The sequence below is a fragment of the Chlorocebus sabaeus genome, chromosome 15 (assembly GCF_047675955.1).
Source record: "Chlorocebus sabaeus isolate Y175 chromosome 15, mChlSab1.0.hap1, whole genome shotgun sequence".
NCBI classification, from domain to species: Eukaryota; Metazoa; Chordata; class Mammalia; order Primates; family Cercopithecidae; genus Chlorocebus; species Chlorocebus sabaeus.
This window is the reverse complement of record NC_132918.1, coordinates 63,286,893-63,358,981: the sequence shown is the minus strand read 5'-3', so window position 1 is coordinate 63,358,981 and position 72,089 is coordinate 63,286,893. Positions and strand designations below refer to the sequence as shown.

Below are 72,089 nucleotides of genomic sequence, written 5' to 3'. Positions count from 1 at the left end.
CTCTATTATATTTCATTTTTTCAAATGTTGCTTGTGACCCACTAAATTGATTTTACCTCCCACTAAACTGATTTCACAACCCACTAGTGGGTCCAAAATTGTAACTGTTTAAAAATTTGTACTATATCCCTTTTCACAATATAATGCTAATTAAATAAACTTTCTCCCCACTATAAGTTTCCCTTAAGTGAAATTCAAGAATATGTGGATTTATTTCTGTATTCATTTGGTTTGAGCATATGTACATTCCAAGTCATCCTACTAGAAACGATTAGAAAAAGAGAGATCTGGAGGATAGAAAGAGAAAGAGGAAAAGCAGTAGAACCTAAAAGCAGGATTTTGCCATCAAGTCAGCAGAGAGATAAAGGGACTGAGTTTATACAATGCCAGCCTTGCCTGAAGTCATCTCCTATGTCTATCCATTTCCATTTAGAAAAGGCATCACAACTTTAACACATCCAAATCAGAGTTTCTGGTTTTCCTCCTCCTTCTCCCCTTGTCTTCTGAACTCACTATGGCACCACTATTGAGCAGAATATTCAAGCCAAAAGGCAACCCCCCAAAAGTTCTGACTTCAAAATATATCCAAAATCCCATCAGCACTTCCACTGAGAGTGCCTACATTGGGGCCATAACCCTTTTTCACTTTGACTTCTACAATAGCCTCCTATGCTTGCCCCCAATCCACCTGCATTAGTCCATTTTCACACTGCTACAAAGAACTGCCCGAGACTGGGTAATTTATAAAGGAAAGAGGTTTAATTGACTTATCATTTTGCATTGCTGAGGAGGCCTCAGGAAATACAATCATGGTGGAAGGCGAAGGGGAAGCAAAGAGCTTCACAGGGTGGCAGGAAAGACAGAGAAGAACAAGCAAGAGCAGGGAAAACTGCCTTATAAAACCATCAGATCTCATGAAAACTCATTCACTATGATGAGAACAGCATGGGGGAAACCACTCCCACGATCCAGTCACCTCCCACCAGTCCCTCCCTCAACACGTGGGGATTACAGGGCTTACAATTCGAGATGAGATTTGGGTGGGGACACAGCCAAACCATATCACCACCTATGCTCCCACAATCTAGTCTGTACCGAGCTGCCAGAGTAATCTTTCAAAAATCTAAATTAGATCATGTCACTCTCCACTTAAAACCCTCCAAAATCTTCCCCTTCACGTTTAAAACAAAACCCAACCATCTTTCCGTGGCTCCCTCTTATGTCTGCAAACTCAACTTCCTCAGTTCTCTTCATCATGCTTCAACCATCTTGCTCTTCCTTGAATACACCAGTCATTCCTACCTCTGGACTTTTATACTTCCTATACTTTTTAGCTAAGACACTCTTTCCCCAGATCTCACTGCCCTCAGGTCTCTACTTAAATTTCCTGTCCTGGAAGAAGCCCTCCTGAGCATCTCACCTAAAGTAGCCCCTGCCACCAAGAGTTCTCTATCCTCTCCCTGTTTTAGGATCCTTCATTGCGCTTATCGCTACCTTCAATTACACGATGTGTTTGTTTGTTCATGGTCTGTCTCCCTCACTAGAATGTAACTTCTGTGAAGGCAAGTGTTGGCTGTGACTCCCTGAAGAGACCATCAAATTTAGCTGTTGATCAAGCAAAACCAAGGATATTGTGTACTAGTGCCTCAACAAAAACTTAGTGGCATCTCAGAAGGGAGAAGTGCCTTAATAAAAACTTAGTAGCATCTCAGAAGGGAGAAGTGAGGGCAGGATATTTTAAGGCTTGTTGATTCTGTTTAAGACAAGTATTTCATATATATTTTTGTTATACTTTAAGTTCTGGGATACATGTGCAGAACGTGCAGGTTTGTTACATAGGTATATATGTGCCATCAACCCGTCATCTACATTAGGTATTTCTCCTAATGCTATCCCTCTCCTAGCTCCCCAGCCACTGACAGGCCCCAGTGTGTCATGTTACCCTCCCTGTGCCCATGTGTTCTCATTGTTCAACTCCAACTTATGAGTGAGAACATGTGGTGTTTGTCTTTTCTGTTCCTGTGTCAGTTTGCTGAGAATTATGGCTTCCAGCTTCATCCACGTCCTGCAAAGGACATGAACTCATCTTTTCTGTGGCTACATAGTATTCCATGGTGTATATGTGCCACATTTTCTTTATCCAGTCTATCATTAATGGGCATTTGGGTTGGTTCCAAGTCTTTGCTATTGTGAACAGTGCTACAATAAACATACATGTGCATGTGCCTTTATAGTAGAAAGATTTATAATCCTTTGGGTATATACCAAGTAATGGGATAGCTGGGTCAAATGGTGTTTCTGGTTCTAGATCTTTGAGGAACTGCCACACTGTAAGACAGTTTTTTGGGTTTTGTTTGTTTGTTTGTTTGTTTGTTTGTTTGTTTTGAGACAGGGTTTGGCTCTATTGCCCAGGCTTGAGTGCAGTGGTACAATCTCAGCTCACTACAACCTCCACCTCCCAGGCTCAAGCCATCCTCCACCTCAGCCTCCTGAGTAGCTGGGACTACAGGCACACCTTGCCATGCCTGGCTAATTTTTGTATTTTTTGTATAAGTGGGGTTTCACCATGTTGCCCAGGTTCATGTCGCACTCCTGAGCTCAAGATATCCACCGAACCTCCCAAAATGCTGAGATTACAGGCTTGAGCCACCGCGCCCAGCCAAGGCAGGTATTCAGTGGAGGGATCCTGATTGAAATTGAGTCGTTTGTGATATAATAGTTAGGATTAGTGGACACAGTGAACAACGGTTTCAAGGTGGTCTTGAAGAGTAAACAGTCATTGGATAGCCTAGTTCAATATTGTTCAGAGAAGGCCTATTATTTCTCTGATGAGACCTAGTTTATTGGCTTATTATTCAGGAAAAATAACGAATTTTTAGAGGTTCTGGAAACAATCCACTGATTTGCAAGTTTATCTTCTGGACAAAAATTTTCTGGACTAGTAAATTCTTGTTAATACAGTCGTAGTTTTTAATCCTATTAAGTTGTGTGGCTGTGTATGATTTCAGTTCTCACAGAGAGCTTCTTTGTCTGAGTGAGTAACATAAAGTGCTTAGAATCATGCCTGGCATATAATAGGCACTCAATAAATATTTATTGTCGTTCTGTTGTTGTTGTTGCTAACACTCTAGTGGAAAGTTCCGGTCAGGCACACAATAAGTGTTTGTTAATTAGCTATTAACAGTTGGAAGGACAGAAGACGGAGCTATATCAAATGTGTAAGATAGAGCACCTCAGTGGAAGGGTCCTGCTGTCTCCTTCTGGGTTCTGATATGGAGTTATTTGGGCAGGGGTATCAGAAAGAATGTCAGAGAAATTATCTGCCACAGTGAGCTGAGTGGATTAAATAAGGAATCTTCAATGCTTTCCCCTCATCAGACATCCTTGTGCTGTGGGCTGTGATGGGACCTCCATGGTGGAGTCAAAAGTTAAAAAACATAAAAAGGTAAAAGTGTTGAACCCTCCAATAGGAGACTACATGTGGGATGACTGAGTCCTTCAATACACCTGCAACAAAGCAAACAAGTTTCCACAGTCTCATTAAAACTGCAGGGGAGAGTCTGCAAGTTTTCTATTAAGCAAGGCTGGTGAATGGAAATTGATTTTGCACTAATAATGTAAGGTGTGTAAAATGCTATACATAAGGTCAAAGTATAATTTTTATAGTTGAAAACATGACTCTCATACAAACATAAAATGAACACCTGTCAAAGATTTATTAACTCATTAATGAGGGAGGCAGTAAGAAAAATCTAGTTCAGAGAGCATTTTGAGGAATAGGGTATTTATAGGTGTTTAAAAAGAAACGTTAGAATTATATTGCTAGATGGGATACAAAACTGATTAATGTTCCACAGAGCAGTAAAAGCCATAACCTTTGGGGTTATCTTTGCTACTGGACAGAAATTATTTGCATCTCTGCCATACAAAACCTCCAAGTTAACATGTAACTTCACAGAGCTTGAACCCATAATTAATAGTAAACAGCAAAATCAAGCAAAGGTACATTCCTCAATATAATTAATTACCCTTAGGTGGCCTCGTTAGACAATGCCCTTGTATGACATTGAAAGGACATGCCTTATTTCCAAACTTTGGAGAATGTTTCTTAACAATATTCTCATTTTAATTTGTGTAATTTACAGATGCTTTCTTAGATTCTCTCAGTCTTGATCCCCAACTCTATAGTACCCATAAAGTCATGGTTTTTGGCCACAAATTCTATTATAAAGGAGAAGTGGGTGGTGGTGGTTGTTGTTGTTGTTGTTGTTTTTGGTTCATGTTTTGTTATTTTCCGGGGATGTCACCCTCATGATAGAAAAGGATTATGGCACTCACGTTTCCCTCCTTCCCCGAACTGCAGGTTTCTCAAGGATAAGACCAGGTCGGTTCAAAAACTTCACCATTTCCTTCCTCAGCTACAAATTTCTACCATCTAGAGATGTTTGATACACACTGGGAACACAGTAATGATACCTAGCTAAAGGAATGAAGGTAACTAAAGGAAAAAAATGTTATCCTTAATCAGGAAACAGTTATGAGATAATGTAACAGTTTAACATACAGGCCCAGCCATGAAGCAGTTACACAGGAAAGCTACAGTTCAGCTGGCTGAGCCTGGCTGAGTCCCAGAGCTGCAGGAGGACACGATTCTTTTAGGACGAATCAGCCTAAAAGGAATGGGCTTTAGTATAAAGCAAAGATTGCTCCAATCAGCATTTAGCCCAGAAGATACTTTCTTCTTCTACCTCAAACAACTGAGATCTATAAAATCCCAACCACCACACTTAGGGAAGGATCCTAAAAGAGAGCTGCACTGGAGAACTGATTCTACTGGGGTTTTATTTTTGTTTTTCTGTCATAAAAGACTTTGCTCAATAACTATAAAGAAGAGAAACTGTAATAGAATCTGTGTGTTTCTATGTTATACTTTTTAAAGGTTTATTTAAGAATTTGAGGTGGCTTAAAGTAAAAGATAGCCCCAAAAAGGTATTTTTAATAGAAATAAGTGGTGTCAAAAAGTGAAGAAGATATGGTCCTCTACTGGAAACCTAGCACTGCGCATCCTGGTAGCCGAAGCTAGATGGAAAATTTTACAACTTGCCCAAATCTTATTTTCTAATAAGGAAACACACAAGAAAAGAGAAATGTTTCACTAGCATTGAATTATATGAAGAATTTATTTTACAAATCCTTATATAAGGACACTAGATAGGTCAAAGCTTTTAACACAGGTGTTAACAAAACTTGAATTTATGCTCTTTATATTTCTATATTTTTAATTGCTTACTAAAAGCTAAGGCCATACTATTATATAACACGATGTCCTTTTATGTAGCATTTGGGTGGCCTAACCAGATGTAAGAGGATAGCTTAGAGAATCTGCAGACAAGTTAGAGATCTTTTGATTTATCCACTTCAGACATCAATTATTTGATCTGCACTTTGACCAAGGTGGCCAATTCAAGACTAAGCTGTGTTTGTATCTCAGTACTCTATGCATTCTCTGTGTCCAACATGGTGACTGACACATAATAGATGCCCAATAACTACTTGACAAACAGCACTAGTGAGTGTTAAACAGCGCTTTGTAATGGAGAGTGGCCAGAAAGCCACGCAGTAGCAAAAGTGGCTTGAAGAAAATGACTCCTATTCTAATCTGGATAGGATGAATGTCACCTTTTCTCTGCCTGTGTTAGTGTATCTAATACTTCTCTTCTGGCTCAGGCTCATAAAATGATACCTTTATCCATAATTTTAGTAAGATATGGAAGCTAACTGTTCAAAACCTGCATATAGTTTATTCCTTATTAGGGGCTTAGTTCTTGTCAACAAACCCTCTGCCATTCTTTTGATAAGTAGTGAAAGGACTTTTTCTTTGACTATATCTGGGAGTTCAATGGATGTCCCTACAGTATTCTGGCACCCTCACTAGTAGAATGGGTATCAAGGGCTTATAGCATTAGGACCCTTATGCAGGAAGCTCTGATAATACCAAGGTCCAGGTGATCCAGGTGATGCCAGTCACTGAGTTCATAAAACGATTGACTGGACAATCAAAACAGCTAGCTATCCTGAGAGTTCCCTGGGCTTTCCCTAGTCCAATTCATCTCGTACACACACGCAGACTGAGTTTCTGAACCATCACTCTGACCATTTTGGTCAAAAACATTCCACATGGGGATATTAAAAACTAACAAAACAAGAGAGCTGGAAAAAGGAGAGCAGTGAAGAGGGCATCCTTCAGGGACCAAGTACCATTACTGCCTATGGCCAGGCTAAACAGCCAGTAAACTTCTGGACCACAGATGGATCAGAACACAGGCCAAACCCTTTGGGACAGGAAATCGTGGTTCTGAAAAACACACTCCGCTGTGCATCCTCCTGCTCTATTTTTTTCTCAAATATTCTGGAGAGGCAAAAAAGAGTCTTCCTGGGAGTGTATCAGTGTGATGAACACACCAATGGCAAAAATGCCACTTGTAGAGCAATTTATAGTGTCGGATATAATTACCACTTCATTCTCACAACAACCCACCTTGTAGACCTTAAGACACTGATCTAAAGCAATGTGTCCTAAAGTGTCCCTGATGATGAACCACTTTATTTTTCTGTTTCCACACTAGCCTAAGAAGTGTGCTAGAGAGCCCCTTAGTCAAATTCCCTCTCTTTCTCTCTCAGCATTCTGAGACAAGCCATTCATACAAGAAACATAAAATGCCTAATTATTTTTTCAGAGGGGTATAAGAATACACAGTAGTGCCCCCTTATCCATGGTTTCACTCACTGAGGTTTCAGCTATTCATGATAAACTGCCATGAGTCCAAATATATTACATGCAAAATTCCAGAAATAAGCAATTCATACATCTTAAATTGCATGCCATTCTGAGTAGCATGATGAAATCTTACACCATTCTACTCTGCCCCAACCTGGACATGAAGCATCCTTTTCTCCAGTGTGTCCGCACTGTATATGCCACCCGCCTTCATAGCTGAGTCGCTCAGTACTGGCTCAGTTATCAGACTGACAGATCACAAAAGAAGGCAAGGATAGCACAATAATATATTTGAGAGAGACCACATTCACTTAATATTTATTATGGTATATTGTTATCATTTTTCTACTTTATTGCTAGTTGTTAATCTCTTACTATGCCTAATGTATAAATTAAACTTTATCAAAGGATGTATAGGAAACAACATAGTACATGTAGGTTTCAGTACTATTTGCAGTTTGAGGCATCCACTGGGAATCTTGGAATATATCCTCTATGGAGGCAGGGGGACTACTGTATCAATAAATCACATGGGATTTGTGACATAAATCTAGCTTGTATATCATGTATTTCACTGATTTTATATATATAAACATATATAAGTTCATATATCTTTAGATATATTTACATAAACATATAAATACATAGTCATAATATATATTATATAATATATTGTTATATATAAATATATATTCCATAAGTATATGTTATATATATTTATATATAAATAAATTTACTAATGTATATATATGTATATGTATGATTAAGGAAAGGTCAGTCCTTGGGACACAGGTGATTTGGTTTCTAGGAATATATTAACAGTTTATTCTGATTACCACACTACTGATCATCATAGAGATTGTGAACTTATTTAAAAGCATTAGGTCCAAGGCAATTTCCAAACAAAAGCACCCCTCCATTCCAAACAGAACTCCGGTACCTCCTCCTGCTTTGAGTCTGAGATATATGGCCCTTTTCAATTCTGTGCCATGAGCAGAAAAGATTTTATGTTCCCATCCATGCCAAAGGTCATCCAAGCCATTCAGCAAGTTTTCCTTCAGCAGGTGGAAGAGCCAGGGTGTGCCTCCTAACGCAGTGGTTACTCCTAACCCACATTTGAACAATTCTCCTCTTTTCACCAAAGCTGTTTTCTCATTGTCCTGGGCTAGTTGCTAGTTTATATTTCTGATATCTGAACAATGGAATGTGAATAGGAGACACATATGTTTCACCTCCTGACTGGCACGTAAACCTCTCTATGCCTAGTCATTCGCATCCTTCTCCAGCAACCTCAGAAGCCATGTGTTGAAGATGAAGGAACCACAGACTAGAGAACACGAAACCCCTGAATCTGTGGGTTTTGGCCACATTCACATGGGGTGAGGCCATTGAGATTTGGGGGTTGTCTGTAATAATGCTTAGTGCTACCTTTGTCTGGTATAGCAGCTGATGTTACCTTAACTAATATGCCTTCATAATCAAAGGTAGTAGTTATTTTCCCCATCATTGTGCAAGGTTGGCCGGTTATTTGGAACTTCTTTATAAATCAGATCTTGTCATGATCCACTCAATGGGTCTGGTCTGTATCTATTCACTCATTCAAAAAATTATAAATTGAGCACCTACTATGTGTCTTCACTGGGCACAAGTATGATATCCAAAGGTCCCTTAAACTGAGACCCAAGAGGGACAATTCTTCAAATTTGGTTCTATGGTAACTAGGTTATATCTATAATTATTAAAAAGAATACACCTGCTGACTCTCTAATGCCTACCCCATTCCGCCTCACTACCCCACCTACCTCCACCCTTACATCCCTATGTGCCAAAGCGGAGATGCAGCTTCAGGCTGCATGATTTGGAAGACAGAAAAAAAATTCCCTGGGCGGTTTTCTTGCTCACTCTCAATTCAGATTCATGATTTTACAGGGACTTTGATCAGGGAAGAAGCCATTTCCATTGTGCTCGTGACAACAGAGATACAAGGAATGGAAGTGGTTTGTCTTTGTAAAATTAAGAGATTTAGATTCCTTTTTAATGTGATACACCATGTAACTCCCTCTTCTGGGTCCTCAAGAGGCACTTGCTAAACCTCAGGATTACTTTTTAAGGTTCTTTGAAGTCTGGTTTGTTTCTCATTTATGCATCTCAACACTGAGACAGGCCTTAAGGGAGGAGCTAAGGGGCCCAGATTCTTATAATACATCTGAATATGTTCTCATAATATATATAGAATTGACGTGTGCACCTTACTCAAGATTCAACCCACAAAGAAGCCTGTTCCACCTCTGTCATGTTTCATCACGTATTTGCCTCCTAACTGGATACTTTGCAGTCTTTGCAGAAAGTTTAACCGTTTAAACCTTCTTCCCGAGCTGAGGCAGCTCCCTGGCACGCGATCACATTTGTTTATTTGAAATGGAAAGTTGGGATTTGCAAGCCTATTTTGATTTGATTTTTTATAAGTAAAGAATTAAGCTTAGACGAACATAACCCAGTATATTTTATTCTTTCCTGCTCCTCGCATCCAACCTGTGGTCCCATTTCTCCAAGGAAAGATTCTTTTATTGTCCACATTGTCCCACCCATACTACTCCCTTCTTCACTGTTTATAAAAACACTGCAGGGAAATTAAAACAAGAAATGCTGTTTTCCTAAAAAACTAAAGTATATCTGAGCTTAGGCAAATGATGCTGTTTTAAATGATATTGGAAACTCAGAACCTAGTAGAATGTTTTGCAGGCACTGTGTGAATGGTTAATTGTGGTGATGGAAAAGACAGAGAAACCCACCTACTCATCAGAAAAAAAGCAAAGAAGGAAAGCCTTCTGTTTACAGACTGCAGACACAGTTCAGGGACTAATGCTCGCTCTGAATATGGATTTCAGGAAACTTCAAATCACCCTTCATCTGCAGGATTTAAGCCCCCAAGGCCGGGACATCTATTTTTCACATTTGATTTGGGCTGGGACCTGGGGCTGAAATCAGATATCATTACCCCTTCTCCCCACTACACTCCCCTGCGCCTCTGTAACTCTGTTATTTCTCCTATTAATATCTCATCAACATCGGGCAGGTGCTTCCTGTAGGGAGGTTCTTCATTAACAAGTTGTCAGTGGGACAAAGAGTCAGATTCCCACTGCTGAAAGAAATTGGCACGAGACCCGGCAGGAAGAGGCAGAAGAGCAGTCTGCCAAGTGATTACACTTTCTATCGGGTCTGTCTTCCTATCAGACTTAAATTTGGACTCACCTATCTGACTTCCGAAAACTTTCCTGTAACTTCCTCCTTAAGCAAACATTTGCTCTCAAATTAAATCTATTTTTATGCTCAATGTAATATCTGAATCAGCAGTTTTTAAATACTCAATATATCTTTAAATGCCAACAGACAACAAGTATAGCAGGTGTTTAATTGTGGTTTAAAGATCCACATTGTTCACATTTTACAATCACAATTAAAATTAAGCAATAACACCAAAGGAGTTCCGGTATACAGCAATAATACTTACCCGTATAGTGAAATTGATAAGGATCCAGATATAATGATGCCCATTGTAGTAACCCTGTGGTGACTGATTGCTATTCTGTTGTTAGCAAACAACCAAGAAATACTTTATTTTTTCAGAATTATCAATTTGTTTCTAGGGTATGTGAACAATGGAAACCTTAAGGGAGAATGCAATAGTTAGTGAGGTATTAAAACAGTTATATAACTAATAAAAACACTAAATCAACTTAGATATGCAGCAGTGTGTCATTTCCATTTTAATAAAAAAGTACATTATTCTCTTCCCAAAATTACAAAATTTTATTTTTTTTTAACTCCGTGCCAACATATTTGGAAAGTAAAAAAGTCATAAATCTATGGTTTCTGGAATTGTCATTTATGTGATTCTCTAGTCCTTAAAAAAGATAGCATAAAAACAAGCATTTTCATAAAACAATCGATTTGAAAAATTATTTGCATTCGCTGCTTGCAATTTTTTTCTTTGGGAGGGTGGAAGAGGGAGCACAGGGACTTATAAATAAAACAATTTGATTTTCATAGCATCCCTGTATGCTGAGCATTAAGATCGCTAGATGTGCCTGCTCAGAAACGAGGTGTGCTGGGACACTTTATTGACACATCCTTTGCTTGCAGGCTGCAGAGTAACAAAAGCTCAGGTGGAGGATCAGACTCCTGTTCAATAAAATCCAGGCTTCAGCCAGATGGAAGACAGTCGGGAAACCAAGCCAGGGTTACAGCAGGTTCTCCTATTTGTAGGCCTGAGCTGCCTTAGAACTTGTCGTTCCAAAGCTGAGCAGAGCTGGCTATATCTATCTTAAATCAAGAAATTTAGGTACACACATTTCTCTTGTCTGAAAACATAGAGACAGGCTTATCAACCAGGGCCACAGGGTGGTTTCCAAGCACCTTTGACAATTCTCATGAGTTTATCGCCTGGGTTGCTAGTGAACATCCTCCCACAGGGAAGAACCAAAAGTAGCTCTTGAAAGAGCTAGATGTAGGACTTTAGAACTACCAGATCATTCGAGAAGACCTGAAGAAAGAGGAAGAAGCAAGAGGAAGAAGGCCAGAACCAGAAAGAAGTTGTAAATTCATCCATGGCACTGAGTCTCATTTTTCCACCAAAGTTCCCCTGGAACAGTGGTCTCTGCCCTGCCTATGTGTTAGTATCCCAAGGGGAGCTTTTAAAAAGATAGATAGATAGATAGATAGATAGATAGATAGATAGATAGACAGATAAATAATGATAGATAGATAATGATAGATAAATAATGATAGATAGATAATGATAGATAGATAATGATAGATAGATAGATAGACAGATAAATAATGATAGATAGATAATGATAGATAGATAATGGTAGATAGATAGATAATGATAGATAGATAATGATTGATAGATAATGATAGATAGATAGATAATGATAGATAGATAGATAATGATAGATAGATAATGATTGATAGATAGATAGATAGATAGATAGATAGATAGATAGATAGATAAATAGATAGATAATGCTCCAGTCAAAGCCAGTTGAAGACGAAGCTCTGGAGATAGGGTCAGGTCCCTTGTGGGTGATTCTGACACATGAATGCACAGCACCAAGGATCTTGGAGATGAGATCTTATTATCTTAAAATGTGTGCACATTTTGTAATTTGATTCAATAAAGCATGTTGTTTTGTTACTGATATGGGTTTCCTTTTCTTCCAAATATTCAAGTCAAATCAATGAACCAGGAAGATGTGCCATAATCATTCCGTGATTGATTCTACTCCTGAGAGTGGTATGAATGCCAGAGAAGCAAGGCTCTACCTCAGCATAAATGAAGAAACTGAGGCTCAAAGAGGTAAAGTCCCTTGGGACTTCTAAGTATTCCCTACCATCTGCTCCTTTGTAACATACGTAAAGGGCAACTTAGTGATGAAAGACTCTGGATTCCTTTCAAGAGAACATAAGGAAATATGAAATGGCTGGAAAGTCTGATAAGAGAACACCCTAACAATGACAGTTACAATTTACTAAGCCCCTGCTAAATATCAGAAATTTGCATATTCATGCATTCATTCTGCAAATTTTATTTGCTATTAGTACAGGAAAGGCACTGATCTAGCCACCTGGGACGCAACAGATATCAACCTGAGACATGATTCCTGATTTCTTGGAACTTCAGGCAACAGGGGGAAAATGACATTAATCAAAAATCATAGTAATAGGGAAAAAATCAGGCCCTGTGATAAATGCTCTGAAGAGAATATGGTTCCACAAAAGCAACAAAGAAAGCTGATCTATACAGTAGACTCAGGAAAGGAAGGGACACCTGAGCTGAGAGCATGAAGAATGAATAGGAGTTCACCAAATGGAGGAAATGACAGAGTGAAGAAAGAGCATCCCTCAGAGGGAACAGTATGTGTAAACATCCTACAGTGAGAGAAGGCAAAGCACTTTGGAAGATTTGAGAGAGGGCTGGAGGGGCTGAAATGCAGAGAGCAGGAGAGCAGGAACACACTGAAGAGGCATGCAAAGGCCAGACGTTTATTAGATCTCATCTTTATTATCATCTTACATGGTAAGATGGCATTGATATTCGGTTCTTATTTTATAGATGAAAAACCAAGGTGTGGAGTTTAAATAACATAACCCAAGGTCACATCACTAGTGAGTGGTTGAGTGGAAATCAAGCAAATCTTCTTCCCTAGATTATCCTTCATTATGCCTTGCCACTGCTCATAAGTGCTCAGCATGGGCAAAAAAAAAAAAAGAAAAGAAAAGAAAAAAAGCATTAGAAGTTGTCTAGTTGCACCTCCATGTGGGCCACGTGTCTCTCTACCTCACACCAACAGGCATCATGCTGAGGGGCTTGGACTGCAGAGTCTACCAGTGGTGAATGGAGGAAGCCAAGGGAAGTTTATTCAGACAACAATTAATTTGGCCTCTGAGTAACCAAATGTAAAGGAGCAGCAAAACAAGGAGGAAGAGAGGAACTGTAGAACAAATAAAGCAGCCAATGCAACCCTAGAATCTACATAGAATTTTCCATTTCTTTTAAACAACTTTTTATTATATCATGAGGTTTTTAGCTGCATCTAACAGAAAACTCAACTTAAAATGCTTTAAGCAATGAGGATATTGTATTATTTCACACAGCACAAGTTCCTAGGAAGAATGATTCCTAAGGTGTTTCATTCAGAGGTTCAAAGAAACCATAAGAACATTTTTTTCCTCTCTGCTATCCTTAACTTGTTAGCTTTGTGCTCAGTGAGCTTCCACCATGGTCAAAAGGTGGTTGCCACAATTAAAGGTTCTACCTGTAGACAAAATAACAACCAGCCAGAAGAGAAGGGGCTATTTCTTCCTTGTGTCTCTTTTTCTCAGAGACGAAGCATTTTCCCAAACACCTCTGCACCAGAAGACTTCTCCTCAGATCCCGGTAGCCAGAACTGGGTCACATGCCCACTCAACCACAATAACAGTCTAGGGCAATGAGAAGACTTCACATGGCTTAGACTACTCAGGATTCACTCACAAACTTTGGATAGCGTCAACTGAAAGGCAATTATCCGAACAAAATTGAAATTCTGTCAGCAAGGAGGTAGGGAGATTTTATTTGAGTAACCAATAGCATTGTTTCCTGCTTGACTTGCTCAGAAAAGGTCCCACCTTCTGGGCAGCAGGAATTGAGTGGCATCAGGCTCATCAATGGTGTTCCTGATGAGTTCTATGTAGTGTAAATAAAGCAATAAACAATGGATAGGGAGAGGACAGTTTGACTTTGCATCCCAAATCTCTTGATGCTGGGAGGAAGAGAGCAGAGTCAAATCCTAGGTGGGCCTCAGAAGCAACTGTGAAGAAATTATCAGACTTGCAGTTGCATCCCTTGCACTCCAGTGCCTCAGTTAACCTGCACACACATGAGGGTCAGCAACAGCCTTAAACCCAAGGACAGACTTTAGATTATCCTAAAGTCCATTATCAATCAGTGGGATGAAAATTATCATGCAATCATTTGCATATCTTTTCCTCTGTTGCCGTCTCAAGGGACCAGGTTGAGCTATAAACATTAATTAGGAAAAACCCATGAACTCTTGAGATGATAGCAGGGTTGGAATCACATCTGCCCATCGCAATTAGCTCAGAGGACAAACGCACAGGCCACCTAGCATCTTTCCTGGGGCTTGGTAACGAATGACATTGAGACTCAACACCTAATGGATGATTCACAACCCACTTTCCAACATAAAAGGGCATCTGAGTTGCCAACAATACCACCAGCAAACCAGTGGTCAGAGTGTTTTGATAATGTTGCATCCCCTGTTTCTGTAGACATCTTACTGCTCAAACTCCCTTCATAATTCCTATAGGGTAATTCTGGAGTTTCTAGTAAACATGCATTATGAAGTTACCCATGCATAATATAGTAAGAAATGGAGTTAAAAGCAAGGATTTAGAAGTCAGATATGGGCTAGAATATCAGCTCTGTTACTTGTTAGCTGTGTGACCCACTTCATCTCTTCAATTCTCAATTTTCTCATCTATAATATGAAAAGTCTTTTAGTGAGATTGTGAGGATTGAATGAGAGATTGACACAGAGAGTATCTAACATACAGTAAGTACCAAGTAACCACTAGGCTTTATGATAAGCAAGGAGTCATGGCATAGATAATTCACCAAGGAACAGGACAAATAGCACAGGACATGTGGGAAGAAATAAACTTTCAGAAAACCAAGATCCTAGAATAATCAAATTATAGGGTCACAGAGGCGTTAAAAGAGGCCTCAGAGACAACATAGAACTACTTTCTCATACTGCACTCTAGACTTAGTGGAATCTTTTAGTTTCCCAGAAATTTAGAGAAGTTAACATTCCTTGAAAACTTGTAGAGGCCTATTCCCCAGTCACAATATTGTAAACCCTTGAATCCCACAGTGTGACATTTCTCACCACCACCACTCTTTAAGTTTCTATTCACACACCCAACACACATTTATTGGGCGCATGGGCCAGATGCTATAGCAGAAACTTCAAGGACCTGATGGTTTAAATATTTGTCCCCTCTAAATCTCATGTTGAAATTTGACCCTCCAGTGTTGGAGGTGGGGCCTAGTAGGAGGTGTTTGGGTCATGAAAGGTGGATCCCACATGAATGGCTTGGTGCCATTCTCAAGGTAACGAATGAGTGAGTTCTTGCTCTATTCTTTCCTGCAGGTTGTTTAAAAGAGTCTGACATTCCTCCCTCCCCTCCCCTCCCCTCTTTCTTCTTCCCTCTCTCCCCATGTGATCTGCCCACACTGGCTCTGCTTCCCCTTCTACCATGAGCGAAAGTTTCCTGAAGCCCTAACTAGGAGCAGATGCTGGCACCATGCTTCTTATACAGCCTACAGAACTGTGAGCAAAATATACTTCTTTTCTTTATAAATTACCCAGTCTCAGGCATTCCCTTATAGCAATGCAAATGGACAAATACAGGCCCCAAGCTCAGCATTTCACATGTATAATTTCTTGTCCTGACGATGACCCTAAAGATAAATACTACTTGCCCCATTTAAATGTGAAAGTACCATTTAAATCCAAAAGAGTGGGTATAGCCCAGAAACACAACTGGTGAGTTTTGGAGATCAGATTTTGACCCCAGTCTACCTACGTATTGTGACAAAAATGCTACCAAACAAACCACCTGAAATATCAGTGGATTAAACCTATATTTGCTTATTCTCAGAGATCTGCAGATCAGCCCAGGGCCATTTGGTCTAAACTGGGCTTGACTCAGGGTGACTCTGCTTCAGCTGTCCTCAAGCTTGTTCTCAGCTTGTCCTCAAGGACAAGTCAAGGACCTTGTCCTCAAGGTTGTCCAAGGCCTCAAGGTTGTCCTCAAGGCCAAGGTTGTCCTCAGCTTGTCCTCAAGGACAAGTCAAGGACCTTGTCCTCAAGGTTGTCCAAGCGTGTCCTCAGCTTGTCCTCAAGGCCAAGGCAGAGGCCCAGAAGAGCAACTCCAGTTGTGCAAGCATCTTTGAAAATTTTGATCACATTATTTATGCTAACATTCAATTGGCCAAAGAAAGCTACACAGACAAACTTCAGGAGCAGGGGAATATATTCCACCTCTCTTAGTGGGAGAACTGCAAAGTCCTATGGCAAAGGGATGAAGAATTGGAGCTATTCAGATAACCCACTACAGACTGATTTCAAGGCCTCACATTTTCCTCTATCCCAACAACCTTCCAAACAAACATTTGCTGATAGGAGTTTAACAGCAAGAGATGAGCAAACCAAAATTCTGACATAAGAGTGGCATCCAGTGGCCAGGGGTTAATTTGCAATAAGCCACAACTGCAGGCACCCAGATACAACCGTTGCTGGCTAACCACATCGCAGTGGAAGTTCAGCAGACCACAAGAAATGGCAGAAACCAGCCTGGGGTCTGGAAAAGGAGAAAATTCAGCCAACAACAAGGACAGATGGCCACCTTCATTCTGGAAGAAGACAGATGTCTCATGAGTTTTCTTCACTCTTGGTGTTCCCATCCCATTAACTCTACAAAGTTGTTATTAGCTCTGTGCCAGTCACTCTGAGATAAGAGAAGTTCAAGGCCACCATTTTTTGGTGGGGGGGATGTATCTAAGACACGTAACATAATTAGAGGATGACAAGATCACCGAGTAGGGAATTCTGTGATGCTACTGCAAATTGCTGGGATGCTTCATTGCAGTGGTTCTCAAAGACTGAGACTCTTCTATCGAGATCAGCAACTGCACTGGTCACCCTTCTCCCTGGAGAAGAATGAATGAGTGGGCAGAGGGAAGCCAGGAGACCCTCTAATGAAAGCTCCTCCATCTAGACACTGAAACTGGGAGTAAGCATTCCCCTGCATAGTGCCAATTACATAGGAATTTCTGCCAGATTCGGCCACAGAGAAGACCATACATCGAAATTATTGACTATTATATTGCCATTAATAAAAATAAATTAGGGTTTTCTACTGACTTAGAGAGATTTCCACAAATTAATATTGAATAAGAAATCGAGATGCAAATATTTTATAAAGGATTGAAAATTATGAGTGTGTATATTCATGCGTGTATATTGCTATATGTATTTGTGTAATAATAGCCCAGAAAAAAATAAGAAAGGATACATGGTAGGTTGTTATTCTGGGTTACATTTAGGAGAAGAGAATGGGAGAGGAGGAGGATGAGGAAGGAAGGAAAGAAAGGAGAGAGGGAGGGAGGAAGGAATGAAGTGTGCTTGCCATGAGTTCATTTATTCAATTGTTCATAAGTGTAAGGAAAATGTTAAAAATAAAAATTTTTAATATTTGCATTTATATTTTTGAAACATTGGCAACCAAGGAAATGGTATCATGGAAACTACTGTCTATGATCCCCACATCCTCTCAGGTCCCTAGATAAGATCATTTTTCAATCTTGTATTTTCTGTGCATCCCCTGAGCCTCATTCCTAGGGAAGTTTAAGATGTATTTACTTGGGTTACTCAAGTAACTCTATAGAGTCAACTTTGCTGCTAGAGTCTGCCCTAACTTTGTGCCTCTGTAGTAGGATCAGGGTTCAGCCTTGCATTAAATATTACATCCCTTCCTCTTCACCAGATTTTAATAATATGCACCCTGTCTTGTTTCTCCTGGGCCACGTTCCCTGCCTGGAACCAGTCCCTTAGACACAAGATCCTTGCTTGGTTTAAATAGGCACCATTCCCACTCCAGGAACCAGAAAGTTAGACCAAAGTTCCAGTTGACATCAGTATGTTACAGCCACCCATGATCCCCCAGACTCTTCAATGTCACAACACAACCAGTGCCAAGAAATCCACCTTACCTCCTGCTGGGCCTCCCTGATGCCATCTTCCCGACAAAGACTGAGCTCTAATCAACAGTGGTGATAACTGTATTATTCACCACCATTTCCCAGTCCCTAATGCAGAACTTGGCACATAATGGACATAATGGAACTTGGCACATAATAAACAAATGAATTAATGTATGAATAAACTATGTAACATCAGACACTCTAACAGATCCAAACCCCTGAACATATTCCCCACACCTACCACTAAGCCTGCTCTCCTAAATTCTAACACTACCTCAGTAAACACATCTAATTTTCACATCTCACATGCTTCTGAGTTAAGCTGATACTCTTTCTTTAGACTTTTCATCTTGAAAGATAATACAATTATCATAGAAACTGAGTTAAGGACTTGGGGTGATGGGGAAAACATGATGGATTTTGTTTGGATCATGTCAAAATACAATAGACATCCAAGTGAAGATGTCCTCTTATCTGATAGTGAACAGAGGAAAGATAGAAATATAGATTTGGAGGGTCTCAAAGATGACAGAAAAAGTCATGAGGAATCGTTGCAGTCTCTGACTAGAGACAAAGAAACAAATGCTCACCTATGTCTGATTTCTGCATATAGCCCAAAGTTCCAACTAATCTACTGGCAGTGGCTTTGATAAATTGCCTATGCTGTTCTATATAGATTACCTCTTTGTAGATATCTGTTGGCTGTCCAGCTCACTGGTCACTCTTCTTGAAACTAATAGAATTTTAAATCCCATGACCTAGCCTTCTTGCCAAATCAAAAGATTGCATTTGAGTATGTTTTTATTTTTGTTACATCTACCAACATTCACCCTAACCTCTAGAAATCGTATTATTTTCACTATATGTAAAAGAAAAAATGCATTGACACAGTTGTTAGTACCTGAAATCACACAGAAAAACAGCTTACTAAATTCAATTGCAACTTCTTTGACTCTCTCATGTCTCTTTTGACCCAGCATATTGAATAACAGTGTTATATCTGTTTCACTTCTCTCTTTCTATACAATAAATCCCTTGTGGGCAGGAAATATTCCTGCATTGTCTTGTATTGTTAGAGTGCCTGCTTTACTTGCAGGATGGATGAATGGATGAATTTTTTTTAAAGGTTAGGTAGTCACTGGGTTTTATCTCTCAAGCTCTAGAAGAACTACAGATAATTCAATTTTACTAGAGGCAGCAAAGTGTTATTTTAAGAAAAACTGATCTTTGGAGCAGCAGGTTTGGAAATTATAATAGTCTCTTACTAGTTATGTGACCTTGGCCATGTCACCTAATCTCACTGAGCCAAAATTAACTCATCTGTTTAAAAGGGTTAATTATACCTGTACTTTCTACATTGCAGGGGCCATTGTGAGAATAAAATAAGGTAACATGCGGGAAATCATTTTCAAACCTGTGCTATAGCTCTTCTTCCTCCTTGTCTCCCTCCCCTTCTCTCCCCTCATCTTCTGTAAAGATGAGGTTTTGCTATGTTGCCCAGGCTGGTCTTGAAGTCTTGAGCTCCAGAGATCTGTCCTCCTTGGCCTACCAAAATGCTGGGATTACAGGCATGAGCTACCTTGCCTGGCACATTCATACAGGGTATTGCTATGTTGTCCAGGCTGGTCTTGAACTCCTGGACTCAAGCAATATTCCTGCCTCAGCCTCCCAAGTATCTGGGACTTACAGGTGCATGCCACTGCATTCGGCTCCCATTCATGATTTTAAAAACAATGTCTTATCAAGCCAGAAAGGGCAGTTCCAAGGGAAGGGAAGTTCCTCAAAATTATAAAGGACACCTACAAGAAAATCTATAGTTAATATCATACTTAACAATGAAAGACTGATTTCCACCTAAGATAAGAAACAAGACAAGGATGTCAATTCTCACCACTCCTACTCAACATTGTCCTGGAAGTCCTAGCCAGTGCAATAAGGTAAGAAAAAGAAGTTAAAGTCATATGGTTTGGAAAGAGATAAAAGTATCCCATTCACCAACAACATAATTGTAGAAAATTCCAAGGAAACATTTTTTAAAAATAAAAAGTTTCTATGATTAATAAGTGAACTCAGCAGGATTGCACTATACAAGCTCTGCACAAGAAAATCATATTTCTTTTTCTGTAAGCCTCAGTTTTCTCATCTGTGAATTAGGGAAAATAATAAAATTTTCCCTAAAACTTAATTTTAAAAGATAAACAGTTAATGTATGCAAATAATTCAGTATAGTGCCTTGCATATTGTAAGTGCTTGATAAAAGCTGTCACTTCACTATTATTAAATATAGGAAGGCAGATATGAATGCATGCGAAGTTGATGTAAAAGAGAAATACAGGTTTTGTGGACTAAAATTTCAATATGAGGTCAGTAGATCTAGCTACCAAAAATAGCTAAGGCAATCTTAGGACTACATTCTGAGATCTCCAGAATAAGGACATATTAAGCACACATATAAGACCCTCAACTTGAGTTCTGTGATCGGTTTTGAATGCCATAGCTTAACTGGTACATTGAGAAAACCAGTGGCCTCCTTAAGGAATATGAGCAGGAGGATAAATGTTTAGGAAACTGTGCCATGATAACAGCAAATAAGGTTGAATGGCGGTGGCTTATCTCCATTGGCTTGACAGTTGGCTTGACAGTTACATGATAGTAGCCCACAAATATGCAAAGATCTGTCATATGGTATGAGGTAGACATTCTCCGGAAGACATTCTGTGACCAGAAGGTAGCAAGTATACACTTATTTAAATATAATATTATAAATAACAATCAAAGATCCTCCCAAATTGGGCTGGTTACCTTGTGGAATAGGATGAACTGAAATATGATCCCCATATTTGTAAATGAGGAAAATTAAGACTAAAATTAGGGAACTTGACCAAAAGCTCAAAGCTAGCCAATATACAACCATGATTTAAATCTTGGTCTTTTGCCTCTGTATCCAAGGATTGTTATGGTCTTCATCAAGTCAAAGAGGGGGGCTAGGACTGGAGTCCACAGTTTTTGGCTCAGCTATTTAGTCAAGTGGCCTGGGCCTCATGAGTAAGAAAGATGGAAGCCAAAATGCAACTGTTTTGAAGCAACATTCTAACTATGTTGGAGTTAGTCCACAGTGAGTTTAAATGCAGAAAGGTGCGGAATTTAACCATCCAGCTAGTTAGAGCTATCCACCAAATGAATGTGGGATAGGGTGATGGGGTGTGAGCAGATGCTATTGATGTTTTTTGCCGAGTGTTTGAAAACCCACTATGAATATTGATGCCAAGAGCTTGTTGCTGGCTTTTAAAAACAAACAGAAGATGGAACAGCCATTTTTTTCTCTCAATACAAGATACTGTTAGCCAAATACAGAATTTCAGTTTGGTTAAGAAACACAGGTCCATCACACATTTACTCCTATTGTCAAAATGTGGTTGTTGATGTTTTGGAGAGCGAACTCTCCTGAAAGTGTCATAGTAACCTCAGCATACAGAGGCCCAGGCGGCCAGGCCATATGTGTGACGATGCCTTGTCCTGACAGCTGAATCAGCCAATGAATGAATTTTTAAATAATTATTCAATCTCTTCCAACAGAAGCTCATTAGCTGCTACCATTGTCACCCTCTATCTTGCCAATGAATTGAGTTTTCAGTTCAGTAAAAGCTTAGAATTTTCCTACTCATGCAGGCAGATTAAAGCTCTCAACTAACTCAGGTGTAACTTATTTAATTCACCATCCAACTAATTACTGCAGATGCAGATAAACCAGGCTAACGGGAAAGAATCCACCTCCTAAAACAAAACAAAGAGCAAGTAAGCATGTTTCTGAATACTCAGCAAAGGCTGTGTCAGATGGCAGACATTTTTTAAAAACAAACAAAAATATGCTCCAATAACTTTGAAAATCAATGAATTATAAGGGGAAAAATATAGCATGGTCTTTGTGCATTTAGCATCTACTTGGTTCAACTTTGAATGTCATTTAACAACAGAAGTAGAATCAACTGTTTTAGTCAAGTGAAATTTGAATTCTCAGACAATTTCATTTTAAACCAAGTATTTTTGTATTACCAGTGAATAAACTGTGTAGACTAGAATCAAGGACATTTTTTAATGTGCACTTTCTGCCCTTCAGAGAAGTTAACTTCGAAATATAAACTTAATTGCATGTCTTTTACTCTAAATAACATTAATTGGATGTATTTTATTTTAGTAAAAATGTATGTTTTGAAGGGAGATAACTAACAAAAATCTGACTTTGTTTTGACAGGTCGTTTTCTCAAAACATATATTCAGGAAATAAGTTATTTGAGCATATGCTCTGAAAACAATAGAGAACCAATCTTAAATGTCCTGTCAATTCATTTTTTCATTTACAAAGGTTATAGAGTGAATAAAAGTGTTCTAACTTAGCAGAGAATGGTATTCTTGCCTATGCAAGAAAATCTCCATACAATATTATTCTCTTTTATTAGTAACTACTACACAGTAACATTATATTCATGATACTCCTAGTAACCCATCACTGTGAAATGATTCTGGAAACATTTATAGCCTCATTGTACAATAACTACAACCCATTTTGAGAAGTATGGCCAAGGATAACATCCATGGGCAATAGAGAAAAGTTCAAGTACTCACTCCACCATTCACTCTGTGTGTAACCTCAATGAATCCCTAACTTTCTAAGCATCAGTTTCTTCATCTGAAAAGTAAGAGTATCACTGCCCTTTTCTAACATGTAGCACAACTGAGCAGAAATAAGCCTTAATTACCCAAAATTCCATTAAAATGAGCAGGGTGTTGGAAGACTAGCCATTAAAATCTTGACTCATTATCAGAGTATATAAGCGCATTCATTCTGGATTTCTACATACTGTATAACAAAACAAAAGGGGATGCTTGAAATTCGCATTTTGTGATAACCTCAAAATTCTGAACCAAGTATCAGCCTCCAATTCTTCAACTCTCTCTCTCTTTCTTTCTCTGATTCTATCTGTGTTTTCTTGTGCAGTGAAAGTCAGTAGGCTCCCCAGTTATGGGCCAGTGAAAGAGGTGTGTTTTTAAACTCTCTTTTGTTTAAATTTACTTCCAGTTGGAGGAAGAAACCATCCACAATCCATTGCCCTGGAACATGGATGCCAGGACCGTTCCTGGAGAACCTAATTTAAAATTTCCTCAGCAACCATAACTCATGATATTTCAAAAAATGTGTTAATGTTCTCCAAAGTTAAATCCCAAAACGGGAACTGAGAGAGAGAGAGAGAGAGAGAGAGAGAGAGAGAGAGAACAGGCAAGGGACTCAATGATTAAATTGTTTGGAAAACTTTACATTTTTAAAACTTTTTTATGCCCCTCATGGAAATTCTTAGTTCTTCTTAGTTTAAATGAACAAATATTTGCAGAAAATAATCTATTTAAATTTGTTTAACCTAGTATTTCCCAAACATATTTGACTTTGTCCTCAAGGTAGCTATTTAGAAATCCCAATTTAGAGGAAGGCAAAGCAAGATGACAGACCAGAAACCTCAACCAATCATTCCTCCCACAAGAATGTCAAATTAACAACTGTCTACCCAGAAAAAACCACCTTCGCAAAAAACAAAAATCAGGTGAGCACTGGCAGTACCTGGATCTAACTTCATATCGCTACAAGAGCCACTAAAGAGATGGAAAAACAGTCCTGAATCTCCAGTGTCATCCCTTCCCAACCCTGGCAGCAGAGGAGTAGTGGCGAGAGTTTCTCTGGGTGCTGGGTGACAGAGAACACAGCAATTGTGAGGCATTGAACTCAGTTTTGTCCTGTTAGAGCAGAAAGAAAAACTGGACCAAACCCAGCTGACCCCCACCCACAGACAAAGCATTTAAATTAACTCTAGCCAGAAGGAATTGCCATCCCAGCAGTCCGAATTTGAGTGTCTGCAAACCTCACCACAGACAGCTGCAACACTCTGTGTCTCCAAGCAAATTTGAAAAGCAGTCTAGGCCATAAAGACTGAAACTCTTAGGTTAGTCCTAGTGCTGAACTAGGTCCAGAGGAAGTGGACTGAGGGGGTACGTGACAGACGGAAACACCAGCTGGGGCAGCCAAGGGAGTGCCAGTATCATCCCTCCCCTAACCCCAGGCCATACAGCTCAAGGCTCCAAAAGAGACCTCTTCCTTCCACTTGAGGAGAGGAGAGAGAAGAGTAGGGAGGACTTTTTCTTGCATCTAAGATACCAGCTCAGCCACAGCAGGACAGGGCACCGGTCAGAGTCTGAGGCCCTCATTCCAGGCCCTACCTCCCAGATGACATTTCTAAGCAAACTCTGGGCCAGAAGAGAACCCATTGCCTTGAAGGAAAGGACCCAGTCCTGGCAGCATTCATCACCTGCTACCTGAAGAGCCCTTGGTCCTTGAACAACCAGCAGCAATACCCAGGTACTACACTGAGGGCCTTGGATGAGCCTCTGAGACTTGCTGGCTTCAGCACTATACCAACTGTGGTGTCTGTGGGGCAAAACTTCGTCCCAGAAAAGCAGAGGGAAAAGTAAATGGGATTTTGTCTTGCACCTTAGGTAACAGCACAGCCACAGTGGGGTAGAACACGAGTGGGCTCTTGGGGTCCCCAATTCCAGGACATGGCTCTTGGATGACATTCCTTGACCTCCCATGGGCCAGAGGGGAGTCTGCTGCCCTAAAGGGTGAGTAATGGGCCAGGCAGCATTCATGACAAGCTGACTTAAGAGACCTTGGGCCATAAGGCAACACCAGCAGTAGTCTGGCATTACTCCTCATGGCTTGGTGTGGCAATAGCTACAGGGTGAGGCTCCTTTGCCTATGGAAAAGGGAGGGAAGAGGGGGAAGGAATGCATCTTGTAGTTTTAGTGCCAGCTTAGCCGCAATACAATAGAATACGAGGTAAACTTCTAAGGAATTTAGCTCTTGTCCCTGACTCCCAGAAGGCACTTTTGGACCCACCCAGGGACTGGGAGTCCTTGCCACCATGAAAGGAAGGACACAGGCCTGGTTGACTTGGCCACCTGCTGACTGTAGAGCCCCGGGGCCTTAAGTGAATACAGGCAGTTGTCATGGAGTGGCTACAGCAGGCCTTGGGTGAGACCCAGTCCTGTGCTGGCTTCAGGTCTGACCCAGTGTAGTCATAGTAGTGGTGGCCACAGGGGTGTTTGTGTCACTTCACCTCCACCTTTAGCTAACTCAGAACAGAAAGAGAGACTCTGTATGTTTGGGAGAAAGCAAGGAAAGAGAACCAGAGTCTCTGCCTGCTAATGCAAATCTCCCAGATCTTGTCCAACACTAACAAGACAGTACCTCTACAAGTCTGCAGAAACCACAGTGTTACTGGGCTTGAGGCGCCCCCTAAAGCACAGCTTAGACCACAACACACAAGTCATTTCAAATATCTGGAAAGCCTTCACAAGAAAGACAGCTATAAATAAGTCCAGAGAGTAAAGACTACAATAAATACCAAACTCTTCAATACCTAAACACAAAAGAACATCTACTAGCATCAACACCATTTAGGAAAACATGACCTCATGAAACTCACTAAATAAGTCACCAGGGAAAGATCCTGGAAAAACAGGGATATGTGAACTTTCAGACAGAAAATTCAAATTCAAATAGCTGTGGTAAGGAAACTCAATGAAATTCAAGGTAACACAGAGAAATAATTCAGAATCATATTAGATACATTTGACAAAGAAATGAAAATAATTAAAAATAATCAAGTAGAAATTCTAGAGCTGAAAAATGCAATTGGTATAGTAAAGAATGCATCAGAATCCTTTAATAGCAGAATTGATCAAGCAGAAGAAAGAATTAGTAAGCTCGAATACAGGCTATTTTAAAATACTCAGTCAGAAGAGACAAAAAAAGAATAAAGCACAATGAAGCATGCCTACAGGATCTAGAAAATAGCCTCAAGAGGGCAAATCTAAGATTTATTGGCCTTACAGAGGAGGTAGAGAAAAAGATAAGGATAGAAAGTTTATTCAAAGGGGTAATAACAGAGAACTTCTCAAACCAAGAGAAAGATATCAATATCCAAGTACAAGAAAGTTAGAGAACACCAAGCAAATTTAATGCAAGGAATACTACCTCAAGACACTTAATAATACAATTCCCAAAGTTCAAGAATAAAGAAAGGATCCTAAAAGTAGAAAGGGAAAATAAATAAATAACATACAGTGGAGCTCCAGTACATCTGGCAGCAGACTTTTCAGTGGAAAACTTACAGGCCAGGAGAGAGAGCCATGACATATTTAAAGTGCTGCAGGAAAATAGCTTTTACCCTAGAATAGTGTATTGGGTGAAAATATCCTTCAAACTTGAAGGAGAATTAAAGACTTTCCCAGACAAACAAAAGCGGAGGGATTCCATCAATGCCAAGCCTGTCCTACAAGAAATGCTAAAGGGAGAACTTTAATCAGAAAGAAAATGATATCAATAAGCAATAAGTAATCACCTGAAGGTACAAAACTCACTGGTAATGATAAATACAGAGAAAAATACAGAATATTATAACACTATAACTGTAGTGTGTAAGCTACTCTTATCCTAAGTAGAAAGACTAAATAATGAACCAATCAAAATAACTACAACAACTTTTCCAGACATAGCCAGTACAAAAAGACATAAATAGAAACAATAAAAGGTTGAAAAGTGAGGGAGCAAAGTTAAAGCTCACAGTTTTTATTAGTTTTCTTTTTTCTTGTTTATTTCTTTGTTTATGCAAATAGTGTTAAGTTGTTATCAGGTTAAAATATGGGTTATAAGATAGTATTTGAAAGCCTCATGGTAACTTCAAACCAAAAACCATGTAATGGATACACAAAAAATAAAAACCAAGAAGGTGAATCATATCACCAGAGAAAAATCACCTTCACTAGGAGAAAACAGGAAGGGGAGAAGGAAGAAAGAGAAACCAGAAAACAAATAGGAGCTAAAAATAAAAACAATTGAATTCATGAACATAGAGAGCAGAAGGATGGTTACCAGAGGCTGGGAACAGTAGTGGGGTTGGCGGGAGGGTGCAACTGGGGAGGAGATGGGGATGGTTAGTGGGTACAAAAACATAGTTAGAATGAACAAGACCTACTATTTTATAGTACAACAGGAATAGGGTGACTATATTCAATAATAACATAATTGTACAATTTAAAATAACTTAAAGAGTGTAATCAAGGGCAAATGCTTGAGGGGATACTCCATTCCCTATGATGTGCTTACTTCACATTACATGTCTGTATCAAAACACTTCATGTACCCCATAAATGTACACACCTACTATGTACCCACAAAAATGTTACAAATAGAAAACAAAAACAAAATTTTGAAAAAGCAGTCTCACTTTAGTATTCCACCAAACACATTTAGGAAATTCTTGTTCAATTACTTGGTGCCCAGTATCACTTGAACCATCACATAGCCACTATATAGATCAAATGACAGGTTCCCAAGGGAAAGAGATTTTCCAAGTTACAATGTGTTCTGGCCATGATTCGGGGAAATTTAACAAGCAGAAGGAAGACAAGCAAGAAAGGAAGTCTACATCAAAATATAAGGACTCTTAGCCATCATATGCTAAGCCATTACAAGGGATAGGAACCTACCCAAAGAGACTAAAGCAAATAAGGACAAGTAGTAGTTCATATATCTTAAAAATTCAAAGGTAGATTAAGCTTTGTAATGTAAATATTATTACCAGGCCTCTTATTTTCCTCTGTGTTAGCTTCATTCTCAGTCAAGATCCTTTTCTATGGCAGTCTCTGCACTTCAAACTAACATTCTACCAGTTCAGAAGCCCCAGAAGAAATAGTCCAGCTTCCCAAAGTTCTAGCAAAAGTCCCAGACCTGACTTGAATTGAACCAATTTGGATCACCCACCCATTCTTGAATCAATTTCTGTAGCCAGAAGAGATGAAATAAGGGATGGAGGATGGGCCTGGCAAGAAATGGTTCCCCAAAGGAATCTTAGGGTGATATTACCAGAAGAACGTGGAATAGATGCTGGGTAAACAAAACAACCTGGGTATCCAGAATATCCATCAAAGAAGGCCTACTTGTGTGTATCTCCTTGGTATAGACAGACCATAAGACAATACATTATCTACTAAGCCTCTCTGCCTCATGACGCTGTCCTGCATCCAGGACTGCCTGTGCAGACTACCACAAGAGGAGAAGCACAGGTTTGCCTAGGACTAAAGGCCACATGAAAGATAACTACGCCTCTTATTCCAGGCTAGGAGGCCAGAATTGGATGCGTTTATCAGGACACTCATGATGCTTAGCCGTGATTTTTAAGTAGTCTGAGCCATGCTTCAGACATGTTCTGTAGAGGTGCGTGATTTTATTGTCAAAAAAAGTAACCTGCTGACATACATTAACAACGTGTGTGTGTGTGTGTGTGTATTCTTTCGCACCCTTACAATGAATTCCGAACTTCTATCATTCCATGAACCGAAGAGAAAATGGCAGATTTTTTTTCATAATCTGCTGTTCTTCTGAATGCTTTAGAGATTCTGAAGTTTAATCTTAATGTAAAATGTTCTCTTATCATAAGGTTCCAGTAGTAGTGGGGAAGGGTGATGGAGTAATGCTGTGTAGTAAAAGAACATGGACTTTGGAACTAAATATATCTTCATCTACTCATTCAACACTTATCTATTGAGTAATTAAGAAGTACCAGATATTATTCCGTGTGCTATAGATAGATACATCAGCAAACAAAATACAAAAATACCTGCCCTTGTGTAGTTTGTATACTGGTGGGACTTACATTCAAATTTCAGGTCATCAACTTGATCATCAACTAACCATATAAATTTGAATTTTTTTTCACCTGTATAGAGGAAATGATGATCCCTTGCTTTTGGGTGAACAGTAAGAACTACATGGGATGATGCAGAACATGTCTATAGCATGTCATCTAGGACACGGGTCCCCAACCCTGGAGCCTCAGAGCAGTACCAGTCCTAGGCCTGTTAGGAACCTGGATGCACAGCACTGGGTGAGCAATGGGCAAGCGAGTCTTACTGCCTGAGCTCTGCCTCCTCTCAGATCAGCAGTGGCATTAGATTTAATGGGAGAGTGAACCCTATTGTGAACTGCACATGAGAGGAATCTAGGTTGCACACTCTGCTCCTTATGAGAATCTAACTAATGCTTGATGATCTGAGGTGGAACAGTTTCATCCCCAAACTGTCACCCTGATCCCCCCCATCTGTGGAAAACTTGTCTTCACAGAACTTCTCCCTTGTGCCAAAAATGTTGGAGACCGCTGAGCTACGACATGGCAAGCATGCAATAAATGGCAGCCACTCTTGTAGCTATTATTCTAGTCTGTACAAATGGTTGAGTATCCACAAAAGAACTAAAGTAATGTTTTTGCAATAAAAAGAGAGTACACAAAATTAGATCTAAAAATCATAAATGAATTTTCCCAGTAGACAAAAAACATTGATAGTCATAATGTTTCTTTACATTATTGAGAGAGTAAAAACAGTGTGCAGAAACAAACGAATGAGAGGCAGAAGCAAGAATCAGCGGCCATCAACATTTCCGGAACATTCACTCTTTAGGACAGTCCTCTGACCTCTGCTCGACCCCACCACTCTGCTCTCCCGTGATCTTTCCATATAGTAAATCGCATGTTATTTTGGTTCTGCCTAGCTGTTCACATCAAGAGTAAATAATCAGAGAACTCAAAGTTTAAAAAATATGGTTACTCTAAGAGAAAAAAAGTGAGAGAGAGAGAAAAGAAAATGATACCATATGAAAACTGTTTTTCATGGCCACATAACCTCAGCAATAGAACGCTAATGGTCATTAAATACCATCCTAATCCTACAAGTGAACAGATTATTGAAAATTTCAAAGTGGCAGCTTTGATTTGAAGATTCACCTCATTGACTATCTAATTCATTCCTAATGACATAATCATTGGTGAACAGTAAACACAATTCAGAGGGTCAGAACTCTCCTATTAGTCATTAGCTTTTATATCCAAAGTGCTATTTTACTACTGAGCTTGTATTTTACTATCTAAAAGAAGAAAGTATCACCATTTTTAAGGTGGTGATTATTAAAGTGCCGCCACAAACTGCACATGTTTATTATAGCACAAATAGCTATTTGAGACATACACAAAACACATTTAAATCTGTTTCACATACACGAAAAATTCACAAATAAAACTCAGCTAGAGATAAATTAATTACCTTATTATGTTCCACAAGGAAAACCAGTGTTAGATACCCTGCTGCATTGTTTGTGGTAAGCAATCAATATTTTACTGTCTAACCATATTTAACTTTACATGTATATTTAAATCCCTTTCTACTAGGAATTCTAATACAATACTCTAAGCATAACTCACGGCCATATTCAGGTGAATTAAAGATTCCCTGAAATACACAACACGAAGGAAGTAGTATTTCATCTGCATCTGTTTCTCTTATTTATTACCTAATCCTTCAACCCCCAATTCTCCCTACAGTTCTTTATTAATTTAAACAAAATATGTTCAATTGGACTTTTCTTAGTAAGGCATAAATCTGTACACTTACCCTATCACAACCCATTAATAAAGACCAAAAAAATTGTATATAGTGAATACTTATATCAAAATCAGTTTCTAAAATGTTATGAGACTAATTAAAGAATTGTGCTTCCTTGTACTAGGCTCCTTTGCAAGGTTTGCTTGTAGATTCAAGCAGTTCAAATATTGATCTGTTTCCTGTATTCTGAAGATGGATGGGACAGAACTGTAGTGTTTGGCTTTGCTATAGTTAACCCGAAAGCCTTTTAAATGTGCCTGAGAAATTGGTAAGTGGCAAGTTCAAGAGCTCTTTAAACATGGGAAATGTCATCATACCTACTGTTTGTTTGTTTGTTTTTTAATTTAAAATTTGTGATCAATGCCTCTATATTTCAAAATCCAATCATGGAGCTAATGCTAAAGACAGCATAGTGGTGAAACAGAAAGCATGCATAATGATGATGCTGGGTCTGTATATATATATTAATGTGATGAGTCCTAGGAAAGGGGAGGAAGGGAAACCTGCCTTTTGTGTCAACTTGAAGTTACTGGACTTGATTTATCTTCTTTTGCAGTGTATAAGATTAAAGAGTGATGTTCATTTTGCCCTTACATTTAATGTTTAAATTTAATAAATGTTTTCATCTTTGTGTCCATATGTCTGCTACTTCCCTTTCTCAGATTTCAAAGTTGAATATTCTCTTAGAGCATATTTCTCAGTAAACTCTAAAATTTACACTAATATTGGATATTTCCAAGGGTTGCCCACAAATTATCAGAGAAAATCAATAAGTCAATGTCCCTTACTGTATCCATCCCACCTGTGCACAGAACCCTCCCCTATCTCATCTGGAGAGACACCAGAGAAATGAAGGGCAGTGTTTCCATCTAATGAGGTTGAGTGGACTTGGCACCCCAATATGAATGCAAGCATTTATCCAATCATATTAGTAAAAATGGAGAAGTTATTTGATAGATGAACAGGATAGCTCTGAGCAATGTCATCATATAATATTAATTATATTTTATAACCCCCAGAGGCAAAGACTGGCCCTTTTGCAGATTTTTTCCCAAGGGTTATAAAGTTCTCAATCTAGTGCTTTTTCAAAAAAAATTAAAGATATTTTTCTTGGAGGAGTAAAAGAGAAATGTGAAGGTTAGCCAGGGCAGGAAGTTACTCTTTCTCTTTTTCCATGTCTAAAAACACACAGGTACAGATATGCCAAAAAGCCTTCAGGAATAATTCATTCTCAATCCTAACCTAGACAATGCTCACAATTATCAGATTTTGTAATTTTAAAATAACTGTAACATATTACATGAAATTGAGTTCTGAATTCTCAACCATCTAAAGTTTTCAGGAGGAAAATGACCCAGCAGCAGTGTTTTCATGGCACTTGAAATAACTTCTCAGTCCTTTATCCTTTATTTACAGCAAATGTGTTTTTTTTTTTGTTTTTTTTTTTTTTTGGCAATAACTTCAGCAATGAAGATCATGAATAAGGGAATATGCATATCGTAAGTTGGAATCTCTCACCATCCTTTGCCAAAAAGCTTCTAACATCTGACCATAATCTATGGACTTCTCATTTCCCACCATAACTCTCCATCTCTCTGTAACTCTCCATCTCACTTTAGGCTCTCTAATCTATACATAATGGCAACTCTTAATATTTCCTCACTTTGAATTAATCCAATTAACTTTAACCCTTTTGCTGCCCCATCTGGTTTAATTCCATCTTGCTAGTAAGTGAGACCGAGATATTGCCTGAAAAGTTATCATGAGTCCCATTAAATGTCCAGGTAGGATTCTAACAAATTTAAAGTGAGATGCAGCTCATTTGAACCATTTTCATAGGACTCAATAAAAAAAGTCACATCACAGTCAAAATTGTATCGGTAAGTTATTACTTCAATGCTCCATCCATATCTCTTGGGATCTTTTTTGAAGAAATGCTCGAACTACTGAAACACACTTTTGTGCATTCTAATGACTGAGACATTCAGGAGTACGAAAGTCCAGCTCTTTTGCCATAAGTTGTGGAAAAGCTGCAGTTGTAAAACAAGAATTGATTGTCATAAAAAGGAATAATCAGAGATAAGACATTTTGGCAATTAAAAATATAATTGCATTAAAACATTTGATAGAAAATATGGGGGATGGAAGCAGACTAAATCTCCCAAAACACTGAGAAAAAAAAACAGAAATGGGAAGCAAACACAGAATCAGTTGAAGAGATCCATGAATGAGATACAAGAGGAAACTAAGAAAATAAAGGAAAGAAAACATTGGAGGCAAATTTCCACAGCTGAAAAATGACAGAAGCCATGATATTAAGGGCAATCACAAAGTGCCTAACAGGATGACTTTAAGAAGAACCATCTCTAGTGATAACTTGACAGTTCGGATCACTAAGGACAATACAAAGATCCAAAAATAGTCACCTAAAAAGAACAGGTTATCTACATAGGAAGGAGAAGCACAAAGGCATCAGACTTCTCATCAGCAATATTAACTGCTAAAAGACAATGGAGTAGAATGGCAGGCTGGGAGGATCCAAGAAAAATACCTTCAAAAGAAAGTATATTTCATTGCAGTCATTTTAAAATAAAGGAGCAGGTTGAGATTAGCAATTAAATTCAAACATATGTTTATTTTCTCATGGTGGAGAGGGAGAAATAATGTCAACTGGAAACTCCAACAAAAATTACTAGTATCAGAAAAAAATTATTCAAATACTAAACAAGTAAAATACAGCATTAATTTGAAAAATTAAGCTGGGTAAGGACATTAAAGTGGAAAGAAAATATGTGTCATGGATATTTTCACTGAGTGGATATCCACTATAGGGGATATTTTCACTGATATTTTCAAGGCTGACTCACTTATCGCCCGGCTGCTGGTAATAGCAGATGCTGACTGCTCACATCTTTGTTCTTGACTGGGAATTTCTCTTAGCCTCAGGGAACTGTCTAGCCCCAAGGTTTTGTTCCCTGTAGGATTGTCTAAGATCTCAGTTGCAACCACCTTTCACATCAGCTTCTTCCTCTGCCCAATCCTGCCTTCCTTACAATCTCTCCTTCCTCAGTTCCTTACAATCTTTCCTTTCTCACTTCTTTATGAGTAAATCTCCCAGGAGCACTCCCCATGCAATTTTCCATCTCGGAGTCTGTTTTCAGGGAACCCAATCTAAGACACATGTGTAAAGTCATAAAGGTGGAAGGGGCATGGGCGTTCAGAAGATTGCATACAGTCCTCTATGACTGGGCAAAGGATTCATGTGGAGAGCTAGAAAGAGAAGAAATTAAAAGACATGTTATTTTTGAAGCAAAAATTCAATGAACACGTATTCCAGGTGGAGAGCTACGCAACAGGACTAGAGAGTAGTTGTTCCAAAATAGAATGAGAGGTCAGGAGGATCCGAGAAAAATATCTTTAAAAAGAAAACACATTCTTTCCTTTTACCAGTGAGTGAAGGCCAGTAAGTGGTGAAGTATGAATAACACACTATGGAATCTGCATGCACAGCCTAAGCTGTATGACCCTGATTAGTTAACCTCTCTGAACCTCAGTGTCCTCATCTGTAAAATGTCCAAAAAATCATCGACTCTTGTGAGAAAAATGAGATAGTATCCATGAAAATGCTTTGTGATGAGATTCAAATGTAAATTATTATTAACAGACATCAGCCTATAATGTTTGAGCATGGTTTCAGGCCTGATAAAGTAGACTGACTGTAAGTCTATTTATAAGAACTAAGAGAACTTCATCCTAGGGGAAAAGGGAATCAGATATGCATGACAGTCTGATAACAGTGGTTATTGGAGGAGGGAGTGTGTGATTCTGAGTTATGAGTTGTCACCTGGATTTGCTTACCCTACCCTCACTTTCCTCCGCCTCCAGTCCCCATGAAATTCATTTGTGTTTGTGGTGATGGGGGATGGGGAGAAGGGGAGGGAAAGGAGAAAGAATCAGGGAGGGAAAGCTATGGATGAGAAAAGGGGAGAACTATTGCAGTAGAACTCTTTAAGACAATTGGCACAAATAGCTCTGCTTCATGGTATAACCCAAAACTGGGAGAGAAACATTCTATCTACTTCTGCCAGGAATATGATGTGGCTTTGGCACCCTAAGGATTCCAGAAAGTATGAGGCACCATTGCCACCTAAGAACTCCCACACATCAATTGCAGTGGTGCCTCAGCAACAAAGGTGGAACCCATAAAGGGCAGCTCGGCTGTGGGCCCAGTGAAATGTCAGAGTGGTGGAGGCCTAAGCAGAAGGAAGTCAGAGAAGAAATGGTAAGAAAATGGGCGCCATATGTGGTACTCATCAGAAACCATGTGGGACTCTCAACAGTAAATACAGGACCTTTTCCAGAAGTAAAGGTCTTGCAATTACAGATGAGAGGAAAACCAAAGAAATATGTGTTGTTACTGCTAATGTCATGCCATTTCAACCAGGACTTATGTTGCCTAGGGAAACATAATAATTACTATTATTATTTACCAGATAATAGCAATCTGTATAAGAAAATGCCTTTCATTTCTTACTTATCATTGCCTAGCCTAATCCCCTGCAAAAATAAATTTATGACTACTTCATTATATCAGGTTTTCCTAAAATTAGAATATAAAAGATATTACATTAAGGCCTCACTAATGGCACATCAGATTCACTATCAAAGGATGACTAGTGAATTAAGCGAAAGTCCAAAGATGCTGGAATGTCCCAGAAGCACTCAGACGTCCATGTGTATCATCTATAAATGTATCTAAAAATTCCTCTAGAATTGATAATATTTTCCATCTGCAACATCTCCTTCGGGGGGAAAATGTCATATGCTTTGGGTAAACAGCGTATCTCTTCCTGAGCCTGTCTGTCTAAAACTCTAAAGAGTGTTATTTATCATCAAATGTGTCTTTCCACAAGGCATACTGGGTATCCACATTTGCTAATCATTCACAGTATGCCCTAAGCTGCAGTAAAACCTGGATCAGTTTCTCCTGTTCAGCCGTAGTGAGTTACAGCTGATGTGGTACTTCCTTCTTACTGATGTTGCTGACAACAATGCACATTGACCTCTATTATTAAAAAAAACAACAACAACAAATAAAATTTTGTACTCTAACCATATTCCCTGCAGATTCAGAGAACACATCGAATTATTTATCTCCTTATCATTAAAGTATTTGTCTGTCCCAAGTAGAACTTCTGCCAGTGAAATCTCATCTGTATCGTTCTTGACTAGACATCAGGATTCACTCAAGTTTGCGGTCACTCTTTTCAGAAAGTTCAGATTGAAAAATAAATAAATAAATCATAAATTTGAAGTTTAGAGGATTGTTTTTGTTTTTAGGGTCTAAGGGGAGCTTTCAAATAATTACATAAACAAAAAATGTTTTTAAAATAACATTTTCTATGTCTTTTCTTTTTTTTAGCTGAGAAAAGTCCTAATTATTCACTCCCATTTAACACATCTTTGCAAAAATATCCGAACTAATTTCTTGCAATAAACACAGTTAAACTCATTGTTCTTCTCAGATTTTTTTCTCTTGCTAAAAATTTTCTTAAATGTGGAACAATATTAATGTCCTCAACTATAACACGATCTATTTCTCTGGTGTCTTTTAAGCTGTTTATCATTTGCTTCTCTATTTCAGATGGAATTAATCTTCTAAAAACAGATTGTGCTCTAAGATGTTTTACAGCTAAAAGCTCCATCAAGACTTTTTCACAACTTGTTAATGGAACAAAAAGCAACCAGGTAACTGCATTCCAGGTGCTGTAATAAATGCTTACCACTGCATTCGCTGAAGCCATCAGTGTTGTTTCACAGACATCTAGGAAGCCTTTTTGTTTCATAAATCATTGAAATATTCAGGACCTTTTGTATGAGCCAGAGATATTCTTAGAGTGTTTAGCATCAATAACAATGAAAACTGGCGTGACAACATCTTAAGCAATCTAAAATATTGTATGGGGAGTTCCCGCCTGCCTTTCATTGTAGGGCTACTGAAAATAAATTCATTTCATCATCCCTCAACCAACACACACACACACACACACTACCAACACACACTAATTGCCACCACTTAGGCAATTTATTACTTTTAGGGCTAAATTCTGCCTTTTTCTTTGACAGAGATACTATAACTAGATTTAATGCATAATGAAAATTTAAAATTTCAATTGACTTATACCCAGTGGATCTAAAACACAAATTAATTGAACATACTATGCATTATGTGTGAATTCAATTCAGAATATTTTACAATGGAAGATCCTGCTCAGTGACAGCTTCTTATTGGCAAAATAGATAAGTTCCTATCAAAAGATACGAACTTGGCCTTAGTGAGACTCATTTCTCTACTTCAAGTTGATCAGGCCAAGACTCTTGAAATCATCCATAAGTTCTTTCTTTCACACCAACAGCCCTAGCTAATTTAATATAACGAGAATCCATTGACTCCCTATCTCAACAGCCACCATCTGATCCTAGAGTCTTCAAGTTGGTCTCCCGGCTTTCCCCTTTATTCCTCTATAAACTATCCTATACCCAAAGCCAGAATGTTCCTTTAAAAATATAAGTCAGGGCCAGGTGCAGTGGCTCACACCTACAATCCCAGTACTCTGGGAGGCCGAGTTGGGTGAACTGCTTGAGGTCAGGAGTTTGAGGCCAGCCTGATCAACATGGTAAAACCCCATCTTTACTAAAACTACAAAATTTTGCCCAGCGTGGGCGGCGGGCACCTGTAATCCCAGCTACTCAGGAAGCTGAGGCAGGAGAATAGCTTGAACCTGGGAGGCAGAGGTTGCAGTGAGCTAAGATCACCCCACTGTACTCCAACCTCAGTGACAAAAAGAGAGACTCCATCAAAAAAAAAAAAAAAAAGTCATATCATGTCACTCTTCTGCTTCACCCTCTCTGGTGGCTTCCACTTCACTATGAATAAAAAGCCAAAGACCTTATCATGGCCCAGAAAGCCCTTCATGGGCTAGGTCCCCATTGCCTTTCTGACCTCATTTTCTACCACCCTTTCCCTCATTGATTCCAATCTAGCCACCCTGGCTTCCTTTCTGCTCCTCAAATACTCTACGCTCCCACCTCCCATTCTTTCCTCACGCTCTTTGCACTTGAGATACCCTCTGCCGAGAATAAATTTCTGCCAGATATCCGTTTGGTTGGCCTTCTCACTTACTTCAGAACTCTGCTCAAGTAGCACCTTATCGAGAGGTCTGATCACCATATAGAAAAGAGCTCATATACCAGATCCAATTTATGTGCCTCCTCAGATTCACTCTGTCCTACCTGTTCCCAGACATCAGTCATTTGCCCCACTTCCCAGATGGAGTAGCCCCACCAAATGCAATTAAAGCTCTGCAATTCTTGTGATCAAACCCCTGGTTGACACCTTCATCTGCTCATCTCTTAGCTCTGCTGGCTGAGTCAGCTTTTCCCATGCAGAGAGTCAGCCCTCTGTAGCTCCTGAGTCCAGGTCCAAACCAACTTGGTCCATGAAGGTTCTGGCCTTCCCAACAGTTTCCCAGAGAGACCAAATAGCACCAACCAGAAGTGGAACATCATGTTAGGGAAGCTTTGATCAGTAAGAAACAAAAGATGGGAAGACAGCAACATAAATTGCCCTTCTTTCCTCCCTCCAGCAGACAGTTTTAAAGCACAAAGGTCCATACAGCCTCTGGAAATGTCCTTAGTGACCAAGCAGTCAACTATTCCTTCCGGGGCTGTGACCAGTTCCAAAATGCTCCATCTTTTATTTGTTTCTCTGATTCCCTGTTTTATGTTCCCTTTTCCCCTACTTTTGCTGCCGTAGAATCACATCTCCTAAAATTTTTAGGATGCAAGGTGTATCTCAGGCTCTGTGTTTTAGGGAATCTAAGATATGCTTACACACACACACACACTCAAGCTATACTCCTGATCCTGCTTTATTTCTCTTCTCTGTTTATCACTTATCTTTGTGTCTATTGCCACCAGTAGAATGTAAACTCCATGAGAGCAGAGACTATTTCTTTTGCTCACTGCTGTTTTCCAATGCCTATAACAGTGACTCGCATATAGTGGGCATTTAATAAATATGGGTTTAGGGTCAGGCACAGTCGCTCACACCAGTTATCCCAGCACCTTGAGAAACAGAGGCAGGGGGCTTACTTGAGAAGTTTGAGACCAGGCTGAGAAACATAGCAAGACCTCATCTCTACAAAAAAAATTATTTTAACTAGTTGGGCAGGGTTGCATGCACCTATAGTCTTAGTTACTTAGGAGGCTGAGATGGGAGAATCACTTGAGCCTGGGAGTTCAAGGTTGTAGTGAGCTATGATCACGTGATTGCACTCTAGCCTTGGTGACAGAGGGAGACCCTGTCTCTAAATATGTGTGTGTGTGTGTGTGTGTGTGTTTAGACAATGAATAAATGAGAATTTTGTTTGCAAGTGTGAAATTATGCACCATTTTACATTCAAAAAAACAGAAACTTAAGGAGTTCAGGTTTTTATTCATGACCTAGTTTTTTATGTCAATGTTTCTACATGGAATATTTCCTGATATTCTCACTCTCCTAAATTTCACCAAACTTCATTGGTTATCTCTCAACTCAAAGTTCAACTCCTCTTAAAACCCACTTTCCCTAATTAGGCTCCCTAGTGACATAAGTATTTCCTTCCATAACAGTCATTTTTTCAGTACCCCTAGATAGTGCACATACACCCTTACGAGTACACGTTATGCATTTTACCCATTCTCACAGAACTGCATAATATCCTAAAACAGATTCAGAAGGTCTTTAGCCCTTTCTCTACCACACACCTCCTCAGAGATATACACAAGGCTGTTCTCTCCCACATCCAAACGCCTCCTGCTAATCCTGACATTAATAATAACTACTAATTGCTGAGCACATAAAATATGCCAGGCAATGTGGTAGGCATTTAATCCTCACAAAAACCCTGAAAAGTATAAAATATCTTAAAACTTATTCACATTAAAGTGTTTGGGCCTTACTATGTTCTCCTCTGAGTTATTAGGCTGGATGAAGCTGACCTAGGCAACAGAAATGAATCAGTCTGGCACAGCTTTATTCATCAAGGAGCAAGTGATTCCATGGGAAAAGCAAGCCTACCTCCTTCCTCATACTCCTCAGTTTACAGTCCTGCCCAAATCATTGATCCATGGCTTTGTAACTCTCCTGGAATGGCTTCATGAGACTACATCCTGTCTCTGTATGTAATTTAAAGCTCCCTGAGATCAGACATGTATTTTATCTCTTGGTTGTTTCTGGAAAACTGTATTGTTTATTGAATCTATTTACTACCCAATCTATTTACTACCTCTAGTGTAAACTCTTGATCAAACACACTATAAGATAAAATCAGTAATAAGAAATTGGCCTTAAAAATTCAAAATTATCTAGAAGACCATTTAAAATATGGATTTACATATATTTTCATTGACAGTTTCATCCTATGTGTATATTGCATCTTGACATATTGGCGTTAATGATTATGGTATGCGTATACAGAACTATGCTTTAAAATAATGGTAATGATAACATGAACCAATCACAATTAACAAGCCACTTCAAAAATAAGAAAAATGAGAAATAATATACTCTAAAACATAGAAACAAGCCTCTGCAATTTTTTCAAAGGTGTTTAAATTCAGTAAAACTCAACCCTTTACTTTAAAAGCTGTCATTAAACATGTAAAGTTTCCTTTTTTTTTTTTTTTTTCCCAGACAAAGTCTCACTCTTGTCCCCCAGGCTGAAGTGCAATGGCACGATCTTGGCTCACTGCAACCTCCACCTCCCAGGTTCAAGCAATTCTCCTCCCTCGGCCTCCCAAGTAGCTGGGATTACAGGTGCCTGCCACTACGCCCAGCTAATTTTTGTGTTTTTTTAAGTAGAGACAGGGTTTCACCATGTTGGCCAGGCTGGTCTCAAACTCCTGACCTCAGGTGATCCCCCTGCCTCGGTCTCCCAAAGTCCTGGGATTACATGAGCCACCGTGCCCAACTGTAAAGTTTCCTTTTAACAGTGAAAATCAAAAGGCTACATATTATTATGAAATTCTAATTTTTTGCTTTGGTGAATGTTAAAATAATACATGCAAAATAATTTGGTACAAACTGAAATGGACACCTATGTCAACAAATACAGGATTTTTTTAACCAGTTTAAAATCTTTCAAACAAGGAAGTTCAGTGGAATTTGAATCCATTTTCATAACATTTATAGAAACCATTCCTGAGATTTTATTTTTAATCAAGAATTTGGACAAATTCTACTGTTTTACCAAGTTTGTTATGTAATTTGAATGGGTCCAAATATTTCTTTTTTACCAAGTCTCAGCATATGATTTTCGCTAGGTTGTGTTTCAATAATGAAATATATGAAGAACTGTACTTTTTTCAAACTGCCAAAGGTAAAATATGCAGATAAGATGTATTCCCAGGAGTAAATAACTTCTTTAACAGTAAAGCTGTGCAAGTAACAGAGCAACTCCTTTGACCAAAATTTTAAAAGGATTTGGCTAAGTTTCCTGAGACAGATCACATGTGACATCCTGCTATATACAGGCAAGCATTTACAGTTGAGGAATTGGAGCCAGAAGTGCACAAAATATTGCAAGATGTCATCAATTTAGTTAATTTTATTTTTTAAAAAACTTTAAAATATAGTCAATTTAATTGTTTAGAATAAATTGAGAGGGGAGTAACACTCAATTTATATTTACTTATGGAAGTATTTTCTATGGCACAGAGGTTTGCTTGTGGCAAAGTATTAAAAATTAGAACCAAAAACATATATTTACAAAATAGACAAGTGTTCTAAATATGCTAACTTGTCTGTGATGGCAAGGGGGCTATCCATAGCATGCATGCTATGCTACCTCTCAAACATTTTTTTAATATTAATAAACATGGTGGAGCAACTGGCTTGAGCGATTGGAAACAAGATGCAGGACCCCAACGCAGACGCTGAGTGGAATGACATCTTACCCAAAAAGGGTATGTTGCCCCCCAAGGAAAGTCTGAAACAATTGGAAAAGGAGGTGGAAGAGGAGCAGCGCATCCTCTAGCAGTCAGTGGTGACAACATATAAAGATAGGACTTTGAGAGAGCTGGAGGATCGTGAAGATGAGTTTAATGAGAAGGATGAACGTGCTATTGAAAGGTAAAGATGGCAGAGACTGGCTGAGTGGAAAGCATCTAAACTGAAGAATAAATTTGGAGAAGTTTTGGAAATCTCAGGGAAGGATTGTATTCAAGAACTTACCAAAGCTGGTGAGGGCTTGTGGGTCATTTTGTGCCTTTACAAACAAGGAATTCCCCTCAGTGCCCTGATAAACCAGCACCTCAATGGAGTTGCCAGGAAGTTTCCTGATGTCAAATTTATCAAAGCCATTTCAACAACCTGCATATCCAATTATCCTGATAGGAATCTGCCCACGGGATTTGTTTTCCTGGAAGGAGGTATCAAGGCTCGGTTTATAGGTCCTCTGGTGTCTGATGGCATGAACCTGATGAGAGATGAGTTGGACTGGAAACTGTCTAAATCTGGAGCAATGAAGCTGGACCTGGAGGAAAACCCTAAGAAGCCGATTGAAGACATGTTGCTGTCCTCAGTGCGGCGCTCTGTCCCCATGAGGAGGGACAGCGATTCTGAGGGTGACAGAGGCTGCAGCTGCTATCACATGCCGAACTTTCTTGTAACAAATTGTCTGGATTTTTTAAAAAAGGAAAAAGCAAGAATGACTCCTTCTGGTTTTTAGCTTTTTATACATTATGTTTCAAATCTTTACATTTTAGAAATAATCATTGCTGGAACTGTTACATTTTTTGGAACTCTTTTTTTAATTATAGTATTTCCTCTAAAAATTTAAAAACAGCTATTGGTATGGCAAAAAAAAAAAAAATACAAAAAAACCTATCCCTTCAAGGTGGAAGTTAATGTTTCAATAGTGAATTAGAAAGAATTGTTATGTGATTTGGATGCAAAAACAAGATAAGTGCAATCATCATCAATTTTTTTAAAATCTCCTATCAGTACACTCTAAAATTTTGGAAACAAGATTTTTAAACCAGTTTAAAATTATTTTAAACAAAAAAATTTAAATGGAATTTGAACCCATTTTGATAACAATAAAGCAACGATAATATTGCCTAATTGTCTGTGAGAACTACTGATTGACATCAAAGAAGATGGAAATCTACTAGCCAAATTTTAACATAAGCATTTTCAAAATTGGTGAATGGGAATTAGTTAAAACAGCCAGTAAGAAAATTCTTCCATTTGTATTTATATGTCTTTGTGAGACATGTTTTTTAGTTGTGAAAACCATTACAACAAAGTGCTGAAAAACTAAATTGAGAAACACATTTGAATGTATGACAAATTTTTTAACAAAAGTTTGTAAAATAGTGATGCATACTCAAATATAATTATAATTTTAGTGATAGCAAAAACTTTTGTACCATTAATAATTTAAATAAAAATAAAACAATGATTATCATTAGTGCAGCCTTTTTTTGTTTGTTTGTTTGTTTGTTTGTTTGTTTGTTTGTTTGTTTTTGAGAATGAGTGTCGTTCTGTCACCAGGCTGGAGTGCAGTGGCACAGTCTCGGCTCACTGCAATCTCTACCTCCCGGGTTCAAGCAATTCTCATGCCTCAGCCTCCCAAGTAGCTGGTACTACACCCAGCTAATTTTTGTGTTTTCAGGAGAGACGGGGTTTCACCATATTGGCCAGGATGGTCTCGAGCTCTTGACCTCATGATCCGCCCACCTCGGCCTCCCAAAGTGCTGGGATTACAGGCATGAGCCACCACGCCCTGCCAGTTCAGGCTTTAAGGTTGTAATTAGTATAGGCTTTATGGTATACATAATAGATATTGACATGGTAGTTTGTCTATAACTTACAAATGAGTAAAAATACATGTAGTGAAGATACACAGTCAAAATTCTTTCACTAATGGGACACGCAAACAAAAATTTTGGAAGCAGTGCTATTCGTGTTGTATTTTGTGAACCCAAAGCATCAGTGTAACATGTGACATTGCTGGAAATGCAAATTCTGAGGCTCCACCCTAGACCTACTGAATCAGAATCTCTGGGAAAGGGGGACAGGAATATGGGTTTTAACAAGATCTCAAAGTGATTATCTAAGGCATGATACAGATCTAATCAAGACACTCCTCTTTAAAAGCTGCCTGCTGCTTATGAAATTGAAGCAGGCTTCTCACCATATCATTTAAAGGCTCTCCAAATACGGCCAAGCCTCCCTTAATGGACTGTGTCCATGACTCCTCACCATGTTGGAAGCCTCAGGTATTCTTAGGTGCACGCTTCTCTTCTCTCCTCTTTTCTTCATCTGGAATTTCTCCCCAGTCCAGTTATGTCTGCTTAACCAAAACTTTACAATGTTCAATGCCTACCTCAAAAGTTACCTATTCTAAGAAAGCTTGCATAATCTTAGTGAAAAAAAAAAAGACCTACATGTTCTTTTCCCCCTATTTCTTTTATAATGCCCATGACATCTTGTTTGTTCATCTCCCCCGGACTGTATTGCATCATGCATTATAACCATTTGCGTACTTATCTAATTCCTTCTAAGGATTGCAGGCTCCTAGAGAGAGACTTGCTTAATCTTTCTTTACACCTTAGCTTAGCACGGACCTGGAAGGCGCTAATTGCTGGATATAGAATTGAAATAAAATTCCACAACTGAGCTCAGCCCACAATGTCTTCTTCCTTTATTACTCTATTGGGGACACTACCTCATCATGAAGAACCTGAATTTCTCAAGAACTTTCCATATACTTGGGTCACTCACTGGCTATCTCTTCCCCTCAGATTGCATTTCTGAGTTGCACAATCTCTCTTGATCACTTAGTAATGATTGCAATTTAAACACCAGAAAGCAAATGATGATTAAAAAAAAAAGTTTGCCATGTTTGAAGTCTTACCAGTGCCAGATACTGTACAAAGTGCTTTAGATGGTTGTCTCATTCAGTCCTGACAAAACCTCTATTTGACGGACATATTACCACTCCCATTTTGCCAGATGAGGAAACTGAGGTGCAGAAAGGGCTACTACAGTAGTAAGGCCAGGATTGGAATCCAGGCTGGCTGACTACAGAACCTGCAAAATCAACCTCTCCATTACCCTGCTGAGAATAGAAGATGCTACTCCACAGCCATCCTTATATTAAATCCAATCCCTAGCCCTCTTAACCACATGAAAAAGCACATGCATTAGAGTCAATCTTGATGACAATATAAAAACTATGATTTTACTATGTAAATTCAATTTAAATCTAGATCAAAGAAATCTAAATTACTCTTCATTTGGGCTATAATCTTATATTCCAAAGCTTAAATGCTTATAAGAAAGCTTTATCTAATTTAAGATTACTAGCTCAAATATAAGTACAGACTTAATACTACTTTTCCTCTAAAGTAATCAGTACAAAGAGTTCTATTCTTCCCATAGTAAAATATGTCATAGAACTTGAACTACTAGGCAATCACTATCTTTTCTTTATAAGGAAAAAAAGCTTTTGAAATATGTACCATAACCTCTGAAAAATACAATTATCCTCCCAAAGAAATTAGGCATTTTTTTCTGACAAAAACTATGGGCAATTGATCTATAGTTCTTTTCTTCCTCAAAAAATTATTGTATATTGTGTAATGATCATTATAATTAAAAATTAAGATGGCTTGCAATAATTCCACCATTATTTGATTCAAAATCTTTATAAAATATTGGCATTTTCCAACATTTATTTTTCCTGTCTATGTTCCATTTAAGGCCAAATTTTCAAACCCAGCTGCCAAATTACACATATAATTACTGCATTTGCGCACAAAAATGTGATAATTGCTTACACAATTTCAGAGGCCAGCTTGAGGCTCCTTTCCAAATTTGTTTTACATGTACAGTGCGGTGTATGTAGTTTTATATGAAAATTGGAAAAGTAAAATTCATGGTTTGTCTGGGTGATGTGTGAAAATGGATACAAAATAAAGCCTTTCTATAAATGCCTGGGCCTGTCTTCATATTTTCTCCCAATAGACCTTTATAAAAGTCTTATAGAGAAGCTCAAACTTCAGCTAGTGTTGGAGCAATGGCAATGAAAGGGGATGATGCCTGTTATAATGCCTTAAATAGTTCAGATGCCTATTTTGTTGGTCGACATATTGTCATGAGGCATTCTTCTGTCTATAAACTGCTCCCATCAACCTGGGCAAGAAAGATAAAGGTGATATAAGGCCTGCAATCATACAGTCAGCCAAGATGACACCAGCCTCAATAGGGCAGAGTAGTTGAGCACCAGTAGCTGGGGATTTACCCTTCCAACTTTGCCTGACAGTTGATTTTACAGCTTGGCAAGCATGCACTATGGATAAAGCTCATAATGGATATTCCTAGTGGAAGCTTTGGTTCAAGAAAAGGCGAAGAAACAAGACCTAGCTAGTCATACAATTAGTGAGATGATCTAAGGTATTTTTGTTTCAAAACAAAAGTGGGTGGAAAATTATGGCCAGTTGCACATGAACCACTACCTATCCTCAAAAGATCTACTTTCCAAACTCAAGGATTATGAATCTGATCTCTGACTATTACCAAATATCTGACTACAAAACTGACCAGAAGCAATTAGGTCAGAAGCCTACTAAATACTGAAGTTCTATTTGAGAAATCTCCAGCTATTTTCCATAGAGGTTATACTAATCTACATTCCCACCAAGAGTGTAGAAGTATTCCCTTTTCTCAAGTAACTAAAAACAGAACTACCATTTGACTCAACAACCCCCCTACTGGGCATCTACCCAAAGGAAGAGAAATTGTTGTATCAAAAAAACACCTTCACTCTTATGTTTATTGTAGTACTATTCACAATAGCAAAGTCATGGAATCAACCTGTGTATCCATCAACAGATGATTGGAATTTAAAAAAAAAAAAAAAAAAGGTGGTATAGAGCGCACGCAGTGTGCAGGCACCGGGCTCTCTCCTTGTCAGTCGGCAACGCCTGCGAGGTGGTGGCTCTGTGACAGCAGCAGTGGCTGGACTCCGGCAGTAAGCGGTCTCAGCACCGAGGTGCACACCGTGCCCTTCTCCCTGGAGTACCGAGTCTTCCTCAAAAATGAGAAAGGACAATATGTATCTCCATTTCATGATATTCCAATTTATGCAGATAAGGATGTGTTCCACATGGTAGTTGGAAGTACCACGCTGGTCTAATGCAAAAATGGAGATTGCTACAAAGCACCCTTTAAACACCATTAAACAAGATGTGAAAAAAGAAAAACTTCGTTATGTTGTGAATCTGTTCCCATATAAAGGATATATCTGGAACTATGGTGCCATCCTCAGACGTGGGAAGACCCAGGACACAATGATAAACATACTGGCTGTTGTGGTGACAATGACCCAACTGATGTGTGTGAAATTGGAAGCAAAGTATGTGCAAGAGGTGAAATAATTGGCACAAAAGCCCTAGGCATATTGGCTATGATTGACAAAAGGGAAACCAACTGGAAATGCCATTAATGTGGATGATCGTTGTGCAGCCAATTATAGTGATATCAATGATGTCAAATGGCTGAAACCTGGCTACTTAGAAGCTACCTTGGACTGGGTTAGAAGGTATAAGGTTCCTGATGGAAAACCAGAAATGAGTTTGCTTTTAAGGCAGAATTTAAAGATAAGGACTTTACAATTGATATTATTAAAAGTACTCATGACCATTGGAAAGCATTAGTGACTAAGAAAATTAATGGAAAAGGAATCAGTTGCATGAATACAACTGTGTCCGAGAGCCCCTTCAAGTGTGATCCTGATGCTGCCAGAGCCATTGTGGATGCTTTACCACCATCCTGTGAATCTGCCTGCACAGTACCAACAGATGTGGATAAGTGGTTCCATTACGAGAAAAACTAATGAGATTTCTCTGTAATACAAGCTGATATTGCTGCATTGTATTCATCTGGATGGGAAAAGCAGTAGCTTTTCAAAGCTTTAAATTGGTAGAACTCATCTAACTAAAGTAAATTCTGCTGTGACCAATCCAATATACTCAGAATGTTATCCGTGTAAAGCATTTTTCAAATCTCAACTAAGATAACTTTTAGCACATGCTTAAATATCAAAGCAGTTGTCATTTGGAAGCCATTTGTGAATAGATGTGCAAGGTGAGCACATATGGGATGTATATTTTACCATATGTTAGGAAATAAAATTTTTTGCTGGAATAAAGTGGTATATGTACATCATGGAATATTATGCATACATAAAAAAGAACAAAATAATGTCTTTTGCAGTAACGTGGATGGAGCTGGAGACCATTATCCTAAGTGAAATAACTCAGAAACAGAAAATCAAGTACCACACGTTCTCACTTATAAGTGGAAGGTAAACAAACGGTACACATGGACACAAAAATGGAAATCATAGGCACTGGTGAATCCAAAAGAGGGGAGACTGGGAGGAGGGTGGCGGTAGAAAAATTACCTATTTGGTATAATGTTCACTATTCAGGCAATGGCAACACTAGGAGCCCAAACCCTACCATATGCAATACGTCCATCTAACAAACATGCACGTGTACCCCCTGAATCTCTAAAAACAAAAAATAATTGAAGGACGTTCTCCTGCCAAAGGCACCCTGAAAGTATCATATTATCCTCCTCAATGGCTAGTTGAAATAATCATAACTAACATTTCCTGAGGACTCAATATACATTAAATAATGTTCTAAGAATTTTGCATGCATTCATTTCCTCTTTGCATGCTTACTAATTTTAAGAGGTAAGTACTATTATTGTCTTCATTTTGCATCTGAGGCGATTGAAGCACAAAGAGTTTAAGAAACTTGTTGAATGTCATACAATTAAAAAGTCACAAAATCCAGTATTAGAACCCAGACATACAATTAAAAAGTAGCAAATCCAGTATTAGAAACCAAGTATACAATTAAAAAGTAGCAAATCCAGCAGGGCACAGTGGCTCACGCCTGTAATCCCAGCACTTTGGGACGCCAAGGCAGGTGGATCATTTGAGGTCAGGAGTTTGAGACCAGCCTGGCCAATATGGTGAAATCCCGTCTCTACTAAAAATACAAAAATGAGCCAGACATCACTATGTGCCTGTAATCCCAGCTGCTCCAGAGGCTGAGGCAACGGAATCGCAGGAACCTGGGAGGCAGAGGCTACAGTGAACCGAGACTGTGCCAGTGTACTCCAGCCTGGGTGACAGAGTGAGACTCTGTCTCAAAAAAAAAAAGCAACAAATCCATCATTAGAACCCAGGCATTCTGACTCCAAAGCCTTTACTCTTAGCCCTAATAACATACTGCCTCACAGACAGAGCCAAGGAAAAGAGTGGACAAAGAATAGCCTCCTAAATAGAAGACCTTGAGCAGCCAGCATGACCATCCAAAGAATTCACTACTGGAATGTAGTCCCCATCCCTTCTGTCCAGCAGGAATTATACTGTCATAGACTAATGGCCACTGTGGGTTGTTTCCCACTCTTCTCTTTTCCAAATGGGATTTTTTTTAATTGAAGTTATCCTGTTCTTTCTTCATCAGTTTATATGAATTGTGTTATAGATGGATAACGTATTATTAACAAAAATCCCTAGACTATGAGAAGTTTCAGCCAGACATGATGAAGAGGATCCCACATCACACAGAGAATCAAAACTTGGAGCTAACACACTAAATCTTGAGTTGTCTCTAGTAGAAAAACATCGATGTTTCTGAGAGTATGGATGGGAAGAAGGATTTGTGTGGGTACTGGACAGCCAGTACCCAATGGTGAATTGGTAACTTATCCAGCAACCTATTCCCCCTTTCTAAAAATATCTACCTCTTTCTCAGATGGTTCATTGACTTTGGGCAACTGAACCTCAAGGCCGGTCCAATAAATGAATGAGTCCTGATTAGTATGTGAATCAGAATAATCTTACCTTATCCTCACATCGACCTTGACATGACAACTGGCTTAAGAATGGTCAGTAGAGGGCACGCCCAAGATGGTCAAATAGGAAAAGCTCCAGCCTCCAGCTCCCAGCATGAGCTACATAGAAGACGGGTGATTTCTGCATTTTCAACTGAGGTACTGGGTTCATCTTACTGGGGCGTGTCATGTCAAACAGTTGGCGCTGGTCCCCAGGTGCGGCCCGACCAGCGAGAGTTGAAGCAGGGGGAGGCATCGCCTCACCTGGGAAGCACAAGGGGGAAGGGAATTCCTTTTCCTAGCCAAAGCAAATTGAGACACACAACACCTGCAAAATCGGTAACTCCCACCCTAATACTGCACTTTACCAAGGGTCTTGGCGAATGACACACCAGGAGATTATATCCCACACCTGGCCCAGAGGGTCCCACGCCCCTGGAGCCTCCATCATTGCTAGCAACTCAGTCTGAGATCTAACTGCAAGGTGGCAGCAAGGCTGGGTGACAGGCGCCCGCCATTGCTGAGGCTTAAGTAGGTAAACAAAGCACCCAGGGAAGCTCGAATTGGGTGGAGCCCACCGCAGGTCAAGGAGGCCGGCCTGCCTCTGTAGACTCCTCCTCTGGGGACAGGGCATAGCTAAACAGAAAGCAGCAGAAACATTAGCAGAGGTAAATGCACCTGTCTGACAGCTTTGAAGAGAGCAGTGGATCTCCCAGCACAGAGGTTGAGATCTGAGAAGGGACAGACTGCCTGCTCAAGTGGGTCCCTGACCCCTTAGTAGCCTAACTGGGAGACATCCCCCACTGGGTGCAGACCAACACTTTACACCTCACACGGCTGGGTACACTAGTGAACAAAATAACCAGCTAATATCATAAGGACAGGATCAAGTTCACACATAACAATATTAACCTTAAATGTAAATGGACTAAATGGTCCAATTAAAAGACACAGACTGGCAAATTGGATAGAGTCAAGACCCATCTCACATGCAGAGACACACATAGGCTCAAAATAAAGGGATGGAGGAAGATTTACCAAGCAAATGGAAAACAAAAAAAAAAAGCAGGGGTTGCAATCCTAGTCTGATAAAACAGACTTTAAACCATCAAAGATCAAAAGAGACAAAGAAGGCCATTACATAATGGTAAAGGGATCAATTCATCAGGAAGAGCTAACTAGCCTACATACATATGCACCCAATACAGGAGCACCCAGATTCATAAAGCAAGTCCTTATAGACTTACAAAGAGACTTAGACTCCCACACAATAATAATGAGAGACTTTAACACCCCACTGTCAACATTAGACAGATCAACGAGACAGAAAGTTAACAAGGATATCCAGGAATCAAACTCAACTCTGCACCAAGTGGACCTAATAGACATCTACAGAACTCTCCACCCCAAATCAACAAACTATACATTCTTCTCAGCACCACATTGCACTTATTCCAAAATTGACCACATAGTTGGAAGTAAAGCACTCCTCAGCAAATGTTAAAGAACAGAAATTATAACAAACTGTCTCTCAGACCACAGTGCAATCAAACTAGAACTTAGGACTAAGAAATTCAATCAAAACCGCTCAACTACATGGAAACCAAACAACCTGCTCCTGAGTGACTACTGGGTACACAATAAAATGACGGCAGAAATAAAGATGTTCTCTGAAACCAATGAGAACAAAGACACAACATACCAGAATCCCTGGGACACATTTAAAGCAGTGTGTAGAGGGAAATTTATAGCACTAAATGCCCACAAGAGAAAGCAGGAAAGATCTAAAATTGACACCCTAACATCACAATTAAAAAAACTAGAGAAGCAAGAGCAAACACATTCAAAAGCTAGCAGAAGGCAAGAAATAACTAAGATCAGAGCAGAAGAGAAGGAGATAGAGACACAAAAAACCCTCCAAAAAATCAATGAATCCAGGAGTTGGTTTTTTGAAAAGATCAACAAAATTGATAGCGCTAGCAAGACTAATAAAGAAGAAAAGAGAGAAGAATCAAATAGACGCAATAAAAAATGATAAAGGAGATATCACCACCATCCCCACAGAAATACAAACTACCACCAGAGAATACTATAAACACCTCTACACAAATAAACTAGAAAACCTAAAAGAAATGGACAATTTCCTGGACACTTACACCCTCCCAAGACTAAACCAGGAAGAAGTTGAATCCCTGAATACACCAATGGCAGGCTCTGAAATTGAGGCAATAATGAATAGCCTACCAACCACAAAAAGTCCAGGACTAGACGGATTCACAGTCAAATTCTACCAGGGGTACAAGGAGGAGTTGGTACCATTCCTTCTGAAATTATTCCAATCAATAGAAAAAGAGGGAATTCTCCCTAACACATTTTACGAGGCCAACATAATCCTGATACCAAAGCCCGGCAGAGATACAACAAAAAAAGAGAATTTTAGACCAATATCCCTGATGAACATCTATGCAAAAATCCTCAATAAAATAATGGCAAACCGAATGCAGCAGCACATCGAAAAACTTATCCACCATGTTCAAGTGGGCTTCATCCCTGGAATACAAGGCTGGTTCAACATATGCAAATCAATAAACATAATCCAGCATATAAACAGAACCAAAGACAAAAACCACATGATTATCTCAATGGATGCAGAAAAGGCGTTTGACAAATTTCAACAGCCCTTCATGCTAAAAACTCTCAATAAATTCGGTATTGATGGAACGTATCTCAAAATAATAAGAGCTATTTATGACAAACCCACAGCCAATATCATACTGAATGGGCAAAAACTGGAAGCATTCCCTTTGGAAACTGGCAGAAGACAGGGATGCCCCCTCTCATCACTCCTATTCAACATAGTGTTGGAAGTTCTGGCTAGGGCAATCAGGCAAGAGAAAGAAATAAAGGGGATTCTATTAGGAAGAGAGGAAGTCAAATTATCCCTGTTTGCAGATGACATGATTGTATATTTAGAAAACCCCATTGTCTCAGCCCAAAATCTCCTTAAGCTGATAAGCAACTTCAGCAAAGTCTCAAGATACAAAATCAATGTGCAAAAATCACAAGCATTCTTATACACCAGTAACAGACAAACAGAGAGCCAAATCATGAATGAACTTCCATTCACAATAGCTTCGAAGAGAATAAAATACCTAGGAATCCAACTTACAAGGGATGTAAAGGACCTCTTCAAGGAGAACTACAAACCACTGCTCAGTGAAATCAAACAGGACACAAACAAATGGAAGAACATACCATGCTCACGGATAGGAAGAATCAATATTGTGAAAATGGCCATACTGCCCAAGGTAATTTATAGATTCAGTGCCATCCCCATTAAGCTACCAGTGACTTCCTTCACAGAATTGGAAAAAACTGCTTTAAAGTTCATATGGAATGAAAAAAGACCTCCCATTGCCAAGACAATCCTAAGCCAAAAGAACAAAGCTGGAGGCATCATGCTACCTGACTTCAAACCATACTACAAGGCTACAGTAACCAAAACAGCATGGTACTGGTACCAAAACAGAGATATAGACCAATGGAACAGAACAAGAGCCCTCAGAAATAATGCCACACATCTACAGCCATCTGATCTTTGACAAACCTGACAACAACAAGAAATGGGGAAAGGATTCCCTATTTAATAAATGGTGCTGGGAAAATTGGCTAGCCATAAGTAGAAAGCTGAAACTGGATCCTTTCCTTACTCCTTATACAAAAATTAATTCAAGATGGATTAGAGACTTAAATGTTAGACCTAATACCATAAAAACCCTAGGAGAAAACCTAGGCAATACCATTCAGGACATAGGCATGGGCAAAGACTTCATGTCTAAAACACCAAAAGCAATGGCAACAAAAGCCAAAATTGACAAATGGGATCTAATTAAACTAAAGAGCTTCTGCACAGCAAAAGACACTACCATCAGAGTGAACAGGCAACCTACAGAATGGAAGAAAATTTTTGCAATCTACTCATCTGACAAAGGGCTAATATCCAGAACCTATAAAGAACTCAATCAAATTTACAAGGAAAAAACAAACAACCCCATCAAAAAGTGGGCAAAGAATATGAACAGACACTTCTCAAAAGAAGACATTCATACAGCCAACAGACACATGAAAAAAATACTCATCGTCACCTGCCATCAGAGAAATGCAAATCAAAACCACAATGAGATACCATCTCACACCAGTTAGAATAGCAATCATTAAAAAATCAGGAAACAAGGTGCTGGAGAGGATGTGGAGAAATAGAAACACGTTTACACTGTTGGTGGGACTGTAAACTAGTTCAACCATTGTGGAAGACAGTGTGGCGATCCCTCAAGGATCTAGAACTAGAAATACCATTTGACCCAGCCATCCCATTACTGGGGATATACCCAAAGGATTATAAGTCATGCTGCTATAAAGACACATGCACACGTATGTTTATTGTGGCACTCTTCACAATAGCAAAGACTTGGAATCAACCCAAATGTCCATCAGTAACAGACTGGATTAAGAAAATATGGCACATATACACCATGGAATACTATGCAGCCTTAAAAAATGGATGAGTTCGTGTCCTTTGTAGGGACATGGGTGCAGCTGGAAACCATCATTCTCAGCAAACTATCGCAAGAACAGAAAACCAAATACCACATGTTCTCACTCATAGGTGGGAATTGAACAATGAGAACACCAGGACACAGGAAGGGGAACATCACACACCGGGTCCTATTGTGGGAAGGGGGTAGGGGGAGGGATAGCATTAGGAAATATACCTAATGTAAATTACGAGTTGATGGGTGCAGCACACCAACATGGCACATGTATACATATGTAACAAACCTGCATGTTGTGCACATGTACCCTAGAACTTAAAGTATAATAAATAAATAAATAAATAAATAAATAAATAAATGGTCAGTAATCCAATCCTACACCAATCAGTACATAGCACTATTCACCATGATTGGTTCAGTTTAGTCCAAACAATGCAAAGAACAAGGATTTTGTTCACTGGTCAGTGGAAAAGGTACCACAAAATCATTCATGGAATGAAGCTGGACCTGGGTAGTAGAGTGAAAGAGAGAAGAAAAAAATACTAAAACTCGGTCCTTGGTGATATCACTGAACTAGATAAACCAATAATGAAACTCATCCAACTCCTGCACTTCTGACTATACGAGCCAGTAAGTCTCCTTTTCTACTTAAGCCCATCTGAGTTTTGCTTTCTGTTAATTAATGTGTCCCTGAGTTCAGCAGAGGGTCTCAGGGGCTGAAACTAGACTTCTGAGGGAGCTCCAGCCTCCTCCTAGAGGTGAGTGTCTCTGGAGATGGAGCAATGGAGCACTTCTACAAGTGCTAGAGTAACTATAAACTAAATTTGGTTGCTGCTATAGAAAGGAAATTCTCGTGCCGAGATGAAGTAACATCATTGGAGTGACATTCAAAGGAACAGGCAGCAAAGCTAGAACAGTAAGAAACAAATCCCTTTTTCCTCCTCCAACCTTGGAGTCACCCCGTAGTGCCTCCTATTAGCAAAGCTTAACTGGGGTCAGCTTGCAAAGCAGAAATGTGGCATGTAGAGTCCCAATTCTACCATCATAAAGCCGGGGGCAGATTTGGAGCTTAGAGATAATAACTTCAATACTAGCACAGAGCAGTTCATTTTTACTGTGTGGAGGAGGAATGCATAGTCTGACTGTCAGAGAAGATAAAAATAAAAATAATCCAGTTCCTACAAGACATCTCCCATGCTTCTTACACCACCACCTATAAAAGTTTTTGGAACACTGTGAAGTATCATTTAAGGAAAGGTGCTATGGTTATTATTTCTTCTGGAAGACAGATTTGAATAGGTTTTCCCTAACAGCTTGGGTATGAAGAGCTGACCTGCTGACATCTCAGGAACCATATTTGTATATGAACTCTTACTTGGCAGAAACATCATAGTATTTCTGTTCCGACAGAAATGTGAGAATGCTTTTTCATCAAGAAGCGTCCTAGGCATTGTGATTTTTCCCCACAGATATTTATGGAGACATCATTTGAATATCTCTATTTTCTCAGGGTGCTGAAGGAGAAAATGTTGATTATAGAATATTCTGAAAATCACTCAGGGTGTATAAAGCTGATAAAAAGACATATTGTGGTCATGGTAGGAGTTTCAAAGAGGTAATAATTGTGGCTTCACTGTGCCTGTATGTTTGGCAGTCTTTCTTTTGTATAAAACGTCTGTTCATTCCATTGTGCACATCTTTGTTGGCTGAGTTAGGACAGATTTAATAAGAAAATGTATATTCTTATACCAATTTTTGGCAGCTCTAATGGCATAAAAGTCTTTCTGGTGTTTTTCCTAGGGCAGTCAAAAGCAGTGGTCAACTGCAAACAGCGTTCAGAAACTTCCTTTAACTGGCAGATTGGAAGATCAGCCTTAGACCAGTGCTTTAAACTCCAGTATTTCTAAAGGATAGGTATATCCTTTAGGATATAACTTGATGGTTTATTCTGGAAAACTTCTTCAGGATAATTGGAGATGTGTAAATCAGAGAAGAAAAGTGACAATCATCTTAGCCTCCCACAGGCCTAGAAGTGACATAAAAGGCAAAAAGAAAAAGAAAGAGGCAAACCTATTTCTAGGTCTAAGGGTTAACCTAAACCTCTTCCCAAAAAGGAGGGATAATTTAAAGTGGTAAATGCAACTCAGTCACTAAGCAAAGTCATATCACATCCATTCCGTGTCCTATATGCGTATAGTTCACAGAATGGAAACATATAATAAACGCCCAAGAATTTAAAATGCTTACATCACAACTATTGCCCAAGTGGCCCATATTTGGTTGAGAGGTCATTAAACAGCGAGTAATAATTAAAAGTATGGGATTGGGTAAATTACTCAACTGTTTATGCCTCAGTTTCTAATTTGTAAAATGGGAGTATAATATGCTTACCTCAAATTAATTGGGGAAAACAGAATGCCACAAAAACACAGTGGCTTAAAGATGATACAAGTTTCTTTCTCATGTAGCAGCCCCCAGTGGATCCAGGAGTGGAGAGGTTCTGCTCTACCCATCCATTCACAAACCCAGGTGCCCTCCACCTTGTTACTCTACCTTCCCCTAGGTCATTGTCCTCATCTTCTTTGTGGAGGTTGGGTCATAGAATTCCAGCTCAAAGGAATGGAAATGGAACACTGGCCCAGGACAAAGGGATTTTCTTTTAAGGAGGTGACATATAGTTGCACTCACCATTTACACTCACATATTGGCCCTAACATATTCGCGTGCTTCAAAGGAAGCTGGGAAATATAGTGGCTACTTGGAAGGCCATGTGTCCAGCTCTATTATTTTGGGAAAAGGGAGAAATGGATTTTAATGGGCAAGGAGAGTCTGTCATCCTACCTCATAAGTTTACTGTGGAGTAAATGAGATAATACACTTAGAAGAGCTTAGACATTTAGTGAGTGTTCTATAATAGCTAAATATTGGTATTGCCAGGTTAACAAGCTGCTCTTTCTACTTGTTTCAGGCACAATTCCCTTTTTACTGTTAGCCATTTGACTTTCTTTGGCCAATGAAATGTGCATGGCAGTGACGAGTATCGTTTCTGGACAGAAGGATTAAGAGTCAGTATGCCATTAAAAACTCTGTTTTTGTTTTGTTTTGTTTTCCCCTGCCATGGTAATCATGGAAGCACTTGTCAGCCTGGATCCCTGAGTAAATATGATGAGCGGGGCCACCTGAAAACTCACAGATATGTAACATGAACAAGAAGTCACTGAGATTCTAGGATTGTTTGTTGCTGCAGTATAACCTAGCTCATCTTGACTAATACGTGAAGACCCTGGGACGTTTGTCAGAGAAAGAATTTTAGAAGACTCCTTCACCTTAGAGTTTGCAATGTCAATTAATATCATTAAAAGTAAACATGAAAACTGGCGGATAACCTTATGCCTCCCTTAGCTACTGTGAAATCATAGTTGATTAAACTGAGGTACCAATAGGTGTTAATGACTATGTATGCAAGACAAACCAGTCTACGTGGGCTTGATATTATACTACAGAAGCATGTTCATTGATTGCAAAAGTCTTCCTTCCAAGACTGCATCTGAAAGCAAACTGACATTTAGAATCTTCTGATTCACCTCCCCTGAAATAGAGAAGATTGCCATCTGGCCACAGCTGTGAAAATGCCAACATCAAGGGATAGGTCCTGAATGGAAATTCAGGCCCTGTGAAATTTTTTCTTTTCCTTAAATTTGGATTTTAGTATTTCTTCCAGATGAATCCAGTATTAGCAATTCAAAGAATGTCATGTAGCTGTTAAAGGTTGTATTCACCTGTAACGACCTAGAGAGCAGATAGTGTAAGTAGCTTGTTAGGATGATAGACATAAAACTGTTGCAGCTATTACTTATGTTCATTTACCACATTAATTAACAAGGTGTTAAGTGTTCTACCCACATAATCTCATTTAATCTTCACATTGGTCTTTTTAAGGCAGATACTACTAGTAGTTCCATTTTACAATTGAGAAAACATGAGCTTAGAAAAGTTACATAGACATTTATTTTCTTGCTCATGTTACATGCCCATGGGTTATGTAAAATGACTAAAGTCAGCAGTCCATGAAAGACGTAATTGGAATGTGAACTCAAGCATATGACTCCAATGCCCGTTTGTTGAGCCAATAAGCTGTACCTCCAAGTGAACATAACAAGTGTTAGAACTGAGATTCATACAAAGATCTGTGGGAGCAAAGAAACAGCAAAGTACATAGATTAATCAAGGAAGGATTCATTGAGAGTTAGATTCCTAGTTGATAGGAATTGGTCACATAGAAAAGGGGAGAGTACATTCTAGCAAAAGAAAAAGTTATACTTCTCCTAAATAGCTGATTTATTATTAGTATTATAGTCACTGTGACTCTTAAAACTAACCAAGTTTCCACCTTTACATTGGCTGCCAGGGAACTCACAGTCACACTTACAATACTTCTTCAGCAACTGTATGGAACCTAATGATATAAGCATTCGTATAGTGACCAAACCTTTATCAGAGTTCCCACACCCACTTTTTCTCTTTACCCAATTTTTTCCTTCTTATGTTTTATCCTATATTATTATAAATCCTTTACAGGTATCCTCAGATTCAGATTTTTTTTGGAAAAATAAGGCATATAGATAAATAAATTCATTAATAAGAAAAGTAAATATTTTTCTTTTTCTAACATCTTCCTCAGACTCATTTTGTAACAATAAAGCAAAAACATAAATAAATAAATAAACAAGTAAATACAGAGAGACAGACAGTGCTTTTCCCATAACAAGGCCAGGAATTCCTAAAATGTAGAGCATCCATGTATCAGGCTAGCAAAACTTCAAAATTTCATAACACCCTCTGTTGGTAAGGCTATGGGGAAATAGGCAATCTCATACAGTGCTGGTAAAAATGTAAGTTAATAAACTTATGGAAAGCAATTTGGTAATAGCTATCAAAATTAAAAATTCATAGGACCACTGATCTGGCATTTTCTTATCTAGATATTTATCCTGGAGATATACTGGTACCCATACAAAATGACTATGTACAAAGTTACTCTCTTCAGCCTCATTTCTAATAACAAGAGACTGGGAAGCAAAATTAATACCCAATAAAGGAATGGTTAAATAAGTTACTTTTTTCAGTTCTCAAACGTTTTTAGATCTTTGAAATGCTCATGCTATGTGGACACTGGCCTACAATGTATGATGATCAAATTGGCCCTAACGAAGCCAATAAGCTCAGTCTACATTCCAATTTACCACAGTGCCTTGTTATACTGCCAGGTCATTTTCTGCTGCATAGAAGGGTCATTGAAAGTAAATAAGTTGCCAGTAAATCAATATCTGCATTGTTTTCATTCGTTCAATGCATTCATTGATTACCTATCAACTACTTACAGCACCTACTCTGTGCCAAGTACTCTAGTAGGCATTTTTTAGGTCAGAGATCCAATATACATATATTTACAGACCACAGGGATTACTGACTGGTAAGAAATGAATCAGAAAATTCATGCTGAGGCAGAGCAAGATGGCCAAAAGAAGCCTCTACCGATAGTCTCCCCCGACCCCCGCCACAAGAACATCAAATTTAACAACTATTTACACATCATAAGATGTGTAGATGTGTAGCACCATCATAAGAATCAAAAACCAGCTGAACAATCACAGTACCTGGTTTGAACTTGGTATCACTGAAAGAGACACTGAAGATGGTAGGAAAAATAATCCTGTATTACTAACAACACCACTCCCCCATCTCCCAGCAGCAGCCACATGGCATAGAGAATCTCTGTACTTGTGGGAGGGAGAGCACAGTGACTGTGGGACTTTGCAATAGAACTCAGTTCTGCCCAGTCACAGCAGAAAGCAACACCAGGCAGAACTCTGCAGACACCTACAGAGGGAGCATTTAGGCTAGCCCTGGCCAGAGGAGAATTGTCCATCCCAGTGGTCAAAACTTAAGTTCTGGCAAGCCTCACCACGACAGGCTAAACTGTTCTGGCGTTCTAAATTGAGGTCTGGGCCACAGGGACTGCACCTCCTAGGGAAGTCCTAGTGCTGTGCTAGGGTTGGAGTCAGTGGACTTAGGGGGCACATCACCTAGTGAAACACAGGTGAGGCAGCCAAGAGGGTGCTTGTGCCACTTTTTCTCCAGCCTCAGATAGTGCAGCTTGCAGTTCCAAAAGACTTTTTCTTCTGCTCGAGGAAAGGAGAGGGAAGAGCAGAGAAGAATTTTGTCTTTCAACTTAGATATAAGCTCAGTCACAGGAGGATAGGGCATCAGGCAGAGTCCTGAGGCACCCATTCCAGGCCCTCGCTCCCAGATGACATTTCTAGACATACCCTAGGCAAGAAGAGAACCTGCTGCTTTGAAGAGAAGGACTAAGTCCTGGCGAGATCCATTACCTGCTGACTAAAGAGTCAGCAGTGGTAGCCAGGTGGTACTCACCATGGGCCTTGGATGAGACTCAGAGATGTGCTGGCTTCAGGTGTGACCCAGCACATGCCCGGTGTGGTGGCTGCAGAAAGAGACTCCTGCTAGAGAAAAGCAAAGAGAAGAGTAAAGGGGACCTTGTCTTGCAGCTTAGGTATCAGCTCAGCCACAGTGGGATAGAGTATCAAGTGGCTCTTGGGGTCCCTGATTCCATGCCTTGGCTCTTGGATGGTATTTCTAGACCTGCCTTGGGCCAGAGGAGAGCCCACTACCCTGAAGAGTGAGTCTCTTAGGCCTGAAAGCATTCACAACAAGCTGACCAAAGAGCCCTTGGGCCCTAAGTGAATATCAGTGGTAGGCCTGGCAATATTCCCCACAGACCTGTAGTGGTGGTGGTCACAGGGAAAAACTCCACTGCTAATGGAAAGCGGGGACAAGAGTGGGAAGGACTTCATCTTAGGACCTGAGTGCCAGCTCAGCTGCAGTAGAATAGAGCACCAGGTAGATTCTTAAGGTTTCCAACTCCAGGCCCAAGGTCCCAGACAGCATTTCTGGACCCACCTGGGGGGAGGGAAAAATTCCTACCCTGAAGGGAAGGACACAAGACTGATTGGCTTCACCACCTGCTGATTGTAGAGACCTAGGGCCTTGAGCAAACATAAGCAGTAGCTGTATAGTGGTTACAACAGGCCTTTAGTGAGATCCAGTGCTATGCTGGCTTCAGGTCTGACCTAGCAGAGTTGCAGTGGTGGTGGCCATAGGGGTGCTTTTTTCACCCTTCCCCCTAGCTCCAGGAAGCTCAGCACACAAAGAGAGAGACTCTGGTTATCTGAGAAAAACTTAGGAAAGAGAAAAAGAGTCTCTGCCTAGTAATCCAGAGAATTCTTCTGGATCTTATCCAAGATCACCAAGGTGGTACCTCTACAAGACTGAAAGAACCACAGCATTACTGGACTTGGGGAGTCCCCTAATGAAGATATGTCTGCAGTGACCAAAAAGATCACAACACCAAAGTCCCTTCAAATACCTGGAAAGCCTTCCCAAGAAGGATGGGTACAAACAAGCCCAAACTGTGAAGACTACAATAAATACCTAACTCTTCAATGCCCAGACACAGATGAACATCCACAAGCATCAAGATCATCTAGAAAAATATAACCTCACAAAACGAACTAAATAAGTCAACAGGGAACAATCTAGAGAGACAGAGATACATGATCTTTCAGATAATTCAAAATATATGTTTTGAGGAAACAATGAAATTCAAGATGACGTAGAGAAGGAATGCAGAATTCTATCAGATAAATTTAGCACAGAGATTGAAATAATTAAAAAGAATAAATCAGAAATTCTGGAGTTAAAAATGCTGTTGACATCATGAAGAATGCATCAGTGTCTCTTAATAGCAGAACTGATCAAGCAGAAAAAAAAATTAATGAGCTTGAATAGAAGCTATTTGAAAATATACAAAGGAGAGAAAAGAAAAAAATTAAAAACAATGAAGCATGCCTACAAACTCTAGAAAATAGCCTCAAAAGGGCAAATCTAAGAGTTACTGGCCTTAAAGAGGAGGGAGGGAGAGAGAGATAGGGGAAGAAGGCTTATCCAAAGGCATAAAACAAAGAATTATCCAAACCTAGAGAAAGATATCAATAACCAATACAAGAAAGTTAAAGAACACCAAACAGATTTAGCCCAAAGAAAACCACCCCAACATATTTAATGATCAACCTCCCAAAGGTCAAGGATAAAGAAAGGATCCTAAAAGCAGACAGAGAAAAAAAAAACACATAGCATACAATGGAGCTTTAATATGTCTGGAAGTAGACTTTTTAATAGAAACCATACAGGCCAGGAGAGAGTGGCATGACATATTTAAAGTGCTGAAGAAAAATAATTTTACCCTACAATAGTATATTGGGTGAAAATATCCTTCAAACATTAAAGGGAAATACAGACTTTCCCAGAAAAACAAAAACTGAGGAATTTCATCAACACCAAACCTGTCCTACAAGAAATACTAAAGAGAGTTCTTTAATCTGGGGGGAAAAAAAAAAAAAGGATTTTAATGAGCAATAAGAAATTATCTAAAGGTAGAAAACTCACTGGTAATAGTAAGTATACAGAAAAACACAGAATAGTATAACACTGTAATTGTGGTGTAAAAACTACATATAGATAGAATAGAAAGACTAAAAGATGAACTGATCAAAATTAAATAAATTAAAACATACAACCAGAGAAAATCACCTTCCCCAAAAGGAAGGCAGGAAGGAAAGAAGGAAGAGGAGACTACAAAACAACCAGAAAACAAATGACAAAAGGGCAAGAGTAAGTCCTTACTTACCAATAATAACGTTGAATATAAATGAACTAAACTCTCCAAAAGACATAGAGTACCTAAATGAATTTTAAAAATACTTAGTGATCTGTTGCTGACAAGAAATACATTTCACCTATAAAGACACACATAGGCTGAAAATAAAGGGATGGAACATAATATTTCATGCAAATGGAAACCAAAAATGAGCAGGAGTAGCTATACTTACATCAGACTAAATAGATTTCAAGACAAAAACTATAAAAACAGGCAAGAAGGTCATAATGATAAATCGGTCAATTCAGCAAGAAGATATAATGATTGTAAATATATATTCATCTAACACTGGAGCACCCAGATAGATAAAGCAAATATTATTAGAGTTAAAAGGAGAGATAGGCCCAAATACAGTAATAGCTGGAGATGTCAACACCCCACTTTCAGCATTGGACAGATATGCCAGACAGAAAATCAACAAAGAAACATCAATCTTAATCTGCACTATTGACCAAAGGGACCTAATAGATATTTACAGAACATTTCATCCAACTGCTGCAGAATACACATTCTTCTCCTCAGCACATGGATTGTTCTCAAGTATAGACCATATGTTAGGCCACAAATCAAGTCTTAAAACATTCAAAAATTTGAAATAATATCAAGTATCTTCTCTTACCACAATGGAATAAAAACAAAAATCAATAATAGGAGGAATTTTGAAAACTATACAAATACAAAGAAATTAAATAATATGCTCCTGAATGACAAGTGGGTCAATGAAGAAAATAAAAAGAAAATTGGAAAATTTCTTCAAATAAATAATAATGGAAATACAATATATCAAAACCTGTGGGATATAGCAAAAGGACTACTAAGAGGAGAGTTTATAACTATTAAGTGCCTACATCAAAAAAAGTAGTAAAACTTCAAATAAACAACCTAAAAATGTATCTTGAAGAATTAGAAAAGCAAGAGAAAAATCAAAAATCAGTAGAAGATAAATAACAAATATCAGAGCAGAAATAAATGAAACTGAAATGAAGAGAACACAAAAGATCAACGAAATGAAAAGTTGGTTATTTGAAAAGATAAATAAAATTGACAAAACTTTAGCCAGAATAACTAAGAAAAAAGAGAGAAGACCCAAATAAATAAAATTAGAAATGAAAAAGGAGACATTACAGTTGATATTGCAGGAATTCAAAAGACTGTTAGAGGCTACTATGAGCAATTATATGCCAATAAGAAAAACCTAAAAGAAATGGGTAAATTCCTAGACACATACAACTTACCAAGATTGGGCCATGAAGAAATCCAATATGTGAACAGACCAATAACAAGTAAGGAAATCAAAGCTGTAATAAACAAAAATCTCCCAGTAAAGAAAAGCCCAGGACCTGATAGCTTCATTGTTGAATTGTACCAAACATTTAATGAAGAACTAATATCGATCTTACTCAAACTATTCCAAAAAATACAGCAGGAGAGAATACTTCCAAACTCGTTCTATGAGGCAGTATTATGCTGATAGAAAAACTAGATAAAGACACATCGAAAAAAGAAAATGAAAGGCCAATATCCATGACAAATATTGATGCAAAAATCCTCAACAAAATACCAGCAAACTGAATTTAACAACATATTAAAATGATTATTCATTATAGCCAAGTGAGATTGATCCCAGGGATGCAAAGATGGTTCAACATATGCAAATCAATCAATGTGATACATCATATCAGCAGAATGAAGGACAAAAACCACCATATGCTCCCATTTGAATTGATGCTGAAAAAGCATTTGATAAAGTTCCACATCCCTTCATGGTAAAAACTGTCAAAAAACTGGATGTAAAAGGAACATATCTCAACATAATAAAGCCATATATGACAGACTCACAGCTAGTACCATGCTGAATGGGGAAAACTGAAAGCCTTTCCTGTAAGATCTGGAACCAACAAGGATACCTTTTTTCACTGCTGTGATTCAACATAGTACTAGAAGTCTTAGCTACAGCAATCAGACAAGAGAAAGAAATAAAAGCATCCAAATTGGAAAAGAAGAAGTCAAATTATCATTGTTTGCAGATGACATGAACTTACATTTGGAAAATCCTAAAGAATCTACAGGAAAACTATTAGAACTAATAAACAAATTCAGTAAAGTTGCAGGATACAGAATCAACAGGCAAAAACCAATGGCATGTCTATATGCCAATGGGAAACAATCTGAAAAAGCAATCAAGAAAGTAATACCATGTAAAATAGCTCCAAATAAAATTAAGTACCTAGGAATTAATTTAACGAAAGAAGTGAAAGATCCCTACAATGAAAACTACAAAGCATTGATGAAAGAAATTGAAGAGAACCCCCCAAAAATGAAAAGATATTCTATATTCATAGATTGGAAGAAACAATATTGCTAAAATGTCCATATTACCAAAAAAAATCGACAGGTTCAATCCAATCCCTATTTTAAAAAAGACATTCTTCACAGGAAAAAACAATCCTAAAATGTATGTGAAGCCACAGAAGACCCAGAATAGCCAAAGCTAGCCTATGCAAAAAGAACAAAACTGGAGAAATCATATTACCTGACTTTATGCCACATAGCTATAGTAACCAAAACAACATGGTGCTGGCATAAAAATAGACGTATAGACCAGTGGAACAAAATAGAAAACCCAGAAACAAATCCATACATTCATAGTGCATTCATTCTTTACGAAGATGCCAAAAACTTATATTGGGCAACAGACAGTCTCTTCAATAAATAGTGCTAGGAAAACTGGATATCTATATGCTGAAAAATGAAACTGGACCCCTCTCTTTTATCATATGCAAAAATAAAATCAAAATGAACTAAAGACATAAATATAAGGCCTCAAACTATGCAACTGCTACTACCAAAAAAAAAAAAAAAAATTGAGAAAACTCTCCAGGACATTGAACTGGGCAAAGATTTTGTGAGTAATACTCCACAAGCACAGGAAACCAAAGCAAAAATTGACACATGGGATTACATCAAGTTAAAAAGCTTCTGCACAGCAAAAGAAACAATCAACAAAGTCAAGAAACAACCTACAGAATGGGAGAAAATATTTGCAAACTATTCATCTGACAAGGGACTAGTAGCCAGAATATATAAGGAGTTCAAACAACTCTATCAGAGGAAAATTTAATAATCTGATCCAAAAATGGGCAAAAGATCTAAATAGACATTTCTCAAAAGAAGATATACAAATGGCAAACAGGTATATTAAAAGGTGCTCAACATCATTTATCATCAGAGAAATGCAAATGAAAACTGTAATGAGATATCATCTTGCCCCAGTTAAAATGGCTTATATCCAAAAGACAGGCAATAACAAATGCTGGCAAGGAAGTGGAGAAAAGGGAATCCTCGTACACTATTCATGGAATGTAAATTCATCCAACCAGTATGGAGAACAGATGGGAGGTTCCTCAAAAAACTAAAAATAGAGCTACCATATGATCCAGCAATTCCACTCCTAGGTATACACCCCAAAGAAAGGAAATCAGGATATTGAAGAGATATCTGCACTCCCATGTTTATTGCAGCACTATTCACAACAGCCAAGATGCAGAAGCAACCTAGCTGTCCATCAACAGATGAATGGATGAGGAAAATGTGGCACATATACACAATGGAGTACTATGCAGCCAGAAAAAAAATGAGATCCTGTCGTTTGCAACAGCATGAATGAACTGGAGCTCATTAAATGAAATAAGCCAGGCACAGAAAGACAAACTCCTCATGTTCTCACTTATTTGCGGGAGTTAAAAATTAAGACAACTAAAATAATGTGGACAGAAAATAGAAGGATTGTTACTAGAGACTGGAAGGATAGGTGGGAGAGGGGAGTAGAGATAGTTAATGGGTACAAAAATAGAAAGAATGACTAAGACCTAATGTTTGATAGCACAACAGAAGGACTATAGTCAATAATTTAATTGTACATCTTAAGATAACTAAAATAATATAATTGGATTGTTTATCACACAAAGAAAGGGTAATTGCTTGAGGTGATGGATACCTCATTTGCCACTGATGTGTTATTACACATTGTATGCCTACATCAAAATATCTCATGTACTCCATGAATATATACACCTATTATGTACCCATAAAAATTAAAAATAAAAAACATTTTTAAAGAAAATCTATGGTGTGTACAACTACTAGGCATAAGTTTCAGATGTAAGTCAAGCAAAGGCAGAAGATTAATTCAATCCTTTATTCCTTTCATGAGAGTAAGGATGTAACTTGAGAAGAATTCAATCTAAACAGTTCAAAATTATGTAATTAATTACATTTGTTTTCAATTTCAATTACCAAGTGATCCAGTACCATTATCCTAATATTTGGAAGACATGACAATAGCGGGTTTCTGGAAGCTAAGGTCCTAATGCTCTATCAGCTCATGGCACTAGTATGAATTCAACTGATATTGGTCAGGAGGTGATGAAATGGAATGTCCCAGTCTACCACTCCCTGCAGAATGTTTGATGGTGTTACAGAAGTGTCATGCTTTCCAAATCGAAAGAATTTTTATTCATTTTATACTCCAGTCAGAAGACATCTCTTACTGCAGTAAGAATGCTATACTGCAGAAAGAATACGACCACCAAGGAGTATAGTTTGTAGAGATAGTACGTAAATATCTCTCTAAGTGCCTAGGTGGGATTTTGATAGTATTTTGGTGGTACTATCAACTGGCACTCAGGAATTCATGTATTCGGCAAACATTATTGAGTTCCTATTCTGTGCCAGGTACTGTGTTTGGCATTAGAGCATACAGGAGTAAACAAAACAAGCATGATCCTTGCCCTTAAGAGTGTGAGAGTCTAATAGCCTGACTCTTTCCCTGCCGGGTGCCCCTACCATGCTGTGATATGCCTGCATCAGCTATACAAAGAAGTAGTCTGTTATTAGCACCTTATTGGTGCCTAATGCCCCAATGCACAGCCTTATGAACGTGGGTTGAACTGCTCATATTAGGCCAGATGCAGAGATTCTGCCCTGCTTCCAATATATCTAAGCATTGTACATAGCACAATCAAAAACAACAAGGACTACCACAATACCCTGCACTCTATGATAAACCAAAAACAATAGGCTCATATTATTAGTTATCCACATTATTTAAATTAACCTGAAATTAAGTAGCTTAACAGAAAACACTTATTATCTCACAGTTTCTTTGGGTGAGAAATCCAAGAGTAGGTTAGGTGGTTGATTCTGGACCAGGGTCTCTCATGAGGTTGCACTTACATTGTTGTCTGGGGCTGGAGGATCCACTTTCAAGGTGGCTCACTCATATGCCTGATGAGTTAGTGCTGGTTGTCTGTAGGAGGTTTCCGTTTCTCACTACGTGATCTTCCCATAGGGCTGCTTGAGTGGCCCCTTAACTTGACAGCTGGCTTCCCCCAGAGGTAATGATCCAAGAGCAAACAAGGTGGAAGCTACAATGCTTGTGATGACCTAATATCAAAAGTCACTCACCATCTCTCCTACCACATTCTATTATTTAGAAGCAGTTCATTGAGTCTGGCCCACAATCAACTGAAGAGAAATGAGGCTCCACTTTTTGAAAGGATGTTCTCAAAGAATTCGTAGACAGATTTTTTTTTCTTTTTGAGACAGGGTCTCACTCTGTCGCCCAGGCTGGAATGCAGTTGCGCAATCTCAGTTCACTGCAACCTCCACCTCTGAGGTTCAAGCGATTCTCCTGCCTCAGCCTCCCAAGCAGCTGGGATTACAGGAGTGAACCACCATATTCCGTTAATTTTTGTATTTTCTTAGTGGAGATGGGATTTCACCATGTTGGCCAGGCTGGTCTCGAACTCCTAACCTCAAGTGATCCGCCCATCTCAGCCTCCCAAAGTGCTGGGATTACAGGAGTGAGTCACCACACCTGGCGTGTAGACAGATTTTAAAACGTGATCATCTTGTATGCTTCTAGTTCCTAAAATAATAAAATCTTTAATGGTTCCTGTAAACACATAACTCTAACGAAAATAATTTTATCTCTAACTTTGCTTAAGCTGGTGTCTAAAGATGTATCATGACCTTTGTGGATATAATAATCATGTGAGCAAATTGCTGTTTTTGTCATAGATTAATAAATTATTGGTGACTGATAATTTAGCAGTTTTTCCTCTAAGTAATAATTATGTCTTTGTTATAATTGACTAGCCAGTCAGTCCTTCTGAACTCTGACTCCCTTGCACTCTTTGCAAGTTAATTTTCTTTCCTTTTCTAAGTATCTTGATCTCTGAGCATTCCTTTGGCAATGTGTGAGTAGAGCCTTCCATCTCTAACTTCCATTTCTTCCTACCAGCCACACAGAGGAAGAAAGTTATGAGAAATGAGAAATGAGAGGGCAATCTAGGCTGGCCCAGTTGAGAGACTCTTCTATTTCTCTTAGTGAAGGGAAACTGGGAATTGGACTCAGAATCTACCGTATATACTTTATCATGCATTGGGTAAAACATGATGAGAAAGACATCGATAGTTCTCATTACAAAATTCTCAACAAATCCTTTTGTTGCCTTCAGAGTTAAAAATCCTTCCAAGAAATATTATCTACCGTTGTATGTCCCTGGCAGTCCTTCCCTGAGCTAAGATTTTCGTGGTCAGAAGGGGCAAAACCACAGGTAATACATACCTATCATATTCACATATTAATATTCATCTTTTAATAGTTTTTCTATATTTGGAGCAATTCCCATGTTATGAGTCCCACTTCCCCAGTGGAGTCAGAATTCAAATTCCAACCTCCCTGCAGCTAAGACACAGGCAAACAACCCAGGTTGTCCCAAGGGTCCACTCAACAGACACTACAGCCTTAGATTTCAACTCCGAAGCACTCATGAGGAAAGAGGCTCCGTGTGAAACTGCAATTTTTGCTGGTACAGTGGTGCTGGAAGCGTCTGGTTTTCAGTGGTGGCAGCAGCGGTTTCTAAGTTTCGCAAGATTTATTGCCTGGCCCAGAAGTAACCTCTATGGAATGGCAGCAGTGATGAAGATGGAGCTTCCTTTTTCGCTAAACGAGGCGGCAGCAACGGAAGCAGTTTCCTTATCAGGCATATCCTGCAGCACAGTTTTTGTCACTGCTCAATGCTGGCCAAGCCTCAGTCCTGGCTCTCCAGCTATCCCAACAATTCTTGGCAATCCAATCATCTTTTGTTAAGTCACCCCGTAATTGCTTGCAGCTAAGATTCTTAAATGACATACCAGTTGAACAGCCCCTTCACAATACTTTGCACTCGAAGTATTGTGTAGGTTAATCAGTATCATTTTTCTGAAGAGTCATACTCCAGCGTCAGGCAGGCCCTCAGGCTACAACAATGCTGCCCAAGTAAAGATTTTTCCCAAGTAAGGAAGCATTGTTTCCACAGCCTATTTACAAGACTAATTAAAGAACTCCAAATTATCTGGATCAATTTGACATTCTTTATTAGCAACATTACAGTTGATACTTTATAATACTGTAATAGACCCTAAAGAAAGTCCCATATGGTTTGGTTCTGTGTCCCCAGGCAAATCTCATCTTGAATTGTTTTGTTTTGTTTTGTTTTTGAGATGGAGTCTTTCTCTGTCGCCCAGGCTAGAGTGCAGTGGTGCAATCTTGGCTCACTGCAAGCTCCGCCTCCGGGTTCACGCCATTCTCCTGCCTCAGCCTCCAGAGTAGCTGGGACTACAGGCGCCTGCCACAACACCTGGGTAATTTTTTGTATTTTTAGTAGAGACAGGGTTTCACCATCTTAGCCAGAATGGTCTCCATCTCCTGACCTCGTGATCCGCCCACCTCAACCTCCCAAAGTGCTGAGATTACAGGCATGAGGCAGTGCGCCCGGCCGACACAAACCAGTAGTTTTTAATCCTAAACTCATACACTTTGCCTTATTTATTTGTTTATGGTCTGTTCCTCTCTAGACTGTAAGCTCCATAAAGGCAGGAATCGTGTCTGTTTAATTCACCTCCAACACTTGACATAATTCCTGACGTATTTATACACCTAATACATAGTTGTTGAATGTATGAATGGATAAATGAATAATTCATTTGTTAACATAATGCCTAAAGTATACAAAACATCTTCCCACCCACAGTCTTCTTTGATCCTCACAGCCTCTCTACGGTCCAGAATTATCTTCCCTAATATGCAGAGAGTAAACAGAGCCTCTGGGAGGCAAAAAGGTCAGCCTAAGATTATTCAACTACTTAGTGACAGCCCAGCTCTTCTAATTCCCAGCCTCGATCTCTTTTCATTACCATCCTGCCTTTCACTTCAGTTTCCCTTCAGGTTTCTTTTTCCGGCCCAAATCATCTGCTGAAGGGATACTCCAAATTCTTCTGGCTGCAGGCATGTGCTCTCAGCCAAAAGACTTAATAATTTATACAACACGCAGTGGGAAGAGAAGAGGACGGTCAACTGTAAAAATACACATACAGGAGTCATGCATATTTGTCACAGAAATCACTACATAGTCTAAAAACAACTCTTTTCATATCTAATTGCTATGGAGACCCAGAGTATATGTATTAGTCTGGGTACGTTTTGTTTCTGAGTAATAGAAGTTAACCAAACTAATATAGGCAACAACAAAAAAGTTGGTTTTGGATGGACATTGGACATATAATCATGGAAGGGATGACCAATCAAGTCACAGATGGGCAGGGGAGTAGGAGCAGCTGAGCCACAGGAAGAAACAAACCAGAGACTCAAGGGCCACCTGGAATCTCTTTTTCTCTTTCTTGTCTCTGCCACTTTCCATGGGCCACCTTCGATCACTGTCTCTGTAAAAAGGCTCCCTCTGTATAGCAAGTAACATGGCAATCAAAGCTCCTGTGCTTTCCATCTAAACACCAAGGCATTCCATAAAGTTTGGCTCTTGTCCTCAGCCCCAGTGTGAAAAATACCAGGGAATTATTCACAGTAATAGATTGAACTTGTTGGCTTCCATTTTTGTTGCCATGGTCTCACAGAGGTAGAGTATAACATCCCCTACTCCCAAGTGATGTTGGACTCAGTCATGTATTTGCAGTGGCCAATGAAATGTGGGTGAATGTGACAGTATATGATTGCCAAACCTAAACCTTAAGAATCACCATATGTTTCTACTTGCCCTCTTACAGTTCTGCCACTGCTTGGA

At 39.0% G+C, this 72,089-nt stretch overlaps 2 pseudogenes; both read left to right on the top strand.

Moving 5' to 3' along the window:
* The first annotated feature begins 41,608 nt into the window (after positions 1–41,608).
* On the top strand, positions 41,609–42,424 carry LOC103241734 (phosducin-like protein 3 pseudogene; annotated as a pseudogene).
* A 3,357-nt stretch (positions 42,425–45,781) lies between these two features.
* Positions 45,782–47,599, top strand: LOC103241733 (inorganic pyrophosphatase-like; annotated as a pseudogene).
* Positions 47,600–72,089: the final 24,490 nt, after the last annotated feature.